Raw genomic sequence first — 67,796 nt, 5'->3', positions numbered from 1 at the left:
CGTTCTGATAATCTGCATGTATTCTGCATATTCATGACGGCAAACACGCTAAAGGGATTGCGCGTGCTATTTTGCTCAATTGAGAGACGCAATCCTCGGTGCACCCGGTTAGAAAACAGCTTTGCGTGTGCTATCAAGTTTGCACATGTTTTTATACATGCAACCTTTAGTAGATTGGGCACACATTGTTATCACCAGATCGTATTTCACTTTACTACAACAACAAACCGTCATGATGAGCAGAGCCAGGCCTGGAGTCAACGGGTCAGAGGTTTTCAGAGGACCATAGAGACAACATGGATGAGGAGAGGAGGAGGATAATAATACTCTGTGCTGCATTCTGAAAATGCAACCGGTGGGTGTTGATGGATGGAAGAGCACAGAGGTGGACCGTACACGGATCTGGTTGAAGTCTGATGTAATGTACATGGAATCATTTTGTAGTTAATTACTCTATTGTATCATAAATGTGCACATTTAGCCTTTAACCGGCAATCTGAATGATGTGCTTTCTGAAGAGTTTGAAGCTTCAAATGTAACCATTCACAGTGTGGTTCACTCAGGTAGAAAAAGCCTCTGAGCGTAACAATCTTGTCTCCTCCTCTGCCCAAAGCAGAATACATGAAAGTGTGTGTGATAGAAAAGAGTGATGAAAAGGCCAGAAGCACAGAAGAGGAGGTGAGAGGAGAGGGCTGAAGAGAGGCAGGCTGGTAATAAAAAACATTCAAGAGAGGTCAGGTTAGGTTTTTGGAAAGTGGCAAAGTGATGACAGATTGCTCTCAGGGTCCCAACAGGTGAGCACAGCATTGTGAGGAGCAGGAAAGAGGATGAGAGAGGGCGAGGAGGTGAGAGCAGGATGCTGTGTTTCACATTTAGACAGGATGACACAGGGCTGGAGGGGCGATAACAACTCTGCTCTCACGTTTTCGCACAGGATCAGACAAAACTGAAACACTTCACGCAACCCAGTAAGAGTAGAAATGTAACATGAAGTCTTTCCTCTGTGATTACTGTGTGCACATATCGATGTAACAATGACAACGCCAATGACAAAAAACCTGAAACCTCATTCAGCATTCTGAAAGACGTTTGTGTGTCCAAGGTTTTCCAAATGAGAATCAAACTAGCACAAAAGAGAACACAACAGAGGCAGGGCAGAGAAAAGGACTGAATGACAGAGGAAAGAAATGAGGGATACATAGGAGACACACAAAGAGAAAAGAATAAGAACAGGGTATGAGAAAGATAAGGAAACAGGACAGGTTTGTGTTTTCACGCTCTGATCTGAAGAAACAGAAGTAAAGGGAACAGGAGAGGACAAAAGAATAAAAAAGCATAGAGATTTATCTCTTTCGTAACAAAAGGACAAATGCTAGCTGACAGTTGTTGAGGAGATAAAAAACTGATAAATTATACCCGTTTGGCAGACAGAAAGGCAGGCAGTTATGAGATCAATTAGAAAAAGTAGTTGTATGGTGTGAAATTACAATCTTTGAAAAACAGTCTATACAAACTGGCCTAAGAGTTTATGGTGTATCTACAGATACATGGCTCATACGGAAACATGTAGACCAGCCAAACCCAAAGCCACAAGAGTTAGTACTGGTTTTGACTTGTAGAGGCTGTGCAGTCACAGGGATGTGTTTGACTGAATGGATCATACAAGTTGGTGTAATGTATGTACTTGTATTTGCACACTTGGGAGGAAAAACAGCAAAATAAAAAGCCTACACATTTTCATTTCTATGCATTTCTGATGAGACAGATTTTCTGTTTTGGAAACTTGCCAACGTAAAAGTATCAAGAAAGCAGGTTCTTACTTGGTCAGCCCAATAATTCAAATTTTCTACATTTCATACCTTCCTTTCAATTTCATCACCCTGTACGTGATGAAATTTGAGGTTTGGTTCCACAAAATGAAGGATATTTTGAGAGGGTGGGATGTGAACATCTGAGCGAACGCTGTGTTTTCATTTAGAAAATAACTACCAACGTAGTGGCAGCTGTATTTCCACACCAACACCAATATGTAAATTGAGTGACTGAATGTTACTAGAATTTCCACTCAAACCAAACTGACTAGTAACTGTTTTGAGTCACTTGGCCTTGTAGTACAATGTTGTCAAGGACCATTTTAACCATGGAATAAACGTAGGGTTGAAAGTAAAATACAGTAAAAAACGAAGATATTATATGACATGGGGATTCCAAATCTATAATAATCTATCTTGACTGAGGATCAACTTCATCAATCTGCTGTTTCTTTGGATCTCCAACATCTGTGTTCAGCTGAGACTGAGGAAGCAGCAGGGTAAGATTCACTCTTCCATTTATCTTCTTTTATATAGGTACACATTTGAATGTTAATTAATCATCAATTAATCAATCAGACTTTATTTATAAAATGCTTTTCATACAATGACATTGTAACACAAAGTGCTGTACAAGAAAAACAACTTAAAATAGAATAAATTAAGAAAAAGATCCCGACCCCAAACCCACCCCACAATCCTAAGGTTAACAACACAATATGCAAAAATAGTAATAAAAACAATAAAATAAATAAATAAAAAATCAAAATAATTGGCTGAACGAACTGAGGAAACGCTCTCATGTTATCTTAATGAGGAAACACTGGAGGTAAAATAAGATGTTAAAACTCAAAACAGGAAATTAAAATCACCAAAGTAAAATACATTTCTAAGATAATAAAAGACTAAAATATTAAACCATTAACCATTACCATTATTAAACCGTTAAGGGAGTCTGCATATGTAAACACATGTTTACACCCCTTAAATACCCCCAAATAAATTAAAAAGTGATTGCTGGAGGTTTTGGTTGTTTTCTTTCCTTGAAAAAGGGAAGCTGTGTGGTAGTGTCTAATTTTTGCATATGCACTGCAATGTAGTGCTCCTAGATATCTAAAGTTATATAAAACCATTCAAATGTTCTATGTTTCATCTTCATGAACGTCAAAAAGCAACGGGACACTTAATACCACTTGTTATGAGTGCAATTAAGAGGGGACGTTGTGTCTGCATGGAGCACTTCTCATATTAGAAAGAGAGCTTTATTATTTTCCTAATTGTCATAACATCAGATATGACTATTTTGTTCTTGTCGTTTCCTCCTTACTCTGAAGGTAGCAGCCATTTAGAGTCATGTCACTGAGTTCATAATGGTGTGAGGCTTATCATAGATGTTGGTTGAAAACACATTTGTCACACTTGATGTATCGTTGTTGATATGGGTAAAAGTGATGTTGGCAGTCTTCAAAACTTTGTTGATGGCTTTGTTTCACAAAAAGCTCCTCTTCAAAAAGTGCACGTATCTATAGTCCAGAGTTCAACTGTACTGCCTCTACAATTGAATTTGTTAGTTGATGTGAAAACACATTTATGTACTTAGACAACAAGCTGAAACCTGAAGCAGCCTGTTGGGAGCGAGAGAATAAAGAGAGGGGGCTGGTTTGTATTTACCCTGATCACTGGGCAGCTAATTCTTGTAACGTCATGCTTATGGAGGCTCAAACACTGTTTATGTTGTGTTGATATGGCTGATTATAAATTGATCATCTAGAAATACAATGCAAAGTTAAATCTGAAGAGAAATTGACCAATTTCCCAAGGGGAAGGGAAAAAAATGATGATGCATTTAGCTGCCATAAAATAAGCTATAGATTACATTATTAACTGAGTGAATTAAATGTTGAGCAATGCCCCTTACACACTCATCATTGAAGAAGCACTGAAATTGTTTAGTTCATTTATAAACTGTAATTTGAAACAAGGATAACAGCAGATGAAAATTATAGCAGCAGATACAACAGCTTCCCACCACGAGCATGACTTCAAAGCTGGCTCTGCTGTTGGTAAATCCTGTAGATGGTCAGGAGATGAGACACTGGATGTCCACAAGGAGGAAGAGGACGTTCTTGGGCCTCAGAAAGATGAAGGGAATCAGTGATCATAAGGGCATTCATGCTGCAGGATGACTGGTTCTGACATAAATTGAGGAAAGTGATTGTCTTTAATCACCCTAACAAATCCATCCTTTATTCTTTTCCACTTTTATTTCCTTTAACTTTTACCTCCCCACCTTCTGCTGTTTTTTCTCCTCCTACTTTTTTTCTCCTTCTTCTCCTACTTCATTTCCTTTCCTCTTACCCTGTACCTCTCCACACCTCTTCACAACTTGCTGTCTTCTCTTCTCTTCTCTTCTCTTCTCTTCTCTTCTCTTCTCTTCTCTTCTCTTCTCTTCTCTTCGAACATCTTCCTCTGTAAGAACTAGTACATTTGTCTTTATGTTTGTGTTTCTACATACATGTGTTTTGAGTATAGACATGGCTGGTGTGAGTCTGTGGTGGATGGTTTCTGTGTGATTGTCTTGGGATGGATATTTATTTTGTCTTCATGTGTTGTTGTGTGGATGTTACTCTATGTGTGTGTGATTGTGTTCGTCTCTATGTTGATAATGTTCTCTCTCTGTATGTTTGGATGTTGTCATTGTGTATTTATCTGTTTCAAGGGCGAACATGCCGCTCAAAACTTTTCCATGGGTAGAAATGTGATAGTCAAGTAAAATGATCAGATATTTGGCCAATCTGGGAATAAATTCCTAACGTATAAATGTCTTCACCAATGTATTCACAAAGGCGTCTCATAAAACATATAAAAAGATTTCAATTCAACGACCATATGAAAGTCTGTGACAGCTCATGGAAGTTTGGGTACCCATAACCCTATTGGTGAATGTCGCAATATTTCCTGACTATGATGCAAATTCATAAATAGTCTGCCAAATATGAACAAAAGTACAAACATATAAAACAGACAAATGCTGGGAAAGATAAATACGTTCTGCAGGCAGCCCAAACAAAAGCAAGGGTAAAAGAAAAAAAACAACAACATTGTGTTAAATGGGGGGGAGGGGGGAGAAGCTGCATTTTTGTTCATATCAGAAGTTTTGCAGGAGTGCCACTAAGTAAACTTGATGTATAAAAGGTGATTTTCAGAACTGAACATGATGGTCGCAGCTAGAATCCAACATCTCTGACTGTATTAATGAGATTTTTAGACCAGCAGCACCTTAAAACACAGAAGTCACAGATATTGATTCAACAGAATAAGGAAACAGACACAACACATGGACTTAAACTTGTTTTCATTAAAAGGAAACAACCTCTGTATAAAACCGCGTTTATCAAAATAACTCTTCATATGAACTTTAAATACTCTGCAACTGAAAAGAAAACAACAACAACAACATTGTGTTAAATGGGGGGAGGGGGGAGAAGCTGCATTTTTGTTCATATCAGAAGTTTTGCAGGAGTGCCACTAAGTAAACTTGAACATGATGGTCGCAGCTAGAATCCAACATCTCTGACTGTATAGTAAGAAAACCATACTTCTCCTGTAATGACACCCTGTTTGGCAGATCTAAGCTTAGAGTAGGTCAAGGTAACAGGACAGGGAGGATTTACAGCTTCTTTCACCCAGAATCTGACTCCAGGGAGCTGACGTTATCTCTAAAGTACATTTGATAAAATATTCAGGTTCCCTTTGTGCTTCCCCTAAAAACCTGGAACCTGTTGGGTGGCTGTGCAGCTTTTTGTGCACTTTTTATTCAGCGATTGTGTATTTTTGACTCTATGTGTTTGTATTTGCAGTGGTTTGCTGTTAATGTATTCCAAAAGGGTACACCACGAAACAAGATTACAGGGAGCTTGGTGTGTTGAGCCCAAACCCAGAGTTTTCAGTGACATGAAGCCAACCAGAGGTGGGTAGAGTAAACCGAAACAGTACTCAAGTAAAAGTACTGTTACTTTCTAATGATGTTACTCAAGTAGAAGTAAGAGTACTCATAGAAATAAGTACTTGAGTAAGAGTAAATAAGTACCTAAAAAAAAAACTACTCAAGTAGTGAGTAACTTGTGAGTAGTATAATATGTAAAATTGTATTGTATTGGAAATGCTAATAACAATGTGAAGTGCACACTGCCTTTAATAAAGTGACATAAATAGGAAAATGCCAAAATGAATGCTGTTAGGCATGGTTTACTTTGAAACATTAAAGAAAGAGGAGCTGCACTGTGCACAAACTAATGTACCCGCTTTCATTTTTTAAAACAAGCTAGAACTTCAAACTGTGTCTGAGATGTCATCATAACTCCAGAACATCAATACTCCAACATTACAATAAAACATATATCTATGCCTTCCAAACTTTCTTTTTTAACCTTTAACTTATTTTCAGTACATCTTACTAAAAACATAACTTGAAAGTACTAAAACAACTTGGAAGTGTTTAAAAAGGCCATGAACTCAGTCCTGAAGAGGTGACTGTTGAGCTTCAGAAGCAGCTGTTTTTATTAGCATGCTACCTTACTGCTCTTATAAGTTACTTTAGATTACTTTCCAACATTTCTAACATGCTTTTAAGATTTTATGTTAACCAGTATGATCCTAAGCTTACCTAACTGATTACTCACCATGACATGCTTTTAAGATTTAATATTAGCTAGTATGATCATTAGCTTACCTAACTATAACATGTTGTTAAGATTTAATATTAACTAGTATGATCATGAGCTTACCTAACTATAACATGTTTTTAAGATTTAATATTAACTAGTATGATCATTAGCTTACCTAACTATAACATGTTTTTAAGATTTAATATTAACTAGTATGATCCTTAGCTTACCTAACTGATTACTCACCATGACATACTTTTAAGATTTAATATTAACTAGTATGATCCTTAGCTTACCTAACTGATAACTCACTATAACAAGTTTTTAAGATTTAATATTAACCAGTATGATCCTTAGCTTACCTAACTGATAACTCACTATAACATGCTTTTAAGATTTAATATTAACCAGTATGATCCTTAGCTTACTTAACTGATAACTCACCATGACATGCTTTTTAAGATTTAATATTAACTAGTATGATCATTAGCTTACCTAACTATAACATGTTTTTAAGATTTAATATTAACTAGTATGATCCTAAGCTTACCTAACTGATTACCACCATGACATGTTTTTAAGATTTAATATTAACTAGTATGATCCTTAGCTTACCTAACTGATAACTCACCATGACATGCTTTTTAAGATTTAATATTAACCAGTATGATCCTTAGCTTACCTAACTGATTACTCACCAAAACATGCTTTTTAAGATTTAATTGTTCTATGTTGAAGCTCAAGATTTCCACCGTATAGATAAAGTAAGCAGTGCATAATGTGACTGTTTCTCCTCGTCATTTAGAAGTTATGAGAGAGTCTGGATGTTGGGTACAGGGTAAACATGTTCCTCCAAAGGGGACGCAGATATTACGCAGCCTCTCTCCCCAGCTGTAGATGGAGGCGGGGGCGGAGCTACTTCTCCGTTCATTCAGTGTTGAGGCTATTTATAGCTCTGGATCAGAAGGCGCTGCATGAGAGATCGGCTTAGTATTAAACAAAATAAAATGAAGAAAAAAAGGAACGGTAAAAGTAGCGACTGGACAGCCCAATGTAACGAAGTAAAAGTACATTTTTTTTAACACAAATGTACTTGAGTAGGAGTAAAAAGTACTCTGCAAAACAAATACTCTCAGAAGTACAATTTTTTGAAAAAACTACTCAAGTACATGTAACGGAGTAAATGTAACTCGTTACTACCCACCTCTGAAGCCAACTAACTTCTAACCAGGCTAAACCACCATTGTAACTCTAAACCCAGAATCGGATCGGGATTAGGTTATGTTCAGTATTACGGCTTAATATTGGATGTAAAGAGCTGTCATTTCATTATGTAATACCTGACCATGTCCCCAGCGGGTAATACAGATCATCAGCTGTTCTAGTATGATAATTGTTTTAGTCATGACAACAGGCTTTTGATAAGACAACAAGATCGTACAATGTGCACCCTTTATGCAACACATCACAGGAGCCAGTTTATGCATTTAGACCCCTTCAGTTTAATCTAATTCCCTCAGTCATGAATATAATACAGCCCCCTGCAGTTTCCTCAGTGAAAAGGAACTATTAGGTGCCTTGTCCACTGCAGCTGTTTTTTTGCACTGGGAGCGCGCACAACTTCAATTTCGGAGAGCTTTTCTCCCGTGTTTACTGTTGCTTGGTTACAAAATTATTTCCTCTGCACTTCCGCTTCCCTAAGTACAGACTGCTGGGTCTGTTTTAATTTTTTTTTGCATACTATCTTTCATACAATGGCATTTCATCAAGAAACTGTAAACACTATCGATCATGTCACAGCATAAGCATCGGCTCTAAACTTAGAAATTGTACCTTGAAAATGTGAGTGTTCCCATTGTTGGCATTGTTGTTTACAAAGCTGATTGCAGAAGTCCCGCCCCTTCTTGCTTCTGATTGGTCATGATCAAGAAGTGACATTGATGAGCACGGCTGTGTTCGAAAAGTTGAACTGCTTTCATATTTTTTTATATTTTATATTTCTGAATTTTGACTGTTTTTAATTTTTTTATCGTCCATTATTATCATTATTATTATTATTATTATTATTATTATTATTATTATTATTATTATTATTATTATTATTATTATTTGTAGTAGTAATGGTGCATTAGATCACATTGTTTTAGCTTGGTTTTCACAACTCAGGTCTGTTTAACACAACTGATTCACTGTAGTGAATTTGATAAGCCTATATATATTATTACAGAATAAATCAAATCAGTAAAGTCACTAGACTTCTAACCCAGTTTCTACCAATACTGATAAAATAATGCGTATCATGATATATGATCAGACTTGTACTGTGTGTAGTTGTAAGATAAAGAATAAGCAAGAGGCATTCAGCGCCTCACGTGATAAAATTAAGATATTAGTTTATGAAGTTATTTATTTATGTATGCAGGATTCTTACAGCAGCAGGTCCATTTTACCGCAATGACTTTCATACAATCAGCAACTTTCTCATTATGTCAGTCTGACTGAAGCAGACAGCCAGTGATAGTTCCTTTTTATATGAAAGATGTGTCAAATGACGCGCTAAACAGATCTTTTCATGTGAGCACACTCAGAGCCTGACGAAGCCTGAGTTAGAGAAAATCCCAAACCAGCTTTGTGATTCTTGATATCTCTACCTGGAGCTTTAGACTTTGTAGAGCCAGCTCACTCAAAGAAATCCTGCTTGAGCTCACTTCATGGTGTGGAAGTCAAAGTGTTTCTGTTTGTCTGAGTTTGATGATGTGAGTGTTTCTGTCTTTCGTGTGTTTGTGTGTGGATCATGTTGATATCTGTGTTCGTCAGTGTGTGTGCCAGAGGATGATGTGATTGTGTGTTCGTCTGAGTCTTGTTGATGTTTGTGTCTCTGTCTGTCTGTTGTTGTCATCTCTCTGTGTGAATATTGTGTTTATCTGTGGAAGTCATTGTTGTGAGGATGCTGTTATCATCACTGTTCATGAGTGTGTATCAGTGTGTGTGTGGAAATGTTGGGCGGTGTGTGTCTGTGTGTGAATGTTGCTGTTGTGGATTTGAGTGGATTTTGTCTTTGTTGTCTCTGTCACTGTCCTTTTTCCTCCATCTCTTCCTCCTCTTTCTCAACACTCAGCACTCTCACCATCCTTCATCCTCTGTCCTCCACCCATCCTCTCTTTCTCCTTCCCTCATCCACCTTTAAGTTCTGTACTCTCCTACTCTGTTGTTTTCCCTTCCTTATCTCCACTCCTCCTCTCTGTCCTTCATTGTCTCTCCCATACCTTTCCTCTTCTGTTCACCGATTCTATCCATCATATTCCTTCCTCATTCAACCCAACTTACTGTACACGTTCTGTCCTTCACATCACCATCCTTATCTCCTTGATTTCTTTCCTTTATCTCTAAACAATCATATCCTATCATCTACACCTCTCTTTCCTTTCACATTCATTATTAATCCTTCAATTCTGTCCTTTACGTCTCCAATCCTTCCATCTTTTTATGTGAATGTGTAGCCCTCCAATCCATCCTTACATACTAGCTTCACCTTCTCTCTTTATCCCTATGCCCTGCATGCTCACTCCACCTCCTTCTTAAGGTAACTTCATATCAACACTTCCTTCCTACAATTAACACCTTTCCCTCTTTATATTTCCTTCTTCCTCTCTGCCTCATCTTACTGCCCTTACTCTTCATCTTAATTCATCACAAACTAAAGTCTGTCCATCTTAAATTCCTCCTCATGCATGTTTCCTCCTTTTTTTAACTTCCTTCATACTTTTCCTCTCCAAACATATTTTTAATAGACTCTTTCTCAACTCTACCTTACTATCCATTATTCACTTCTTTTTTTACCTATCATTCATCTTTTTAATTTTCTCTGGTTTCCTCTATTCTTCATTTCTTCAGTCTTCATTTCCTTCCACCCATCATCCCTCTCTTTTTACCTTCCTCTCCCTCTCATATCATTCTGCTTATACCTTTTCTGCCCATTCCAGTCTTCATTGTCCGTCCTCCATCGTCCTCATATTCTGTTTACTTAATTTTCTTTTCATTATCCTCCCTTTACCGCTTCCACTTTTTATTTTATCTTCTCTTCCTTTACAGCTGCTCCAACTTCATCATCCTCATCACCAGTTCAACCCTATTTTATTTTTATATTTCCTCTTTTTTTGCCATTAAGATAGGAGTAAGGCTTCTCTCCATCATACGTCCTCCTTCAGTCTCTCCTGTCTGCCCCTCTTTTTGTTCATGTCATATACTCATCCCCAACTTCCTCCTACGGTTATCCTCCTAACTCTTTATAACTTACTCTTTCTCTTTCAATGCTCCATTCTTTATCATCCCACCGTCTCCTGTTGATTTCTCCATCTGTCCTTCAATACTTTCTCAAACTTATCCTCCCTCACTCTTTATCCTCATTCCTGTATTTCTTTACTTTCACTCTTTGCACTTGTCCACCATTCTTCATTGACGGTCTTCTTCAGCTTTATTTGTTACACCTCCACCTTTAATTCCAAAGTATGATGTCATCACACTTCCATTCCCCCTGTCTTTCATTATCTTTTTTATTTCTTCCACTTTGGGTCTATTTCTTATCTGCCCCTCTTCCTATCTTCTACCTTTATTCCTCCTGTTCACTGTCTCCAATCCTTCACATGTCTTCCTGTTTGATATTTAGATATTTGTTTTCTTTAGCTTCCATCCATCTGTTATCATCCTGTTTTCACTCCTTTCTCATTACACCCATCTCTTTTCACTTCATCTTTCTTTTCTTTTCCATCCCTGCATAGTGTTCTCCTCTTATCACCTATCCCTGCTCATATTGATCAAATTTATTTTCCCTCTTTCCCTCAGCATTCATCCAACTTCATTCATCTCCTTTTCAACATATTTCCTTCATAACCTCTCTCATACACTAGTTTAAAGTTTCCTTCCCTTGTCCCTTACATCTATTAATTTGACCCTCTCTTACATCCTTATATACTTCCTTCCATCCTTATCTCCTCCAAGCTTCTCCCCCTACTTGTCCTCCCTGTCTTAAAATGTTCCCTTATTTTGTCACTTTTCTTTTCTCTCCCCTTTCTTGACCTTCTGTCACTTTCTTTACTTTTTTTCTATTAAGTCCCTCTCTTCATTTAACTCTGTACTTTCATATTTCCTTCCTCTCCATCTACATCACCTGTCCTTAATCATTTACCCCTAACATTTATCTCTCCTCCTTCTGCATCTCTTAATTCTACCAAACCCTAATGTCTTGTCATTTTACTTCTGTCAGTCCTTTATGACAATCCCTCCATCTCTCAACAGTCCCTTATCTTACTGAGCATCTTTCCTCCTCTCTCTCTTCCTCCATCCTTTCTTCACTCTATCCATCTCTGTCCTCTGTGTCTACGGTCGATCTCCTGTCCTTCACATCACTGTTCTTAATCTGCTTCATTCATCTTTTTCCTTTCATCTTTGATCTGCTGTCTCCTCCCTTCATTCACTGTTATATCTTCCCCTTCTCTTTCTTATATTCTTTACTTCCTTTTAGTCTTTCTTCCTTTTGCATCTCCTTGTTTCCTTTTTTGCACCCTCTTTCATATCTCTCTTCCTCACCTTGATTATCTTCCCTCTCCACATCTTTTCTCTGCAATCCAACTATTTCTTCCTCTCTCCATCTTTCCCATCCTTCATCCTCATTCCTAAACTCCTCCACACTTTCCAGTTTCCTTCATCTCTCTGTTTAACTTCTTCATCTTTCCCCACAATCTGTCACTTCTTCATCACTTTTTGTTCTTCATTTCACCTTTAACTCCCAACTTCCCTCCATAACCTAATTTTCCTCCTCTTGGTCCATCTATCATTAGGAGGCAGGATCCTTCTTTTTGTTCTTGTCTCTACTCCTCTCCAACCTATCTCTCTTTTATCTCTCCTTTTCAAATCTACTCAACTTATCTTCCTCTCTTTTAGTGTCTCAGCCAGTGTTGGTCTTCCTTTCCTACTTTGTCCCTCCTCTCCCTTTTTTCTCTCCACCCATCCTGTAACCCTACAGATATTATCTGTTCTTTCTTAAAAGCTACTTCACCCTTTTTAGTACATTTCTCCTCCCCAGCCATCCTTTCATCTTCTTTTTCCTCTACACCTTTTTGTCTGTCTTGAAGAGGTAGGGGAGCCTTACACCTCTCCAATGTCATCTTACTCTCTTCTATCCTCCCTTCCTCTTTTTCATATTATAAAGTTTACATCTCCAGTCTTTTTCTCCGCCTCCCTTCATCCATCATCCCCAGCTCTAACTTTTTAATCCTCTTCTTTTATTTTGTTTTTGTCTTACACTTCCTCCTTTCATCTCTGGCTATCCAACACTTTTTATTTTTCTCCTGCACTCCTTCTTTAGTGATGCATTCACTTTTCCTTCCTTAATCCAACATCTTGTTTACTTCACCTTCCCCTTTAGGATTCCTTCGTTTATTTACCTTCTTCCTCTATCCCTCATCTCTCCACACTTTCTTAACATCTCCATTTTTATTTTGATTGAACTTTCTAACCTCATCTGTCTCTCTTCGTGGATCTAAGGCAGGGTTCTCTCTTTCTTTACCCTCCTTTATTTCCATCTGAACCCCTCCTCCCTTCCTCATATCATCCCTCTTCTTTGTCTCTGAAACTTCCTATTTCTCTTACCCTCCTTTCTTTCCTGTACCCATCCATCCTTTGTGTAGGGGACATGTGGAGCCTTCCCCCATCCATCTCTATTTTCTTTCTAATATACCTTTCCACTCTTTTTCTCCAACTATTTTCCTTTTCTCCAGCAGTCATCATCTCCATCCATCTTTCTTTGCCACTCTACCCTTTCCAACTTCATCTATCTACCTTTACCTCTCTGAAAGTCTATCCTTTCTCATGTTGCAGTTGTTCGTCTACTTTTCAATGTTTTCTTATATATATTTTCTCTTTGATTTGTTTGTTTTAATAAGATATGACATCTCATTTGCAGAAGTTTTTGACATGAGCTATGACATTTATTTTAAAACACTTAAATACATTTGTTTACATCTTCCTGCCCAGGGACCACAGATGAAAACTAGCTTATAGCTAACTCTGGCTTGACAGTTTTTGTTTTGCATGGCCCCTATCAAATAAACTAATAAATAAAATAATAAAATAAAAATGTGTATTTTGCACTAGCAGCTTTTTTTTCTTACTTTTAACAAATGATGGTGACCTTTTATTTGACCTTAAATGTCTTCAAATAAGAAGTTATATCTGTACTTGTCAAATTAATGTTTCTATTAATAGGCATAATCATTTATGTTTACTGGAAAGTATACCTTTTTTCAACTTGTTAAGATTTAAGTTTTTTTTTTTTATATTCCTATTTTCATTTTTCCTTTTTATATATTGAATCTTAATCTACTTCTTCTTACTACCTCACCTTCCACAACATCATCATCTATCTTTCATTCAACTTTTTTCTTCCACACCCTTTTTTCTTTGACCTTACTCCCCCTCTCATCCCTCTCCTTACTTTCCACCTTTGCTTACTGCTCTGTGCCACTTTCCTTTGTGGCATCCCAGGGGGGATAAATAAAGAATTTCTGATTCAAATTCTGATATGAAGCTAATCCAACCTTTGTTATTTATATACCCTCAGAAACTTTCCATCTCATATGTCTTAATTTCATCTATCGCACACCCCTATCCTCCATTTTCACCCTCTCATGTTCACCACTTACTCTTTTCTCCACTATAATGTCTTCACATCTCCACTTTGTCTCCTCTCTCTCATCTCCTTCCTTTTATCATCTTTCTGTACTCACATTTTCTCTGTACCTCTCTACACTCCCTCCTGAATCCAGCCTCTTTGTTCTCTCTTTTCTTCAGGTACTTTATCCTTTATCTTTGTGTTTCAGTGTTCAAATCTGTAAAACAGTACCTCAATCTCGTAATACTTTTACTCGTGAGATGTCTGGATTCCTTAACTTAGTTGGATAATTAGGCGTAGACTCTCCCACAATGCAATACTGCTGTGCTGTCCATGGTAAGATACTAAAGTAATGGAAGTGTGTTACACAGGTAAAAGTAGAGATATAAAGGAATGATCCTTTCTCCAAGTCAAGAAAGGAAAAACTCTTTCTCTGGCCACTGAAGATATATTTATTTCTTACTTTTCTGTGTTTTCATAACGTAAAGATTTGTAAAGCACTTTTAAGACAGGCCTCACAGTAACTGTGCCTGTAGTGATGGACGTGCTGGACGGACATCCAGTTCACTGCACTCTCAGCTGCACCATCATCATCTCTGAGGATTTTGTCACAATGGGAAAAAATGGAGGAGGATCCATCTGCAGAAAAATAAAGATTTTAATAATAAAAGAACAAAAGTTACAAACTAAAATGTGTAAGAAACTAAATTGAAAAGAAAACACTGGGATAAAGAAACACACGGTGAACACAATAAAGACAAACAATGATCTGACACAGGACAGGGGAAACAGAGAAACTTAATACACAGAGTAATTAGCACAGATGTGGAACACAGGACACAGGTGAAACTAATCAGAGTAATCAACAAGGAGGGAAACACACAAGGACAGGAAGTAAAACTAAACTGGAAACACAGGGATCAAGAACTACAAAATAAAACAGGAAACACAACAGACCGGACTATAACACAAGAAAATACACACAGGGAATACAACCCGAGACATGGCTCAATGTACACAAGGGGGACAAAGGATAACTTATAACACAGAATACATACAGGGAGGAGCCAAGGCATGGAACACAAGGACAATCTACAAAATGAAACAGGAGACAAAGACAGATAAAACACAAGAAAAAATCAAAAACTAAACAACATCAACTCAGAATAATATTTATTATTCTTTATTTATATAGTGCTTTCAATACAGGTAACAAAGTGCTTCACAGTTGACAATAAAAACAAGTAGACATGTAAGGCAGAATGAAGCAATAAAAAAACTTAAAAGCATAAAGACTTTCAAAATAGACCCAAAAACAAAGTTAAAATTAAATTGAATAACACACTGAAAGCTTTCCTGTAAAAACTTGATGAGTAATGAAATAAAACAAGGGACTGACTCTGTAAGTCTTATCTCCTCATGACAGATTTAGAGTGAATCAAACTTGTGAATGATCTACCATGCCCCAAAACTTGAATAAATGACAGTTCACAACAGCAAAGAAACAGCCAGTGTCAAATATGAAAGAATCCATGCCCTGGTGGCTGGTTGAGGCTTTGTCACTAACATGCACCATGATAAAAAAAAATTTAATCATCAGTGAAAATGAGATGTGTGGAGGCCATGAGGATTTGTACCAGTGGTGGAAATATTGCAGATAAGTGAGAAAGTTATCACTGCATCTCACCTGTTGCAGGAATGCATTGCTTGTTTTTTTGACAGATTAGACGCTCAGTGGGTGAAAAATATCATGGATTCTGAATATTTAACAGTCCACCACTGACATTCTCATCTCATTTCATGTCATCTTTGGGCGGCAGTAGCTCAGTCCATAGGGACTTGGCTTGGGAACCAAAGGGTCGCCAGTTTGAGTCCCAGCATGGACAGTTTGGCAAGTGGACTGCTGGCTGGAGATGTGCTGGTTCACTTGCCTGGGCAGGCAACTCGGCTGCCGAGGTGCCCTTGAGCAAGGCACCGAACCCCCAACTGCTCGGGGTGCGCTGGTTGACGGCAGTATCCTCACTCTGACATCCCTCTCTAAGCATGTTCACTGCATGTGTGTGCATTTGTCTGTATATATGTATGTGTAGCAAGCCCAAAAAAATAGCATGAGTGAAAAAATTGAATTTCCCCCTGGGGATTAATAAAGTACCTTTCTTTCTCTTTATTGAAAAGAAAACGTACGTCTGTCAGAGTTATTTTCTATCTCTGATGTGGTTTCAGCTCGCCATCATCTCATCTCCATCATGGAAAAGGGTGTTGAAGAACATTTATCCTCATCATTTACTTAATAAAACAAGCACTGGTTTACCGTCATGTTCCCTCTCCTCAGCCGTTCCATCAGGGATGCATTGGGGCAGCAACTTTTGTTTTGTTATCATTTACCTTTGTTCTCACCCTCCTCTCATCTATTTCATGTCAGCGCCTCTTCTTTCCAACATCCTTTCCGTACTACCAACATTTAACCTCTGCCTTTGAAGCTGCTCATCCCTTACCGTTACCACCTCCCTCTTTCCTTTTCTCTAATTTCAGTTTGTTCCTTCATCCTTTAACTCTACATCCTCCCTCATCTTTGTGTCATTCTATATATCTCAAAACATCATGTCTTCATTCTGTATTTTATCTCTTTTCTCATACTTTACCTCCTACAGTATACTTGTTATGTTAACCCACCTCTTTCTCATATTCATCTCTTCTGTATCCTTGAACCTTATATTTTTATTTATGTCCTATAATTTCTTCAGATGTCTTTCTCCACATCTCCACCTTTTCATTTCTTTATTTATAAGGAATGAAAACGGTGCCGAGAGCCAAGTGTATAAAAATAGTTGGACATGATGGATTGTTCACCTCCATCAACTTTATGTCTTTTCTTCATTTTACTTTTATCTCTTCAAACTTTCCCTTCATCTTCTTTCTAATCCTCGCCTTTTAAACTCTCTGAACCCTTTTCCTCCAACTGACTCTTAATCTCCATCCTCCAATCCACATGCTATTTCTCCACCTTCATCTTATTTCTTATCTACTTCCCCATCACCAACCATTCTCTACCTTTTCTTACACCTGCCTTACTTTACCTCTCAACATGTCTTCTCCCTCATGGTCATATTTCCTCATCTCCGTTATCTATTAGTCCATAATTTCTATTGTTCATTTTCCTTTCTTCATCTTCTCCTTTTCATTTCTGTCTGCTGTACTTCACTACTCTTTCTTTCTGTAAATCGTCCTTGACCTGCCTTTACATTTCACTCCTTCCTCACGTTCATTAACATATAAATTAATTCCCTTTATTTAACTTCTTACCTCTTCCTCCCTTCAGTTCTCTTCAGTTTTGCTTGCTTTCTTTCATTTATATCCCCATTTCTCCTCCATTTATTCCCTTCATCCTCTATTCAAGCAAAACAATGAGAAAATCTTGACTGACATGAGCACACATTCAAATCAAATGTTTACCCTTACCCTTACAAGACACAAATGAAAAAAGATTGACAGCAGGTGCTCATCTTATTTCTGCAATCTATTTCAGTAATAATCCCATCAATTCTGACTATGTGTTGGCTTGCTGCCAATCTGCATGCTAACTGGTTCGTTATGTATTCCACCACACAGTTTACAGAAGTTTCAACTTTCTCCACCAGGAATTTTATAAATGTATTTATTCGCTTATAATTGGAATTTTGACTTTTCGTCCCTGAGGAACTCTTGTTGTGTGCAGCTTGTCATATTACTGCAATGCTTGAATTTACAGAATTCTTCACACATTTTTTATGCTGCTTGCAATTCCTCAACAGCTGATTTAATTTTTTTGTATCCATTTGTTCGCATTCTTCGAGGTTAATGTTTGCCAATCTGTGGTGATCACTATGTTAAGCTGGTGTGGAATCTGAGTGTTGGGCGGTTCTCTTTCCCACACTGGCTCTCTCCTGCTCCGGCTGCTCCTGCACCTTCACAACTGTTCCCCATCATGCTCATCAAGACACTGCACTTAAGCTCTGTGGAGAGAGGAGTCGGGTGCAAGAGTATTCCCGCTTCTACCGTGGTACATTGGCTGGCTCTCCAGTAATTCTAAGTATTGCAAGTTTCTTGATATTTTGTGGAATTATCTTTCGACTAACTGCCACTGTCCTCCCTTTTCCTTCAGTTCCTCCTCTAGCCTCCTGCACCTCCACCCAATCTCCCCCACACTCCCCCTCCAGACATTCACCTGCCTTCACTCCTGCATCCAGTCCGTCCAGGATTTCGCAGGATTTTTTTGTGATTGTTGCGGCCCAAAAAGCCTGAATTTGTGACAGCTTTTTGAAAAAATTGCAGTGAAAGTTGCGATTATTTTTTTTTGCTTTTTTCCCCCAATAACATCTCAGGGGCAAGTAAATATGCTAAATTACAGTTGTTTTTAGAAAGCATTCTTGATGTGGCCACTGACTGTATTTTGATTCTCTTGATTCACAGAAAAATGCCATGAAAGGACTGTATTGCACATTTACGACGGTCCCTGAATGCACCTCGCAGCGACTGATGCACAGTCAGTTCACGGCACTCTGAAATTAATCTGCATCTTTGATGACAAGGAGTTGATCAAAACTTACTAAATGTGTCTGATGTTTCACCAAACTGGATTAAATCAAGCTGTAGACGCAGAGCTTTTTACGGTAACCACGGCAACAACGTCAAACATCAAATAGTAAACAGACGTCCCCCGGTTGTGTCTTTGTCACTAACGCACACCCGGGGTAAAAATCATCAATGAAGATGAGACAGATGCATGGAGGCGGGGAGAGCTGGTTCATAAAGCACACCTGCTGCAGGTAGGTGACCAAGCTAACACTGAGCCCCTCAATCTATAAATAATAACGTTGTCATGGTCACTTGTCCTGCCTGCTGTCCCCTCTTTTCACCCGTTCTCTGTGCGTGTTTTGTTGTTGAAAAGTGCCGATCAAGTGAAGACTTATGTTTATGTTCCAAGGAAGTCAAATTGATGACAAAACCGATGACGTGCAGGGGCTGAGATTGAGGTAATTGGTCAAATTTGCGGGAAAGTTGCGCTGATTGTAAAAAATTGCAAGGCCGCGAAAAAATCGCGCTGATTACTTGAATTTGCGTTGATAGTTGCGATCGCGAAATCGCAACTTCCTGGAGGGACTGCTGCATCTCTTGGATCTCACACTCACCTCGGATTCTGGATCAGTCATCCTCCACCTCACCTTTAAAAAATAAAATTACTTCCACTGCTTCCTCAGCCTCCGCTTGCTTTTGGGTCCTAGTTAACACCACTGGTTTAACAACCGTAACACAATCTTTAGTTTTAGCTCCACCTTATGTCCATTATTTTGAAACATTTGCCTTGGCAGCTAACATAATCATAAGAACTCAATCAGATCACGTTCCTAGATGGCACTCAAACATACAGTTTACATTGTTCCATCTCTTTTCCTTTGAGTCACTGACTGCTGAGTTCTTCCTCCTGGTGTGACGAAGGATGATGCTGAGGGTGGAGTCGAGGACCATAACAAGACCTCCACCAGTTTGCTTAATATGTTATAAAATATCGAAAATAGCAGTTAAACCCCTTTTACTTGCTTTCCTGCAGTTATGAGTTTTATTTTGTTAAACCTTTTTTGTTAGAAAATAAACAAAACTTTTAAACTTCAAATCTGCTCTCTTTGTGATGTTAATTTTTGGTCCATGAGATCATTGTACATAGTTATATAATGTGATATGGATGGATATCTGATATGTTATTAAAAACAGAAAGAAGCAAAGAAACCATTGGTGAAATTTGCACAAAGAGTGATGAAGATGGAAGGCTTTGTTTGAAGATGAAGTCTATACACGTTTAAATATATGATGATGATAATAAAGCAGTCTTATTTTCTATCTTCCAAAGGTTAATTGACTGACTCAGGTTGTGCAATGGTGTTTTTTTCTTTTGGCTGAGGTCTTGTTATTTTACTTTGTTATTTCTGTAAAGATCCAAGCCAGACCAGACCAAATGTTTTATGGAAGTTAAGTTTAGCTTTTTTATATCCACTGGACACAAACAGCAATACGGGTCACAATTATGCTTTACATATCAGCTCTCAGGCACTGTAATACAAGACATTCAATGCACTAAGCAGATCTTTAGTTGGAGAAAACATGTTTACTCTCTTTATATATGTATAAATATATACACATATATACAGAACACATCTTTATGTTGTCTCTTCTAACTTTCCTAATGTATAACTAAGAAGAAGGGTGGGAGTTGGGGCATGTCCATACTTTTTTGACTGTGGGGGCGCAAGTCGGTAAAAACATGAATTGATATAATTTCTTTACCATTTTTCATATCCAGTTCAACAAGTAACATCAGAGTAAAATGAATATGGTGTATTCATGTAACATTTTTTTTACTTTAAAAAATAACACAAAAGAGTGGAAACATGTCAGTCTTTAAGCTTAAATCTGTCGGGTTACAAAGATGTCCAAATTCAAAATTGTCGGTCCAAAATGTTTATTGGCAACGTGTCAGGAAAAACTGCCAACATGTTTTTTGGAATGTGAGACGGAGGCCTCCTGTAGTTTTGATGGGTTGAAAAGCTCTGCTACACCCCTGTTAGGTAAAATAGATGTGTGAAGTACATTTCAACATTTTGAAGTACCAACAAAAGAGGGATAGTTAAGTGCAAAGCAAACTACTAGCAGCCTTTTGAAACACTTTTAACCACTAGCTTCAATAGCTTAGAATTTAGCAGCTGAATAGTAAGTGTTATAAAAGCACCTGTCCGTTTCTTCAACCATTCAAAGAGCTTTTTAACTACTGCACCATTTAATCCAATCACAAACACATTCATACATCCACACTTGACAGAACCTGCCAAGCAAAGCCATCCACATCTACGCACAAAGAATCACATTTTACTTGAACAACCTCTCTTAGCTGCAGGTTCACTCAGTATCTCGTTTAAGGACGCTCTGGCATGGAAGAGTTAGAACTATGAACCATGGGTGTTTTACTGGTCTGACTGTGACACAGGCAGTCTGCTCCGCGAGATGCTGCAGGATTGGAGAGTGACTTAATCAGGGGTTGTGGGTAATTTATGAGGTCATGAAACACTGGCACTACAAGCTTATCGGCATGAGTACTTCTACTAATGATTTTTCTTGATCTTCTCCTTCTTTTAACGCTGTCAGCTGGCCAATTTATGATACAGTGTGATTGTACGTCTTATTTTACTTCCATTAAGTGATGTTTCTTCTCAGGAAAACATTATTTAATAAGGGAAGTCTGTCCTTTTGTTGACACTGCTCAGGAAATAAAAAGAACAGAATAAAAAATGGGTTGAAACAAAGGCAGCAGCCAGAAGAAGCTAAAAAAAAGAAAAGATAGAAAGATACAGAAGATACAGGCACAACAAGAACAGAGTGAAGAAGAAGAAGTGACAAGAGAAAAGTTGAGAACCGCCCGCTGTCTGTCTCAGTAGCAGCAGATGACAGGGGACGCAGTAAGACAGGTTCACAACACCTGTCAGGTGAACATCTGCTTCTTTTCACTGGGGAGGAGGTGAATCATACGGCCATCTTCCTCTCCGCCTAGCCTCCACTTGTCTTCTCTCGTCTCCCCCTGCTTCTCTAGCAGGTAATCCCCCTGTCCTCTTTTGTTTGCTCCCTTGTCTTCTTGTTTGTTGCCTCTCAGTTATTATCTCCTCATTCCTAAGTCACTGTAAGGTGTTGTTTCCTCACTAATCCACTGCCCTCCTTCCTCCACCTCTTCACATGGTGTTCATTTTGTTTTGTATTCTTTATCACAGAGGTTAGGAGATTGTGTGTGTGTGTGTGTGTGTGTGTGTGTGTGTGTGTGTGTGTGTGTGCGCGCATGCATGCGTGTGTGTGCGTGTATGTGTGTGACCTCTGTGATTAAAGACGGTGTCATTCTTGTCACAGTATGTCACCACAGCCTGCTGTCACCTGTCTGCCTCTAATTGATGTTGTCAGCGTGTGTGGGTGTGTGTGTGTGTGTGTGTGTTTGTGTTTGTGTTTGTGAGTGTGTTGTATATGTAAGAGGAGGAAAAGAGTGGCTTATTGCATCTTAGCAGTTGTGTGTTTGTCTATTTGTGCCATGAAGATGTGCTGTTCAGTTTGTGCAATGATCATGTGCAAGTTTGTCAAAGGGTTTGTGTGCATATGCGTGTGTGTGTGTGTATGAGAGATTGAGAGAGAGAGAGAGAGAGAGAGAGAGAGAGAGTGTGTGTCTGTGTGTGTGTGTGTGTGTGTGTGTGTGTGTGTGATAGAATAAGCAGAAGGGCTGTGGCAGTCTATTTCATGGCTGAATGTAATGTACTGATCTTAACGGTGCTACGCTTCAACAACAAGCTGAGCTAAAACAAAGACAGAAACTAAAATTTAGGACAAATACATGCTGTGCTAAAAGTCTGATGCTCCTTGAAGAACCCATCCAGTGAGGAAAATATATGCAAAATAGAAAGTTCCAGCAGAGAAAAGAAGGAAACTTTAAAAAGTGTCCATTGAGAAATAATTAATCATCATCTGATGGATGTTGGAAACTAACTCAAAGTGATGCAGCAGAAAAATAAATAAAAATGATGACAATGATCCGACATAATCAAAGACACGCACTCCAACCTTCAAACATGTGTCACATACTTCCTCTTCCTCTTCCTCCCATTCCCTCTGTTTTATTATTTTATCATCCCCAAGGCTGCATTTTTCATCAAAACCAAAACTATTCATTATTTTCCAGTGGTCCACGAGTCATGTGACTCTTTCATCTCTTTCATGTCTGTCAGAAGCTTCGTTAAGACGGAGCGTAATATTCTGGGTCTAAAAGCCCAAACAGAATAAAAACATATAAACACCTCAGTCAGAAATAAACAGGCATAAATTGAATTCAATTTACGTTGGTTTTAGGAGGATTGTGTAAACTTTCTCATAACTGTTCAAAATAAACCTTGTGGGGTTCCATTAGCATAGTGGTTTAAGCGTGCGCCCTATTTGCAGAGGCTGTAGTCCCTTTCACAGCAATTGCAGACTCCACTCCCAACCTAGACCCTTAGCTGCATGTCTTCCCCCACTCTGTACTCCCCACATTTCCTGTCTCTCTTCAGCTGTCCAATCAATAAAGGCAAAAAATGCCCCAAAATATATATAAAGAAAACCTCAAATGTATCCAATCCAATCCACTTTATTTATACTGCACATATGAAAAAAATATCAAGTTTAGCAAAGTGCTGCACATTGAGGTAAAATAAGTTAAAACACAGAGCATAAAACGCTGTCCAAAAATAAAATAGAATAAAATAAAAGAATCATAATAAAACACAAAACATTTTAAGAAAGAGTTTAAAAAGACACACAAAAATAAAATAAAATAAATACAAATGTAATATTAATAATAATAGTACTAATACATTTAATTTAAAGCCGCCTTTCAGAGCACTCAGGGTCATTGTACAGGGTAGAGTTTTAAAAAAGAACAATATAAAAATGAGTCTGATAAAATCAACAAGACATGATACAGTGTAAAAATAAGTAAAATGAACAGGATGAGTTACAGTGCAGTTAAAAGGTGTAATCAGAGTGAACATGCCAGTTTTAAAAGATGTGTTCTGAGACAGGATTTGAAAATGGAAAGAGAGACGATGTTATGGATGGATGCTTCTGATTGTCTTCTTGTTGGATTTTTTCTGTGCAAACCAACCTACATGTGATGACGTAGGGTTCTTCCCAACTTATAGAGGATGGCGGTGTCCAAGTCAAACTGGAAAACGGCAGAGAGTTTGCTTTCAGTGAAAACACCCTGTTTTCAGCAAAAATTTAAACTGTGCCTGACCAGAACCGCACAGCAGTATATATGCTCTTGAGGAGTGAAAAGATGCAAAAGAGGATGGAAGTTTGAACAATGTGTGAACACCGCGTATAAGGGATTTTAATGAGCAGGATTACTTGGATGGACTAGTCTGCATGAGCATCGTCACAGCAGCATCTAGAAAATAAGGAATGGTTGTTTAATTCTGACGTGTTTAAACTCGCTAATTTTGTTTTAAAAGCCTGGAAAAGAAGAAAAGATAGTCTCTTTAAGTAGAGTGGATTTTTATTTTTATTTTATTCTGTTATAAATTTTCTTACTCAGTTTCTTTACAATGAATGATCATGCTGTGCGCTTTGACCCTGGACTGTGTTGTTTCTTGTAAGCACAGGCAGGCTGGGCATATGATTATATGCATGACACAATGAAAACTTCAAACTTCTGCATATCTGCATCTGATTTGTTTTACATTTAGTTACCTAAAGCTCTCCCCTGTAACCGCTGCTGCCACTGCTTAGTAACCATAACCCCCTTTTTGATTATTCCTCTCTCCCTGTTTCACAATCTTTCATCATGTTCTTAATCGCAGGATTTTGAATTTAGATCTTTTTCATCTCAGAACATCTGTCGCTGAGGACGGAGCGCTGAATCCTCTGAAGACATAGCTCGTATCTGAGAGGCCAACGTAAGTCCATCCTGAGAAAACCTTTTCATCACTTCTTGTTACATGGTAGATGTGATTGTTAAGTTCTGTTTTTGTCTGTTTCATCATCTGATGCCTGTCATTAAAGCTCTTAACCATGTTTTAATGTATTCTCATTGCCTCTTGGCAGTAGCTCTGAAACTTCACTGCAGTCCTTTCTCTCTGGAGTTCTGTATCCGAGCTGCTGTGTCGACCGTCATTAACTCATCATTTTGATCACAGCTTCTTTATGCTTTTCATTTTTTACATGAACACTTCTGTAACAATCCTAATGTGTGTGTATGTGCATTATGTTCACACAGATTTACTGGACTTACATCACTTCTAAAGCATCTGTGTGTCATGGGTTATTTTTGTTTTGTATATTCTTTGTTATCCTGTCTTTGATTTAGGTTTTCACTTCATGGTTTTTGTTGTATGCAGTAATTTTTTGTTTCTCAGTTTAAGTTCATTAAATCCTTTTTATTCTGAATCTGCACCTGGGTCCTCCCCCTCCTTTCTTCACCCGTGACACTGTGTGAATTCTTCCCACTTTTGTGAAATACATCAACTTGTGATGCACCTGGACACATCATCAGTGATGTAACCTGGGATCATTGGGTGTTTCGGGTCTTTCAACAACCAGACACCCTCAACCAGGCGACCCAGCCGGGGTTGATCAAGCCCCGGCTTGTGTCCAGGTAGCTCTACCCCACCCACGGGTCTCCTCTCCTAATCCAGAGCCACCTTGAGGCAACTTCTGCTGCCTCTGTGGCCGACTTGATGGCCCTTCGCCTACTGCTCCCTGTGATGCCGAGCATATTGTAGGCCCTGCATAGGGACTGGCCCACAAACCCTCTGCATCCCACCTCAATGGGATCGCACCTTGCTCGCCACCCGTTGCTTCGGCATTGTTCCACCAGCTCGGTGTACTTTGCCCTCTTCCTCTCATTGGCCTCCTCAATGCGGTCCTCCCAGGGCACGGTGAGTTCCAAGAGGATGACCTGCTTGGAGGTTTCCGAGATCAGCACTATGTCCGGCCTTAGTGATGTTCTGGCTACAGTTTCTGGGAACTTCAATTGCTTCCCCAGGTCAACTTTCAACTCCCAATCCTGTGCCGTTGCGAGCAGGCCAGAGGAGGTGGTCCTGGCAGCTGATTTAGGCTTCTCCCCAGCTCTGACGAAAGAGATTGTTTTCTTCACTGGGCGGACCCAAAACTTGTTTTATTTCAAAATAAATATTATTTTCCATTTGATTGTCTGCACATTTACAGATAAACTTGGTACACACTTCATGCCACCTTGACAATTTTACAAAAAAACAACAACAAGCGAGCATGTCTCTATCCATATCAGTCCTTCCCTGAACTGTTGCAAACTTTAAAATCTCATGAGACCTAAATGTATTACTCAAAACACTTTTTTGGGGGGGGTATGAAAGGCCTTCCTCGAGGATTCAGTCTGCCGTTGCATTGCTTTCAGTCTTCAGGAAAGAGGACTTCCTTGCTGGTCAGTAATACTCGACTCACCTAAGCCTGATGTATCTGATAAAGACAGGTCCAGTAGCAGTCTAACTTGGTCAGACCACCTCTTAACCCAATCCCTGATTTTCTCTCTGCTGCTCATTTCCACTCATCCACTCCCTGCATGTCTGGCTTTACAGGTTTTCACATCAACTTGCTTTCATTAATTTTGATTGGCATGTTTGAAATAAAATACTATCTTAATTTGTATACCCTTGTGTGTCACATTTTTGTTTAGTCTCACAGCTGGGCTGTACCAGGGGAGGTAAAATCTGGTGGGTATTTTTCAAGCCTCCTTGCTATAATTGACGTGAACACTCGATTATCTTCAACAAGCACACTTGTGGATATTAAATTATTGCTCTCTTTTGGGATAAGAGGACTGATTGCCTCACTCCATGAGAGCTGCGTTTCTACTTTTTATAAAATACCCAGTCTTAGACCCTCATTAACATGGTGTCTCTGTGCCAAGTTGAACTACCTGCCTTCAGTCTTAAAATAACCCCATTAATTTTTTGAAGTGTCATTTCCTCTCTGAATGTCATTTTAGATTTCTGTAAGTGCTGCTAGATAAAGTGAGTTTAAAAGGCGTCTTTGGCATCGAGTCATTTACTGTTACTGAGGATGCAGGGTTTGTCAGAATGACACGGGGGCTGCATCTCAAAGCTCTCAACTTCAGTCTCCTCTCTCCTCCGCCGAACTGGAAGTAGTTACTAACCCGCCATATTAAGTGGCATACGAAAGCTCTTAACGCTACTCGGAGGACAGAGGAGAAAGAACGGAGGAAACACTAGAACAGAAATTGTTGAAGTCAGACACCGTCTTATCTTAACATTAACAGGGACCGAAGAAATAATAGCGGAGTTGATTAAGCTCCGCACCAAAAACGAGGATCTCTTCACGGGGAAGAGACACACTGCCAAGAAGGACTGGACGTGAGTTGTCAGTTTTGGTGTATCATGTTATCATGCTGACCAACAGAAACAACTGAGCACAATCATCCATGCACCGCAGATATTTATTACCTGGCTTTAATCTTCTGGTTGTGTAAGATGCTTGATTCTGATTGGTCAAAACCCCTTGACGATGGTGATTAACATTCACTAACACGAGCAACACCAGAGGTAAACTGATCACACGTCTTGTCAAATCAGTCTGTGGAAAAAGAGTTCTGGCACATTTAGCTTCTGCTTGTTGACACCACAGACTGTAAGGGGAGGTAAAACCGTTAGCATCATATTGGCAAACAATGTGGCTGAAACATTAGCTCTGGTTAGCATGCTAAATGAACAGGCTATGGATGTCTACATATTGGATCCTGTCCAGCAATATTTGCAATGGCAGCAGAGCAGGTGAGAGCCACCCTGTTGGGATTCTTTTTCCCATAGCAACCTGCTAACCATGCATTATCCCTTACATAGTTTTCTTGGTATGTTGTGTTACAGCTGTATGTTTGTTCGTTATTCCTCCCCTTGTAGCACCTTCTTCTCTGCAGGTGCCTCCTAATTGAAGCAATCAGGTTCATCTGGCGGTGGGTCCACAGCTGCTTAGGAAGAGAGAGGCGTATGAGTTGGGGACTGCTGCCTGTCTGCCTCTCCTTCGAGTGTACTTTTTTGTGTGCTTTATTATGTTAGAATTCAAGTGTTCTTCGTCATTTTATATTAAATCCCCTTTGTTATGTGTAAAAAGGTATTTACTGGTTATGTGGATTCATGTGTAGGATTTTTGTTAGCCCCACAGGGGCTTTGGGTTGGGTGTAACGTGGTATATTCCGGCCTTTTTAGTCAGAAATCCCTGTGACTGACATTAAACCCATATTTTTGGTGACAAAGGATGAAATAACCTGACCTAATATTTTTGCCCCACGGTGAAATTATCCGGCATCTTGGATCGGAGGGCCAAGTCTCCTTAACGAAAGTGTCCAAAAAATGGGACAATTTCAAAAGGAAATATAAGGTGAGAAAGTTCAATGTTTGTGCGTTCAGTATAGTTGTGCTGTCCCCACACGACAGTGGCTACTGTCAGTATATATGAGGGAGGCCATCCCTCGCCTGGAGGAGACCTAGGCCAGGGTGACGTCCTTCCAGTGACATCCTCAAGATGGACTCCACAAAGAAAGAAAGTGAGTTTGAATTCTGAAAAACAGCAAACGCGCAGCAGAAACAATACGTGGACATACCGTAACTGTGCACTCCCATCGCTCTCTCTCTCTCTCTCTCTCTCTCTCTCTCTCTTTTCTCCACGGCTTGCCAAGAAGCTCAATGGGGAGGCCCACCAAAGTGGGCAACGAGCACGGGCAGATGCTTATGTCCATCCTCACCGACTCGGAGGGTAAGGGGCTCTTGCCCATGGTGGCTGGCCAGATGCGGATGTACAGGAAGTCGAGAGTGGACGCTCCTTGCATGCTCTACGTCGACCGAGACTGCTGCGTCACCAATGGAATGTGCAAGGTAGGGGGCCAGCTGGTTCTCAGTGTGTCTTTGAGTAGCTGCTTCAGAGCTCAGCCCACAGACGGTCCCTGACAGCCGTCCTTTGTCTCTGTGTAGTGCCAGGACGTGTGGCACCTCATGCGACGCTTCGCAAGGTGTGTTGCCACTGACAGCCACCACCTGTCCGGGCTCTTCATGGCACGGCTGAGCTTTGCCATCTTTGAGTTGGACTGGACTGACGTGGACCACCTGCAGGAGGACGGAGGAGGGGAGGGACACACCTGTGAAGAACCCAGGAGCTGGCACGTCACTGCCGTCACCGCACCAGGGGAGCCGAGGAGACTGTGCGTCTCATCAAGGAGCTGCTGGACTCCTTCTGGGTCACATAGTCCGTTTTGCCAAGGCCCTGATGGAGCTGAGCCACAAGAGCTACGTGACGCAGTGGCAGGTGCTGGAGATGTCGGACAGAGACAAGGCGGCTATTTCCTTCCCACCTCGCCACCAGGACCACTTAGTGAAGGGTTGCTATAAGGCCAGTCCTTCCAAGCATGTCAATGTAACAGGCGTGGACAGCTTCAAAAGGTACACGTCACTGGTTTAGCGATAGCTGGGTTCTCTTCGCATTTCTTTGGCTCGTCACAAGAAACGCCAGCTTCATCCCTTTTCTCTCTCTCTCTTTCATCACACAGGTCCTTCCTCGGAAAGGGTGCTGGAGCAGCACAGTCTCCGAAGGCGAGCAGATTGTGGAGGCTGTCTTCTTGGAGCTGTGCCGCATCCATTACAAGGGACGCACAATCGCCGGGGTCCTGGTGAATCATGATTTAATAAACATCTTAAAATATCTCAAACCAAACACCTCGCATTTCATAGCATTATATCAAAAGTCACCCAGAGGAATCAGCCTTGTGGTGGTGACGATGAAGGGATGGCAGGGATCATGTGAGCCACAGGGAAAGAATAAGTAGATAAACAATTAAATATGTGGCGACAAAACGCAATACCTCGTCAGGTGTATAAAGAAACACAGATGAGCACTCAAAGAATTATCTTTGATGTAATATGCATGTGGTCCCACTTCATCAGTACACACACACTTACACACACGCCAAAAAGCCTCTGTAGAAGTCTCCAGGGTGGGGACACTGAGAGGCTAGTGGATAAGAGACACTGAGGGGCAGTGAGACTCCAAATGAACAGATAGTACCTCTCCTGGGACTCCTCCTCCTTCCTTCTATCCTTCCTTATCTCTTGTGTAAACACATTGTTGCTTTCAGCTATTTCCTCATCCTAACATGAATGAAAGTGGCTGGAGACTTAGAGGGATTATGCAACCATATGCCCTCATCTCACTGCAGCAGTTTAGACTGATTCTTTTGAAAGTGTAAAATATTGAATGGCTTAATTCGTTTTCATGTTACCTGAAAATTGCAGTTTTGTTTTTTTTGTGATACAATTTGCAGTCAGTAAACGCTGAAAACATGATTGACATCAGGCCTGCTGCTCTGAGATGAGTTAGCTCAGGAGTTGGGGCAGCTGAAATTCAGTCATTCCAGTTGCTCCTATACACAATAAGTAAGAATATCAAATAATGTTAATAGAAGAAAGTAATTAAGATATATAAATACAAATACAATAAAAAAATAAAAAATAAAAGTATGTACAGAAGACAGAATAAGCTACATAGAAAAAAAATGTTGAAGTCCCCGGAGATCAGGAAGAGGGCACTCTGGTGGTCTGTCTGGAGTCTGGTTATGGCAGGGTTGAGAAGGTTGGACGCCGTAGTCGGGTTGGCAGAGGGGTGAGAAGTTTTTGTGTGTGCAGTAGCTGCAGTCTGGCCTGGCGCTACTCAATTCTCTTTTTCCTCCTCTTCCTCTACTTCACATCCTCCTTATATAACTTCCCTCCTATACCATATAATAACAATAAACGCCACATGTTCACATACCTTCATTGAAAGTGGAACCTTTACATTTCCCAGCATTAAACACAGATCACACATTCAGTTTATTTTTGATTTGACAGATATTAATGCCCTTTGTTTCCCACTTGTGTTAGTTGACACTTTTTTAACCATGTGGCCCTGTCACAATAAGGCCCGCCTACATCATGTTAACTGAAGGGTCAAACTAAGACCTGAAAATACACATTAAATTATGTTTGTCTCTGGCTTTATCATGCTGGTGCTTATTTCTTGGAGAAGTTTGGTTTGATGCTGTGAAAAACAGAACCATGATTGACAGCTCAGTTGACAAATGAGCCTCCTGTGGCGCCGTCTGCACAAGAATAGCCAAGCAGAGGAGACATAAATAACACCAGTACAAGAGTTATTGAACTTTTCATGAGCGTCTGCCTCAAACTGTCACAATACTCTGTTCTGCTATACACTGTGATCTTGGCTGTTTTATGGGTAAGTGAAATGTGTGTTTTGGTTAGAACAAGTGGTAGGATGTCAAGAGACTGACTCCAAATGAGCAAGACTTCAGGGCCTGTTGGAGGGGGGGGGGGACTTTGACTTCACATCTGAACAACATATGGCGTTGTGTCATCCATTTTTGTACGTGTCATCAATGTAAAAGCATGTTTTCCTCATTACACAGTATCGAGCAGTAACAGTTTTCAAACTGTTCACGGTTGTTTTGATTGGGACTGAAGCCAACAGAGGGCGGCTTCTTTTCTTCTCTTTCTGTTTTTGTGTATCTGTGCTGTAGCACTCCCTGCTGCAGCAATCAAGCTAAGTTCATATAAATGATCATTAGCGATTCATCATGTAATAAATAAATGGTCTAAATGTTAATCCTACTATTTGCCTGAAAATCAGACATCAGTTGTCTTGGTTGGAACAAGCAAATAAACAGGTATTAACTTAAACGTTAAAAAATGGGTTGACAGTATTATAAAATAACTTCATATTAATACAGGTTTGTACGAAGTCAGAGCTTGGATTGGCTGTTTCTGATAAAAGGAAGAAACTACTGAGTAAAAATTTAAGAATCATATATTTATTCCATTCTTTTGTTTCTATTTTTTTATTTTTCTATTTTTTACCAAAGTTGGATTTTGCAGCAAAAATACAGATAAAGGATGCTTATTCTTAACCATAGACTGTATAAATAATGGACCTAGTATCCATGACATCACCCATCTGTTCCAGAGCACTGTTTTGAAGCCAATCAGTGGGAGCAGTGTTGGAAATGTTGAACTCAACCAAACTTAGTGTGAGGTAAAGAGGTGGGCTTTGAGCCTCCTAGCCAATAGCTACAATGTTCCCGCCTGTCAATCAAGTCAGCTGTGCCTCTCCTAATGGAAAACTCATAATCTAAATTTCCTCTGAACTGTCCCCTTAGAAAAAAATTCACCCCCTGCTGTGTGTGCTGATAGAGTAATTAGCTTCGTAGACCGAAACCGTTATTTGAATCAGGCTGTGAACATGCTTATTTCTGCTGTAAATATAGTCTTTTTTGAATTGGTGTGTATGTGGTTTCCAGTGTTTCTGCAGCCAGCCTCAACCGGACGCTCGATGGACTGCAGTTTATAACACTTCCACATTGGCTTCATATTTTGATACTGGAGGTTGCCGCTTGGTCTTAGCACAGATTCATTCAAAACAATATATTAATCAGATTTCCATTCGATCAAACACTTGAGTTATTTCTGAATTTTTGTATATAGTGAAATTATCTGACCTTTTATATAAATCTGATTTAGACAGCAGGTGACAGTTCCTTCTGTCAAATGACGTGCTAAATGCCCCCTTTGTGTGACAGGGCCTGAAGAAGAAGGTCTGAGTTAACAGAGAAAGTTCATAACCCGCTCTGTGACACCCGATATCTTTAAGTCCAGCAAGCTTACTGAGAGGAAGGCTGGGCTCAGAATAACCTAAAAACACCATAATCTCAGCAGAGCCTCAGGCTTAGGGAGTTCATATATCTGATATAAAGAGGGGTTGTAATGTAAAGCTTTGAAGGTCAATCATACATTTTTATTTGAATGCAAAAATCACAGGAGAGCAAATGTTTACATGATACACATTTTTTCAGAGCTGGATCAACAAAAACTCTCAGGAAAATTACTATGACGATAATAAATGGAAGATAAATTAATTAAAAGGGTAAAACATTTGGTTTTATACAAAGTGAAAATGATGTTCAGTTACTTTATTACCCAATTATCCATGGAGCCATCTCTCTGTCCCTGCTGCAGCGTTCATTTCTCTCCACTGGCTTTTATTTCTTTCCTGTGATGCATAAACAACGAGGCTTTGAGACCGTTATACAGTCGCCTTTGGTAAGGGGATTCATTTGATTGCATACATTTCCTTCTTCTTCTTCTATCCTTAATTGGATTTCTTCCTCTCATTTTAGATAGCGATGTGTTTGATCTAACCCTTCCCCTTCCTCCTCTTCTATTTCACCATCCGACTTTGAATCAGAGGAGCAGAGGAGGGGGGGAGTAATGGTTCAGGACAATGTTTGGTGTATAAAGGACAGTCTCTGGGGTGCTTCACTTTCAAAGGTGCACTTAAAAGAATCTGTTAATTAACTCACTAGTGCATTACAAGTTAAAATAGCAGAGCTCTCCAGGTATTTACAGCATATTAAAATGTAAACATAGCATGACATAAGATGCAGTTAGTATTTGATGTATTTTTAGACTGTATTAATGATTTCATTCAGATACTACTATGGCCTTGTTTTAGTATGATACATTTTTGTAGTTAAAATGAAACGTAATGATCTTGTGTTGTTTTCTTATTCATTTTCTTGCATTATAGTCTAGTCTTTTGTGATTGCTGTTTTATTTTGTAGTTTGTGATCCCTGTCTTTCCAGTTTAGTTTTACTTCCTGTTTTTGTGTGTTTCCCTCTTATTTGATTGCCCTGATTAGTTTCCCTGGGTGGCAGCACAGGGACTGGTGTCGGCCCGGGAGCTGGTAAAGGAACCAGCGTCAGCCTGGGAACCGAGCGGGGAGCCGGCACAGGGACTGGTGTCGGCCTGGGGGCCAGCTGCGCAAGGGCTGCTGCTCTAAGCCCAGGCACAGGAAGCACAGGGGCCTTGCTCTGGGCACAGGAACAGGAACAGGAACTGGCGTAGGCCTGGGAGCCGAGCGTTGAGCCAGGACAGGAGTCGCCGGCACCGGCTTTTGCCTGGGAGCTGGACATGGAGCCCAGACAGGGGTCGACGGGGCAGGGACAGGGGTCGACGGGACAGGAACCGGGGTCAGCCTGGGAGCTGAGTCAGGAGAAACCTCATGAGACCATTCACTGGTAGCACCCTTCTGCGAGAGCACAAGAACTTTAATTACAGTCTTTCAAGAGCTCGAAAAAGTGGAGGAAGACAGAAAATGTGCAGAAAAAATAAAGATTTAACCACAAATATGCAAAGGGAACTTAATAAAAATGTCCAATGTCCCCTTGGCTGGGGACTCGGTTAGCAATTTTTCCTGGCAACTGTGGTGGTCACAGGCGGATATGAGACTGGTCCCCAGCCAAGAGGACTCTTGGTGACCAGAAAAAAAATTAGGATTCCAAAGAAAAGTTCTGAAACTAACCAATCTTCTTAGATAAATACAAATTGTCTGCTGGGTCCATGATGGTCAGATCATTCTGTCACGTAAAGAGAAAATTAGCATGAAGAGGACCCAGAAATGCAGATTAAAAAAAAATAAGAGTTTAATAACAAAAGTTACTTCAGAACAAAAACACAGGAAACACAAAAGACAGGGGAAACAGAGGAACTAAATACACAGAGTAATTGGAACACAGCAAACAGGTGAAATGAATGCGGTTAATCAACGAGGAGGGAAACACAAGGGCAGAAAGTAACTAAACTGGAAACACAGGGGATTCAGAACTACAAAACAGACAACACAAGAAAAGACTAAGAAACACCAGAAAGTACAAAAAGAGATGGATCACTAAATGATACCGAATAAACACAGGAGATGTTTCAGGCATGAAACACGTGGAAAAAAACTGAACTAAACATCACCTCATGACAGCTCCTCGAACTTGTGGGTTATGGACCTTCACTCCTCTGTGTTGGGTACAGCCATAAATTCATCCACCAGGCAATCCCAAATGGCAGAGGCAGCATCTGGTACCTCTTACCACAGTTGAGACACTCAACAGAAGCTGTTGGCAATGCTCCTGTAGGAGTCAGCTGTGACCAGGTACCTGCAGTGTAGCAAAGGACACATCATTTAATTTCCCCCCTTTTTGATTGTCTACACCTGTGCCTTGTTCTCACCTGCGTTCTCACCTTACTCGTTACCCTGTGTGTGTCGTCTCCGTGTTTCCTACCATCTGTGTCACTTAATTGCTCAGTCTAACCTGAGTGTAATGTCTTACGGGAGTGTTACCATGTCTTCCTGTGCTCATGTGTTTCCGGTGGATTTGTTTTGTTTGAAAATTGGTCTCTGACTTTTGTCTGGAGTTTTTTATACTTAAAAGTTATACAGTTTGTTAAAATCACTGACACACAGCAGCTAATGGGCATAATGTATCCAAACTACATTTAAAAACACAACCATTGTTTTGTCATCCTCTTATGGACAACGTCAGAAAGCAGTAACTGAAGTTCCATAGAATGTACATTATGACAGTTTTATTGGCATCATCCTGACACCGGTTCTTTGTATTGTGGCGTGACACTCATTGAAGACATATAAACCATCCTGAGATCCTGGCACCGATCCAAGCATATGGGTCATCCAACTGAGCACTGGTCAGCCTCAGGTAGCACTGGAAACTGCCATCATCCAGACGCAGCTCCATGAGAAGGTGATGAAATTCTCAGAGCTGTCTGTGCCTCTGAAGTATGTTGTGGACCCAGACACGACAGCTATTAGACCCCTGATGTCACCTGTACTTCGATATCAAGTATAAAGCAGTGAACAAGGTGATATCATCCATTGTGCGTATGACGAAAAAGGCGGAATGAACAGGTGGTATTAATCAATTTTAAAGGGACAACCACTCCCACTCCTAATTTCGCTTCCTCGATTACAAAATGTCAGACTTGATATTTGTAATGAACCCAATGCAAATTTTTTGCTTCTGTTTGGTCTGTACGCACGATTAGTCTCAAAATGAGCATTCATAAAAAAATTAGGTAAACACACACTATAGTCCCTTTCCTGACACACACACACACACACACACACACACACACACACACACACACACACACATTTTAAGTATTTATTAATAACCACATAAATAGAAGTACAAATCAACTTTGTACAAAGGACATGAACAATATCAGTACAACTGGACAAAGGGAGACAGTCAGGTATAAAGCAACTCGCAAACATAATCATTACAGCACAGACAGGAAGCAGCGCCTCCTCCAGATGGAGCGGCTCCCGATTACAGCCGAGACCGAACAATACCGGGCCACCTGCTTAGCTCTCCTCTCAGAGAGGCTGGCCATCTAAAGGCCTCGGACCACCAGCCTGTGCACATAGCCCAGGCTACCAAATATAAACACGAGCAGTTTACACTGGTAGCAGAGCTGTGCGATAGTTCACCTCAACTGTTCATATTTTACTACTTTCATAAAAAAGGCCTCCTCTAAGTTGGAGTCAAATGTACAGCCTATCTCTAGCAAGAGCAGCTCCTTACAGCTCTCTCTGACCGCAACATCGGGTGTATTTGGCACATTGTCCAAGCTGTTCTCCACAGAATCACTGTGCACATGATTACATTAATGATGGCAGTTGTGATGGTTGTGTGTTCAGATGTTTAAAATGTTGCGCTCACGCTGTGACGTGCTGTCATGCCTCAGCAGCCATCACACCTGGGCTATTCAAACACAAACACACTGCAATAAACTTTGTTTCTGAGTGCTAACCTTTTTGACCGTTGGTAATAAATAATAAAATACATACATAATAAAACCCTTAATCCTGCTGGTGTTGATATGTTCTATAGCCAGAGGGTAAAACCAGGGGAACATGAGTGTGTGAGTGTGTGCATGTGCGAGCATTGCCATAACCCTGTCAGTTTAGACTCCAGAGCCTTGACACAATAATAAGCTCATCTTCTTCTCAGAGGCCCTCACTATTACTTTTTTTATTATCGTTATTATTCACTGGTCGAAATATGGAAATACAGCACGTACCTCAGAGGTAACAGGGGCTTGAAGGGAAGGGGGGTTAGGTAGAAGGCTCTTTGTATACACTGTGCTTTCATTAAAATGTTCAGTCAGTATTCTGTAGACAGACTGACTAACGAGGTAATGCACCCTGGTCCTCTTGTTGTGTTTTGCTTAGTTATTTAACATAAGGCCCATTGTGTCTATCAGTGATGTGAACAAATACTAACACTAACAAAAGGGGAAAAATGACTCTGCAATGCAAGTTCATTTTGTACTAGCCCCGGGCTGCACCTGATGAAGCATCATGTAACTTTCCTCTGGCAGTTATTTCTGTATTAGCGAACACAGTGATGGCAGTGTGATTGTTGATACTTTCAGCAACTTTGTCAGCTGTTATCTATTTTAATTCGCACCGATTGTAAAACTACTGATGTCTTATTACTGCATGATTATGCATTCATGCTTGTCTGCACACATGGCAACATTCCCCTGGTAAATGACTGTGTGTGCTCATGCTTCTCTGCCTCCATAAGTGTATTTTTGCACCAGCGTTTGTGAAAGAGTTTGACTCGCTATTAGACATGCAGTGAACTCACTTACAGTCTTCGCTTTAGTATGAAAAATGAATGCGGCTCTGACAAGGATATGCAGATGAGGATGGTTTTGCAGAAAATGTTCATGCTCATTTTGGGAGGAAGAAGAAGACACACTACATTTGCGTCAGTGCCTGAATATGTGTGTGGATCCACTTATGCAAGCTTGAGTGTGTGTGTGTGTGTGTGTATGTATGTGTGTGTGTGTGTGTGTGTGTGTGTGTTTGTTTCGATGTGCGTGTGTGTGTGTGTACACATAACAGTGTTTGTCAGCTACACGAATGACTACCCTATTAATTAGGAATGATCCGTTAACCAATGGAGACAGACAGGAGAAAAGTCAAAAGCCAAAAGTTCAAAAAGGTAATTCTTCAATTAAAATATTCATTAAGAGTAGCCTGTTTACTCACTCATCCTTGACAAATGACTTACTGCTTCTAGTTAGACTGCAGTTTGTGTGAAGAGACACACACACTCACACACACACACACACACACACACACACACACTGAGTCACCATGACTCAACACAAAGTCAAATATGCTTTTTGACAAAGCAATCTGTCAAAAACAAGATATGTGATTGAAATCAGCACTTCTTCAATGTGCATCTAAAGTGTGTGTGTCAGATTGTAAAGTGTCTTGAGACGGGTATATAAATGACTTCATATGGTTGCCACAGCTTCACATATCCTCTGTATTTTATGAGGTACTCTGTTACTGTCATTTGTTGGGGTGAAATCACTTTACTTGTGCTCCAGTGCTCTCCAAACCCAGGTAATGGCCTATCTGTATCTCTGTTTGCCTTTCACGAGTTGGAGTCCTTGGAAATGAGATTCCAGGGAGTCAAATGGCCGTGTGACAGAATGCTGACAATGCTCACTGGTGTTTAAATGCATATTTGATAACACTGAAACAACATTCTTCAACGTAAAAATGTGCCCTTGATGCATACGTATGCCAAAGGATATGTCTTATACAAAACCTATTTATCTTTTTCTCAAGGATGAAATTTACGAAGGGGAGAGAATAAAACAAAACAGATAGAAAGAGACCTTGGATGTATATTTGAAGTGTTTTTTTAACCTGAGGAAATGGTTTCTTTAGAGCATTCGTTTAAAGGAATAACCTTTCATTGTTACTTAAAGGTGCAGTGTGTAATTCAACAGAACTGACTCAATAGAAATGTGATATAATATTCAAAATTCTGTTTAAATAGTGTATTTCCACCTTGATATAAAAACAATTTTACTTTTGTTAACTTAGAATGAGCCTCTTATATCTACATAGGAGGGGGGTCTCCTTCCACATAGGCCGCCATCTTGCACCACCATGTTTCTGCCGAACTAGTAAAATAAGTTTCTTTTTTTTTTTTGTATTTAGTGAGTGGCCATGTGAAAAGCAACAATGATGGAGAAGAGTTTTGTTTTTGTTGTTGTTGTGTGCAAAATTATTTGTAATGATAGACATTTTTGATGGTAAAAACATGACAAATGGAGGATCATACGAATTATGCATCACAGGAGCAACTTGTCCTTTAAGGCCACCATCACTTCTTCTACAGAAGGGTTAGCAAGGGAGAGTTTCAATCAAGAATCTAACCGTTAGCGAATGGAGAGATGAACTGGCCAGGATAGCTTATCAACGGAACAAGTAATGACACTAAGGTATTCAGATCTACAGTGGGTACATTCTCCACACAATACCCCACAATAACAAAGAGAAAAATGTTTTGTAGATCTTTTTGCAAATTAATTAAAAATAAAACACTCAAATATTGCATGTGCAGAAGTATTCAGACCCTTTCCTTTGAAACTCAAATTTGAGCTCAGATGCATCCTTTTTCCTCTGACCATCCTTGAAATGTTTCTACAACTTGATTGGAGTCCACCTGTGGTAAATTCAATTGATTGGACATGATTTGGAAAGGCACACACCTGTCTATATAAGATCTCACAGTTGACAGTGCATGTCAGAGCAAAAACCAAGCACTGACGTCAAAGGAATTGTCTGTAGACCTCCAAGACAGGATTGTATCAAGGCACAGATCTAGGGAAAGCTACAGAAAAAATTCTGCTGCATTGAAGGTCCCAAAGATCACAGTGGTCTCCATCATGCATAATGAAAGAAGTTGAAATCACCAGGACTCTCCCTAGAGCGGGCCGCCTGGCCAAAATAAGCGATCGGGGGAGAAGGGTCTTGTTCAGGGAGGTGACCAAGAACCCAAAAGTCACTCTGACAGAGCTCCAGCGTTCCTCTGTGGAGATGGGAGAACCTTCCAGAAGGACAACCATCTCTGCAGCACTCCACAGTTCAGGCCTTTATGATAGACTGGCCAGACGGAAGCCACACCTCAGTACAAAGTACATGAAAGTTTGCCAACAGGCACATAAAGGACTCTCAGACCAAGAGAAACAACATTCTCTGGTCTGATGAAACCAAGATTGAACTCTTTGGCCGGAATGCCAAGCGTCACGTCTGGAGGAAACCAGGCACCGCTCATCATCTGGCCAATACTGTCCCTACAGTGAAGCATGGTGGTGGCCAGTATCATGCTGTAGGGATGTTTTTCAGTGGGAGGAACTGGGAGACTAGTCCGGATCAAGGGAAAGATGAACGCAGCAAAGTACAGAGAGATTCTTGACGAAAACCTGTTGCAGAGCGCTCTGGACCTAAAACTGCAGCAACAGTTCACCTTCCAACAGGACAACAATCCTCAGCACACAGCCAGGATGACAAAGGAGTGACTTCAGGACAAGTCTCTGAATGTCCTTGAGTGGTACAGCCAGGGCCCTGACTTGAACCTGATTGAACATCTCTGGAAAGACCTGAAAATAGCTGTGCACTGACACTCCCCATCCAACCTCATCAAGCTTGAGAGGATGTGCAAAGAAGAAGGGGAGAAACTCCCCAAATCCAGGTGTGCTAAGCTTGTAGCATCAAACCTGGGAAGACTGGAGGCTGTAATCACTGCCAAATGCACTTCAACAAAGTATTGAGTAAAGGGTCTGAATACTTACGCACATGCGATATTTGAGTGTTTTATTTTTAATTAATTTGCAAAAATTTCTACAAAACATTTTTCACTTTGTCACTATGGAGTATTGTGTGGAGAATGTTGAGGGAATAACATAATTTAATCAATTTTGGAATAAGGCTGTAACATAACAAAATGTAAAAAAAGTGAAGGGGTCTGAATACTTTCCGTACCCACTGTATATGGGGTTCCTATCTGGAAATTATTGGAGAAGACGACTGATAATATTTGATGTTCAATTAATCTATCCTGTATTTCTAATGAACGTCATGTATGATTATGAAAAGTAATATTGTGATATGAGATACTATACATGTTAACCTCTAAACATCACCTAGAGGAATAGGAATGCTTTTATCTTTTTCTGTTTATTTACACTCTTTGTTTATTTTCCTTGTGTTCTTATGTTTATCTTCCTTTTTGTTTTTACAGTTTATCATTATTATTATTATTATTATTATTTTTTGTTGGTTTTGTATAACTTATATATAACTTGTTAACTTGTAGTGAACAAAGAAATACTGAAAAAAAAAATGCAATACAAAGTTGAATGACCAAAAAACTCTATCTATCACTAAATATCCAAATTTCTAGTTACTGGGCTTTTAAAAAAGTTTCACAAAGGATTTATAATAAGTCACAGATGGATTGCTAGCTACAATGATCAATACATGGTTTATAGTGTTTATTTTGAAATGAAGTAAGAGTAAGCAGTTTGTTTTTTAAGGTATTCGTAGGATGGCGGGAGACAAACCACAGGAAGTTATACTGGTGATGGAATATGTGCAAATTCAATTTCAAGATCTTATGAGTACATTCCTGCTGGTATTGGCAACTATAAAGTAAGCCATCTGTTAGAAATGTATACTTGCATGTATAATTTATTTCCCATATGGTAAGCAGTGGCTCGGCATGGGGGAAAGTTTTGAGGAAGCAGAGTGTGACAAGACCTCTAATCTATGTGTCATTTTGGAGGTTTCACAGGAAAAGTATGTTGCTGCTTTAACAGGTGTTGGATCATTACCAGAACTTTTTCAGCTCCTGATTTACACAAAAAGGTTTCATACAGATACGTACAGAACTTGCACACTACATAATTAACAGCCACATCCAATGCCGACTCTCTCTCTCTCTCTCTCTCTCTCTCTCTCTCTCTCTCTCTCTCTCTCTCTCTCTCTCTCTCTCTCTCTCTCTCTCCATGAATGTATGCATTTCCTTACATTTATGCAACCCCCTGCCCAACACATAAGTGGAAGCCAATGCATTGGTTTTAATGGTATAGATTCAATTTATGGATGAAAGCAGCATTCAATCACTAACCCAGAAGTCAAAAGAGGTTTGAAGTTTGATTGACATACATAAAAGAATCAGCACTCCACATGTAGGCTTTCAAAACATGACTCATCAGCCTCACTATATACTTTTGATTTTTGTGTTCCCCTTTTGTTATGTCTGTCTTACTGTCTTCCTGTGTTGTTTTTATGCTTGATTGAACAAAAAATTTTCATGTGCTGAATAATTAAATTTGGTTTGGGATTTGGATAATCTTCCTCATTTAAAGTCTGGCTCCATTCTTTCTTCATCTCAGTTAGTGGCTCTTCTTTTGGAGTTGGCCTGCAGTCAGATGTAATTTAAGTGAAATTGGTAGTTTTTATTCACTCATTTGGATTTATTTATTTTGTAACCCTCAAAACTTAATTTCTCCTCCCTCCATAACTGAACTTACCAGTGTTGTCAACAGTGGTCTAAGGCTATCTCCTATAACTTTGTTTGAGTTGTGATGCTCTGACTTGATTGGCGTGAAGCCATAGGGCTGCAGAATCCCTGAGCTGTCTAGACATATAAGTTTGGTATTTGTATTTTCCCATTGTAGTTTCATGACAAATCTACCTATTACATTTAGAAGGGTGTTGTTTCATCATGCAAAATGAAAAATGGAGAAGATTGTTGCACAGAAGTATCACCTAAACTTGTTTATATATATAGATATAGATATATATATAGATATATATATATATCTATATAGATATAGATATATATATAGATATATATATATTAACCAGTCTGAAGAAGAGGAGAAGCCTGATTTCCCTTGGTCACTAATGGTAAGGGTTGTCTGCTTATGGACAAAGTAGTTTTCCCTTATTCATTGGAAAGAGATGCTTGTAATGCCTGTGTCTCTGGTTTAGTAAATTTTATTAAACAATGAGTGAGATGTTGAGCAGTTTGCACCCCTTGGTACAACCCGTTTTTTTGTCTTGCACTGTTGTTTTATGTAAACCCTTGTTGAATCTAAATGAGTGCATGATGTACAGATCATTGTGACTTTATTTACAGTTCATGATGAAGAGTAAGACGACCAAACTGTTCAGAAATACCTGTACAGCCTTGGATGGACTTCTCTTTGTTTGTAGGCTATGTGGTGTGAAAGCAAACAAATAATACGGGGGAATAAGAATGAGATGTAAAGCTGATTAGCAGATATGTAAAGTTTTAAAAGCTCAAGGAATTTTCAGAGTAAAGACTTTCACTTCTGTAGAACTGAGTTTGCAGAACTCATCCATCTTGGAAGTGGGACACACAAAAGGTAAATTTCCCATTAAAATATTAATTAAGTTTAACCCATCTACTCAGTCATCCATGACAAATTGCCTGGTTAGCGCTGGACTTATTTCAACTTGTTCTCCTGCAGTTTCCTGACTCATCAAATGGTACAATATGCAAAGCAGACAGAGATGAAGCCCTGCTCCTTCTCATTTGATTTTCTATCTGTGTCAAGATGAAAAGTGTTCATTGGTACATTTTTACCCTCAAGGAAAACACTTGTGTCTTCTTTTAATTATCGCTGTGCTTATATCTTTAAAAACAGATGGCAGCAGTGACTATTAATGATTGCAGGAAGTGCAACTTCATAGACCTGTTTTGTTCTTTCAAGCACCTGAAACGTTTCAGAAAACAATCTGCTTCTCTGGTTCTGAAATGTGTTTAACTCTTTGATGTCACAGATGTTTACGTAGAATTATCAGTAAATAAATGAAGCTTTACTTCACATTTGATTAGATGCATAGTTTGTAATGTTAGGGTCTGGGTCTTGGTTGTTTTTTTGCAGGTTGTCTAATTCTATTGTTTTCTAGATGTTATTTTTGCAACATCACTTTGCAGTTCAACCAACCTGAGTTTGCCACAATCTCCATCATTCTGCTATCAAACTTTGTTTTTCATCTTTGCTGCTGGGAGCTGTCATTTTATTTTAATGTTGAGCCAACTCATCAGCTGGGGCTGAACTCTCCTAAATCGTCATGATACTGTGAATGTTTCCCTCACTAACACCACCTGTGTCTAGACTTGATCTTGGTAAATCATACTATGTATCATGTATCGTAAATAGTGTTCTGGCCTAAGGAAGAAAAACAGGAGACAGGGTCATCGTCGGACAAGACTCATTAATGCAATGGGGAGAGATAAATGGTTCTGAAAGAAAGGTGTCAGAACACACAGTGTTTGTTGTGTATGAGGATGTTTTGGATGCTATTGTTTCAGAGTTCAATAATTTGAGAAATGTACCCCAAAAAGGACAAACTACGACATGCAGATACAAATGGTTGACTTGTGTTATATTGGCTACATGGGTTCTTTTATACAGTCAGACACACAAGTTGTTCCAAACATACACATTCATTTGCACTCCTAATTTCAGTACAAACAGACACAACCTATCCTTTGGGAAATAATTCCCCTGCAACACGTGAAGGCCCTGTCGCCTTTAAGTTTCAGTTTAGACCAAAGGCAATAAGGCCTTCGCTGTCAGAGCCCCCTGACTGTGGAACAGCCTGCCAGAGGAGATCAGACTTGCAGAATCAGTCCTTAGTTCTAAGAGAGTCTAATTTTTTATTACGGTGATACTCACTCTTTCCCATAATCCACAATTCAGGATCTCAAACGATAAAGTTTACCATGAACGAGAAGTTACAATACATGTTTTAACACCAGCAATAACACACATTCTCCTGGTCACGCAAACTCTACAAAGCTATCAATCTTACAGGGGTCAACATACATATAACAATATTACACACAGGGTTATAATGTTATAGCTGATCAGTGTAAAAAGAAAATGCATACAACGTTTGGATAAAACTGGAGGAAATCTACATGCTTAGATTATGAAATGATGGCTAACTAATTAAGCTAACATGTATGAGGGGAACTCTTAGCTTCTGCTCCAAAATGTCTGGACCACCTGCCACTCTTGCGGCATTGTAACACTACTGACTTCTGACCCAGCATTGCGGCAAAATGCCAGTGAGCTTCAAGGTTCCCTGCTTTTGATGGAAAACCCACTCACGTTGCTCTCAAAATACTAGCCCTCATTGACGAGGTGGCCGAGTGGTTAAGGCGATGGACTGCTAATCCATTGTGCTCTGCACGCGTGGGTTCGAATCCCATCCTCGTCGTTGTCACACATACTTTATGCTTGGCTGTCAACAACACAGCTTGTTGAGTGAGGCCGAGGCCTGCTTTGGGCATGATCTGGACCACCTGCCACTCTTGCGGCATTGTAACACTACTGTCTTCTGCCAAAGACCTGCAGCTTTGAGCCACATGTATGAGCCACAGGTGTTGGCTCACACACACTTAAGCAAGACGATCCCTGTTTCTGCCAGGCTAAAAAAAACCCTCGTGGACGAGTGTTGACGGAAAAGGAACAAGCGTAAGCATTCACTCAAATGCAAGGCTGCGTCGATGCTGCATTGGTTAAGCGAGTAACGTTGTTTCAGGGAACCCCATGACTTGGTCAGAACTCCTTCCTGACTTACATGATGGTATTTTCTTCTGTCCATAGTGTCAGCTCCCCCACACTACGTCCTCTCGACAGGGAGGTGAGCAAAGTAAAGTCTTGTGGAGAATGCGGGCATCGATCCCGCTACCTCTCGCATGCTAAGCGAGCGCTCTACCATTTGAGCTAATTCCCCCTGTGTGAGCTCTAACCCGGCATTGCGGCAAAACGCCAGTGAGCTTCAAGGTTCCCTGCTTTTGATGGAAAACCCACTCACGTTGCTCTCAAAATACCAGCCCTCATTGACGAGGTGGCCGAGTGGTTAAGGCGATGGACTGCTAATCCATTGTGCTCTGCACGCGTGGGTTCGAATCCCATCCTCGTCGTTGTCACACATACTTTATGCTTGGCTGTCAACAACACAGCTTGTTGAGTGAGGCCGACGCCTGCTTTGGGCATGATCTGGACCACCTGCCACTCTTGCGGCATTGTAACACTACTGTCTTCTGCCAAAGACCTGCAGCTTTGAGCCACATGTATGAGCCACAGGTGTTGGCTCACACACACTTAAGCAAGACGATCCCTGTTTCTGCCAGGCTAAAAAAAACCCTCGTGGACGAGTGTTGACGGAAAAGGAACAAGCGTAAGCATTCACTCAAATGCAAGGCTGCGTCGATGCTGCATTGGTTAAGCGAGTAACGTTGTTTCAGGGAACCCCATGACTTGGTCAGAACTCCTTCCTGACTTACATGATGGTATTTTCTTCTGTCCATAGTGTCAGCTCCCCCACACTACGTCCTCTCGACAGGGAGGTGAGCAAAGTAAAGTCTTGTGGAGAATGCGGGCATCGATCCCGCTACCTCTCGCATGCTAAGCGAGCGCTCTACCATTTGAGCTAATTCCCCCTGTGTGAGCTCTAACCCGGCATTGCGGCAAAACGCCAGTGAGCTTCAAGGTTCCCTGCTTTTGATGGAAAACCCATTCACGTTGCTCTCAAAATACCAGCCCTCATTGACGAGGTGGCCGAGTGGTTAAGGCGATGGACTGCTAATCCATTGTGCTCTGCACGCGTGGGTTCGAATCCCATCCTCGTCGTTGTCACACATACTTTATGCTTGGCTGTCAACAACACAGCTTGTTGAGTGAGGCCGACGCCTGCTTTGGGCATGATCTGGACCACCTGCCACTCTTGCGGCATTGTAACACTACTGTCTTCTGCCAAAGACCTGCAGCTTTGAGCCACATGTATGAGCCACAGGTGTTGGCTCACACACACTTAAGCAAGACGATCCCTGTTTCTGCCAGGCTAAAAAAAACCCTCGTGGACGAGTGTTGACGGAAAAGGAACAAGCGTAAGCATTCACTCAAATGCAAGTCTGCGTCGATGCTGCATTGGTTAAGCGAGTAACGTTGTTTCAGGGAACCCCATGACTTGGTCAGAACTCCTTCCTGACTTACATTGTGGTATTTTCTTCTGTCCATAGTGTCAGCTCCCCCACACTACGTCCTCTCGACAGGGAGGTGAGCAAAGTAAAGTCTTGTGGAGAATGCGGGCATCGATCCCGCTACCTCTCGCATGCTAAGGGAGCGCTCTACCATTTGAGCTAATTCCCCCTGTGTGAGCTCTAACCCGGCATTGCGGCAAAACGCCAGTGAGCTTCAAGGTTCCCTGCTTTTGATGGAAAAGCCACTCACGTTGCTCTCAAAATACCAGCCCTCATTGACGAGGTGGCCGAGTGGTTAAGGCGATGGACTGCTAATCCATTGTGCTCTGCACGCGTGGGTTCGAATCCCATCCTCGTCGTTGTCGCACATACTTTATGCTTGGCTGTCAACAACACAGCTTGTTGAGTGAGGCCGACGCCTGCTTTGGGCATGATCTGGACCACCTGCCACTCTTGCGGCATTGTAACACTACTGTCTTCTGCCAAAGACCTGCAACTTTGAGCCACATGTATGAGCCACAGGTGTTGGCTCACACACACTTAAGCAAGACGATCCCTGTTTCTGCCAGGCTAAAAAAAACCCTCGTGGACGAGTGTTGACGAAAAAGGAACAAGCGTAAGCATTCACTCAAATGCAAGGCTGCGTCGATGCTGCATTGGTTAAGCGAGTAACGTTGTTTCAGGGAACCCCATGACTTGGTCAGAACTCCTTCCTGACTTTCATGATGGTATTTTCTTCTGTCCATAGTGTCAGCTCCCCCACACTACGTCCTCTCGAAAGGGAGGTGAGGAAAGTAAAGTCTTGTGGAGAATGCGGGCATCGATCCCGCTACCTCTCGCATGCTAAGCGAGCGCTCTACCATTTGAGCTAATTCCCCCTGTGTGAGCTCTAACCCAGCATTGCGGCAAAACGCCAGTGAGCTTCAAGGTTCCCTGCTTTTGATGGAAAAGCCACTCACGTTGCTCTCAAAATACCAGCCCTCATTGACGAGGTGGCCGAGTGGTTAAGGCGATGGACTGCTAATCCATTGTGCTCTGCACGCGTGGGTTCGAATCCCATCCTCGTCGTTGTCGCACATACTTTATGCTTGGCTGTCAACAACACAGCTTGTTGAGTGAGGCCGACGCCTGCTTTGGGCATGATCTGGACCACCTGCCACTCTTGCGGCATTGTAACACTACTGTCTTCTGCCAAAGACCTGCAACTTTGAGCCACATGTATGAGCCACAGGTGTTGGCTCACACACACTTAAGCAAGACGATCCCTGTTTCTGCCAGGCTAAAAAAAACCCTCGTGGACGAGTGTTGACGAAAAAGGAACAAGCGTAAGCATTCACTCAAATGCAAGGCTGCGTCGATGCTGCATTGGTTAAGCGAGTAACGTTGTTTCAGGGAACCCCATGACTTGGTCAGAACTCCTTCCTGACTTTCATGATGGTATTTTCTTCTGTCCATAGTGTCAGCTCCCCCACACTACGTCCTCTCGAAAGGGAGGTGAGCAAAGTAAAGTCTTGTGGAGAATGCGGGCATCGATCCCGCTACCTCTCGCATGCTAAGCGAGCGCTCTACCATTTGAGCTAATTCCCCCTGTGTGAGCTCTAACCCAGCATTGCGGCAAAACGCCAGTGAGCTTCAAGGTTCCCTGCTTTTGATGGAAAACCCACTCACGTTGCTCTCAAAATACCAGCCCTCATTGACGAGGTGGCCGAGTGGTTAAGGCGATGGACTGCTAATCCATTGTGCTCTGCACGCGTGGGTTCGAATCCCATCCTCGTCGTTGTCACACATACTTTATGCTTGGCTGTCAACAACACAGCTTGTTGAGTGAGGCCGACGCCTGCTTTGGGCATGATCTGGACCACCTGCCACTCTTGTGGCATTGTAACACTACTGTCTTCTGCCAAAGACCTGCAGCTTTGAGCCACATGTATGAGCCACAGGTGTTGGCTCACACACACTTAAGCAAGACGATCCCTGTTTCTGCCAGGCTAAAAAAAACCCTCGTGGACGAGTGTTGACGGAAAAGGAACAAGCGTAAGCATTCACTCAAATGCAAGGCTGCGTCGATGCTGCATTGGTTAAGCGAGTAACGTTGTTTCAGGGAACCCCATGACTTGGTCAGAACTCCTTCCTGACTTTCATGATGGTATTTTCTTCTGTCCATAGTGTCAGCTCCCCCACACTACGTCCTCTCGACAGGGAGGTGAGCAAAGTAAAGTCTTGTGGAGAATGCGGGCATCGATCCCGCTACCTCTCGCATGCTAAGCGAGCGCTCTACCATTTGAGCTAATTCCCCCTGTGTGAGCTCTAACCCGGCATTGCGGCAAAACGCCAGTGAGCTTCAAGGTTCCCTGCTTTTGATGGAAAACCCACTCACGTTGCTCTCAAAATACCAGCCCTCATTGACGAGGTGGCCTACCCACAGCACAATAGTCCGTTTTCGCCGTCCAATTCTTGCCAATCAAATCATCCCCCCTCTCAGTTTCTCTTCATTTCTTTCCAGTCAAATCGAAGCTTCGGTCCCGGCTTCCATTTCTTACCAATCAGATTCCACCCCCTCTTCCATTTCTTACCAATGAAAAAATCTGTCCGCCTCAACACCCGCCTCCTGCCGCCTCGACCAATCAGAAGGCTGTTGCTATGCGAGTGCCGACAGAAACGAAAGTTGACTGAAAGTTCCGTCAAAGCTAACACACCGGCACCTTTCACGGTAAGTCATTCAAAGCTTTTTCATATTTGTAGTGATGTTTTAGTTTATTACTCAGACACGGTGAGTTTCCAGGTCGTTCATTTGTTCACGTTGTTTTCGTCTGGATCTCATGTCCGTATGACTTTAGCTAAGTTTAGCCGGTATAACAGTGTATGATGCTGATCGATGCTGACAGACACTATTTGTGATATCGGAGAATAAACTACAACCCGAACACTTTTACACTACGTATCTGTTTGGATCAACTTTAGGCATTAGTCACGGTTTATATATTTAACGTCGTATTTCTGACTTCTAGGCTGTGTGGGACGCTGAAAACTCCCGCAAATCTCCTTCATTATCCTTGTCAAGTCAGATAAAACATAATGAACAGATGTAAAGCTTAATCAATGATCGACCAGGGAGTATTCTGACGTTTTGACCAACTTACAGTCAATGACTCGACGTCATATTTCTGCTTTACTGTAATCAACCTCGTACAGTGTTGTCAGATCAGCTCTAATAAATACAGCAATGGACAAACTATTGCTGAGTAATCTATGATGTTGTGACTGGATCTCCACCTTGTATCTGTCACAGTCATTATAATATATCACCATGAATGCGACAGATAACAGCTGAAACTCCCCGTCTGTTATGGATGTGTATATGTATATATTTGCCCTCTATCTTATTGCCTTTATCATTATGTTTACACATAACATGAATGAAACAGCTGTTTATGTCATGTATACAGTAGTAACTAAGTACACTTAGTAGCTAGTTATTAAAACGTGGATTTATTAACATTATGTGATAATAGTAGTGTCTGATAGATGTTCAGTCAATTTATAATGTCATTCAAAAGCATTTGAACATTTATATAACACTGTGGAATTCTGTGAACAGTTATTATAAATGACAGACACCAAAGCTTCAAACTGCTTTTCACAAAAGAAGTGGCACAAACTCTATCACATGGTATTACTTACATCATAGGTCAATATCATGAAATCATTAAATCTACAGTATGTTTTCCATTAAATTGAAATGTGTTTAGTTACAGATTGAAAATTGTCCGCTCCAGAATCGGGTTCAGATGTCTTTGTTTGGTCTGCTTGTGTGTGTTTCACACTTAAAAGGTAAACTGCAATGGTATATTGACCTGATACAATTTAAAATAGCACATTTAGTAAAGGAGTAAAACATTTACAAATTGAAAAACCGACACACACAAACATCATGTATGTGACTTTTTTTCTTATTTTTATCAGACAACTCAGGAACAGACAACTTGATCTCCCTCTTCATCTGCAGGCTCTCCTGCAGTTTCTTCCAGTGTCGCTTTACCCTCTGAGGACGCTGCAAAGCGACCTAAACTGCCACGCAGCCTGCAGTCACCTCAGCCTATGCCGCCACGCAGCCTGCAGTCACCTTTGCCTCTGTCGCCACACGGCCTGCAGTCACCTCAGCATCTGCCCCCACTTCAGCCTATGCCGCCACGCAGCCTGCAGTCACCTCAGCCTATGCCGCCACGCAGCCTGCAGTCACCTCAGCCTCTGTCGCCACACAGCCTGCAGTCACCTCAGCATCTGCCCCCACTTCAGCCTATGCCGCCACGCAGCCTGCAGTCACCTCAGCCTCAGCCTCTGTCGCCACACAGCCTGCAGTCACCTCAGCCTCTGCTGCCACTTCAACCTATGCCGCCATGCAGCCTGCAGTCACCTCAGCCTCTGCCGCCACTTCAACCTAAGCCGCCATGCAGCCTGCAGTCACCTCAGCCTCTGCCGCCACTTCAACCTATGCCGCCACGCAGCCTGCAGTCACCTCAGCCTCAGCCTCTGTCGCCACACAGCCTGCAGTCACCTCAGCCTCTGCTGCCACTTCAACCTATGCCGCCATGCAGCCTGCAGTCACCTCAGCCTCTGCCGCCACTTCAACCTATGCCGTCATGCAGCCTGCAGTCACCTCAGCCTCTTCCGCCACTTCAACCTATGCCACCAAGCAGCCTGCAGTCACCTCAGCCTCTTCCGCCACTTCAACCTATGCCACCAAGCAGCCTGCAGTCACCTCAGCCTCTTCCGCCACGCAGCCTGCAGTAACCTCAGCCTCTTCCGCCACGCAGCCTGCAGTAACCTCAGCCTCTTCCGCCACGCAGCCTGCAGTAACCTCAGCCTCTTCCGCCACGCAGCCTGCAGTCACCTCAGCCTCTTCCGCCACGCAGCCTGCAGTAACCTCAGCCTCTGCCGGGACCTCAGCCTCTGCCACCACCCAGCCTGGTACTACTCCAGAGGAAGGACAGTTGGTAAGCGGGCTTTAACATTTAGCTGAAAATAAGACCCCACAAAGGCAATGATTCAAAAATAAATGTCTTAATAAAACAAGTGATTGACTGCTGTTGTCTTTTTTTAGGCTGTGGATGACCATGACATGCCAGGCGTGGATCGTTTGGACCTACTATCAGAGTTTGTGGTCAGCATGAGGAACTCTAGAGGTCAGCACAATCATAGGTCTCTGCCAGATCCTGCTGCCCTATGACCAACAACAGGTGACATGTGCTACCAGGCATCAGGACAGGCTACTCCTGGTGTGGAGAGTCTGAAGCCATGCGTCCTGGGATCTACTGCCTCCCCTGCACCATAAATAAGGTTTTACTTGAGAAGTGTAAATATCAAAACGTAAATATTTCTTGATGTTCAAAGTGTGTGATTACAGTTTATTAAACTTAAAGTGTAAGGAATTTATCAGCACTGAGACAACAGACTTTGTAGAAGTAGGATATTAATCCCAAGTATGTTTACATTAGTGTTTAATCTCCTTAATATAAAAATAATTTTGTTTTTGTGAAGTTATAGTGAGCCTTTTATATCTACAAAGGATTGGGTCCTCTTCCACAGAGGCCACCATATTTTTTACAGTAGCTCAGAACATAAAAACAAGTGTTTTTGTATTTTGTGAGTGGCCAAAAGAAGCCAAAAATGCACCGTTTGAAACAATGTTTTTTTATCTATTTATTTCTTAATAATATATTTTATTCAAAATTTTATTCAAAGTTTGTATTTTCTGTTATCTAAAGTTTTTCATTTTCTACAAAGTGTTAGCGTTTGTTGTTTTGTTTGTTGATTCTTGTTTTTACATTAAAGAATAAACAGTTATATACTGATTTAAATCCATAACTTGCAGTCGGTCAGTTCTTTGAGTTCTTTGAGCATGATCTGTGGTTATAATAATGAATTGATCGTAATAGGAAAAAATGTATAAGGCCATAAAATCCTCTACATATTGTGTCTGTATTTGACCCAGTATGGTCAGGCTTAGTGAATTGTTCAGAGAATAGTGAAATTATGAATTGAATCTTAAACTTCAGAGTAATTGCCACCTTGATATCTCATCTGAACCAAAAAAAATGCTATTTAAACCCTGACTTAGTCTTAATACATGAATGAATAAATACCAAAGTAACTTTTCATGTAAATTTGTATCAAAAGACAGTGCTTCTTTCTAAGGAGACACTGTGTTCTGAAGAGTTAATATTAAATGTATTTTTAACTTGTCAAACAAATACAACAGCATGGATACAATAAGTTAACAGAAGTGGACACAGTAGATTTTCATGGTGAAAAGACAACTCACTTCTTTAGAGTCTCTGGACTAAGTGGGAATCGAACCTACAACCTTTGGGTCCACATCAATCTTCCCTGATACTACAAAAAGTGTAAAATTTGGACAACAAGATGTATATTTCATTAAGAAGCAACTTTGTGACATTTCAAACAGCTTAAGTATTTGTGCCTTTCTCCCTTTTTCCTTCCTCTTTCTTTTTTCCTTCTTTTCTCCTCCTTTTTCCTCTTTCCTCTTCTTCCCCCCCTCTTCCCCTTTTTTCCTCTTCTTCCCCCCCCCTTGCAGTCTATTGTTCCCCAGCTTTGGCGCGAGTGGTTAAGGCGATGGACTGCTAATCCATTGTGCTCTGCACGCGTGGGTTCGAATCCCATCCTCGTCGTTGTCACACATACTTTATGCTTGGCTGTCAACAACACAGCTTGTTGAGTGAGGCCGACGCCTGCTTTGGGCATGATCTGGACCACCTGCCACTCTTGCGGCATTGTAACACTACTGTCTTCTGCCAAAGACCTGCAGCTTTGAGCCACATGTATGAGCCACAGGTGTTGGCTCACACACACTTAAGCAAGACGATCCCTGTTTCTGCCAGGCTAAAAAAAACCCTCGTGGACGAGTGTTGACGGAAAAGGAACAAGCGTAAGCATTCACTCAAATGCAAGGCTGCGTCGATGCTGCATTGGTTAAGCGAGTAACGTTGTTTCAGGGAACCCCATGACTTGGTCAGAACTCCTTCCTGACTTACATGATGGTATTTTCTTCTGTCCATAGTGTCAGCTCCCCCACACTACGTCCTCTCGACAGGGAGGTGAGCAACGTAAAGTCTTGTGGAGAATGCGGGCATCGATCCCGCTACCTCTCGCATGCTAAGCGAGCGCTCTACCATTTGAGCTAATTCCCCCTGTGTGAGCTCTAACCCGGCATTGCGGCAAAACGCCAGTGAGCTTCAAGGTTCCCTGCTTTTGATGGAAAACCCACTCACGTTGCTCTCAAAATACCAGCCCTCATTGACGAGGTGGCCGAGTGGTTAAGGCGATGGACTGCTAATCCATTGTGCTCTGCACGCGTGGGTTCGAATCCCATCCTCGTCGTTGTCACACATACTTTATGCTTGGCTGTCAACAACACAGCTTGTTGAGTGAGGCCGACGCCTGCTTTGGGCATGATCTGGACCACCTGCCACTCTTGCGGCATTGTAACACTACTGTCTTCTGCCAAAGACCTGCAGCTTTGAGCCACATGTATGAGCCACAGGTGTTGGCTCACACACACTTAAGCAAGACGATCCCTGTTTCTGCCAGGCTAAAAAAAACCCTCGTGGACGAGTGTTGACGGAAAAGGAACAAGCGTAAGCATTCACTCAAATGCAAGGCTGCGTCGATGCTGCATTGGTTAAGCGAGTAACGTTGTTTCAGGGAACCCCATGACTTGGTCAGAACTCCTTCCTGACTTACATGATGGTATTTTCTTCTGTCCATAGTGTCAGCTCCCCCACACTACGTCCTCTCGACAGGGAGGTGAGCAAAGTAAAGTCTTGTGGAGAATGCGGGCATCGATCCCGCTACCTCTCGCATGCTAAGCGAGCGCTGTACCATTTGAGCTAATTCCCCCTGTGTGAGCTCTAACCCGGCATTGCGGCAAAACGCCAGTGAGCTTCAAGGTTCCCTGCTTTTGATGGAAAACCCACTCACGTTGCTCTCAAAATACCAGCCCTCATTGACGAGGTGGCCGAGTGGTTAAGGCGATGGACTGCTAATCCATTGTGCTCTGCACGCGTGGGTTCGAATCCCATCCTCGTCGTTGTCACACATACTTTATGCTTGGCTGTCAACAACACAGCTTGTTGAGTGAGGCCGACGCCTGCTTTGGGCATGATCTGGACCACCTGCCACTCTTGCGGCATTGTAACACTACTGTCTTTTGCCAAAGACCTGCAGCTTTGAGCCACATGTATGAGCCACAGGTGTTGGCTCACACACACTTAAGCAAGACGATCCCTGTTTCTGCCAGGCTAAAAAAAACCCTCGTGGACGAGTGTTGACGGAAAAGGAACAAGCGTAAGCATTCACTCAAATGCAAGGCTGCGTCGATGCTGCATTGGTTAAGCGAGTAACGTTGTTTCAGGGAACCCCATGACTTGGTCAGAACTCCTTCCTGACTTACATGATGGTATTTTCTTCTGTCCATAGTGTCAGCTCCCCCACACTACGTCCTCTCGACAGGGAGGTGAGCAAAGTAAAGTCTTGTGGAGAATGCGGGCATCGATCCCGCTACCTCTCGCATGCTAAGCGAGCGCTCTACCATTTGAGCTAATTCCCCCTGTGTGAGCTCTAACCCGGCATTGCGGCAAAACGCCAGTGAGCTTCAAGGTTCCCTGCTTTTGATGGAAAACCCACTCACGTTGCTCTCAAAATACCAGCCCTCATTGACGAGGTGGCCGAGTGGTTAAGGCGATGGACTGCTAATCCATTGTGCTCTGCACGCGTGGGTTCGAATCCCATCCTCGTCGTTGTCACACATACTTTATGCTTGGCTGTCAACAACACAGCTTGTTGAGTGAGGCCGACGCCTGCTTTGGGCATGATCTGGACCACCTGCCACTCTTGCGGCATTGTAACACTACTGTCTTCTGCCAAAGACCTGCAGCTTTGAGCCACATGTATGAGCCACAGGTGTTGGCTCACACACACTTAAGCAAGACGATCCCTGTTTCTGCCAGGCTAAAAAAAACCCTCGTGGACGAGTGTTGACGGAAAAGGAACAAGCGTAAGCATTCACTCAAATGCAAGGCTGCGTCGATGCTGCATTGGTTAAGCGAGTAACGTTGTTTCAGGGAACCCCATGACTTGGTCAGAACTCCTTCCTGACTTACATGATGGTATTTTCTTCTGTCCATAGTGTCAGCTCCCCCACACTACGTCCTCTCGACAGGGAGGTGAGCAAAGTAAAGTCTTGTGGAGAATGCGGGCATCGATCCCGCTACCTCTCGCATGCTAAGCGAGCGCTCTACCATTTGAGCTAATTCCCCCTGTGTGAGCTCTAACCCGGCATTGCGGCAAAACGCCAGTGAGCTTCAAGGTTCCCTGCTTTTGATGGAAAACCCACTCACGTTGCTCTCAAAATACCAGCCCTCATTGACGAGGTGGCCGAGTGGTTAAGGCGATGGACTGCTAATCCATTGTGCTCTGCACGCGTGGGTTCGAATCCCATCCTCGTCGTTGTCACACATACTTTATGCTTGGCTGTCAACAACACAGCTTGTTGAGTGAGGCCGACGCCTGCTTTGGGCATGATCTGGACCACCTGCCACTCTTGCGGCATTGTAACACTACTGTCTTCTGCCAAAGACCTGCAGCTTTGAGCCACATGTATGAGCCACAGGTGTTGGCTCACACACACTTAAGCAAGACGATCCCTGTTTCTGCCAGGCTAAAAAAAACCCTTGTGGACGAGTGTTGACGGAAAAGGAACAAGCGTAAGCATTCACTCAAATGCAAGGCTGCGTCGATGCTGCATTGGTTAAGCGAGTAACGTTGTTTCAGGGAACCCCATGACTTGGTCAGAACTCCTTCCTGACTTACATGATGGTATTTTCTTCTGTCCATAGTGTCAGCTCCCCCACACTACGTCCTCTCGACAGGGAGGTGAGCAAAGTAAAGTCTTGTGGAGAATGCGGGCATCGATCCCGCTACCTCTCGCATGCTAAGCGAGCGCTCTACCATTTGAGCTAATTCCCCCTGTGTGAGCTCTAACCCGGCATTGCGGCAAAACGTCAGTGAGCTTCAAGGTTCCCTGCTTTTGATGGAAAACCCACTCACGTTGCTCTCAAAATACCAGCCCTCATTGACGAGGTGGCCGAGTGGTTAAGGCGATGGACTGCTAATCCGTTGTGCTCTGCACGCGTGGGTTCGAATCCCATCCTCGTCGTTGTCACACATACTTTATGCTTGGCTGTCAACAACACAGCTTGTTGAGTGAGGCCGACGCCTGCTTTGGGCATGATCTGGACCACCTGCCACTCTTGCGGCATTGTAACACTACTGTCTTCTGCCAAAGACCTGCAGCTTTGAGCCACATGTATGAGCCACAGGTGTTGGCTCACACACACTTAAGCAAGACGATCCCTGTTTCTGCCAGGCTAAAAAAAACCCTCGTGGACGAGTGTTGACGGAAAAGGAACAAGCGTAAGCATTCACTCAAATGCAAGGCTGCGTCGATGCTGCATTGGTTAAGCGAGTAACGTTGTTTCAGGGAACCCCATGACTTGGTCAGAACTCCTTCCTGACTTACATGATGGTATTTTCTTCTGTCCATAGTGTCAGCTTCCCCACACTACGTCCTCTCGACAGGGAGGTGAGCAAAGTAAAGTCTTGTGGAGAATGCGGGCATCGATCCCGCTACCTCTCGCATGCTAAGCGAGCGCTCTACCATTTGAGCTAATTCCCCCTGTGTGAGCTCTAACCCGGCATTGCGGCAAAACGCCAGTGAGCTTCAAGGTTCCCTGCTTTTGATGGAAAACCCACTCACGTTGCTCTCAAAATACCAGCCCTCATTGACGAGGTGGCCGAGTGGTTAAGGCGATGGACTGCTAATCCATTGTGCTCTGCACGCGTGGGTTGGAATCCCGTCGTTGTCACACATACTTTATGCTTGGCTGTCAACAACACAGCTTGTTGAGTGTGGCCGACGCCTGCTTTGGGCATGATCTGGACCACCTGCCACTCTTGCGGCATTGTAACACTACTGTCTTCTGCCAAAGACCTGCAGCTTTGAGCCACATGTATGAGCCACAGGTGTTGGCTCACACACACTTAAGCAAGACGATCCCTGTTTCTGCCAGGCTAAAAAAAACCCTCGTGGACGAGTGTTGACGGAAAAGGAACAAGCGTAAGCATTCACTCAAATGCAAGGCTGCGTCGATGCTGCATTGGTTAAGCGAGTAACGTTGTTTCAGGGAACCCCATGACTTGGTCAGAACTCCTTCCTGACTTACATGATGGTATTTTCTTCTGTCCATAGTGTCAGCTCCCCCACACTACGTCCTCTCGACAGGGAGGTGAGCAAAGTAAAGTCTTGTGGAGAATGCGGGCATCGATCCCGCTACCTCTCGCATGCTAAGCGAGCGCTCTACCATTTGAGCTAATTCCCCCTGTGTGAGCTCTAACCCGGCATTGCGGCAAAACGCCAGTGAGCTTCAAGGTTCCCTGCTTTTGATGGAAAACCCACTCACGTTGCTCTCAAAATACCAGCCCTCATTGACGAGGTGGCCGAGTGGTTAAGGCGATGGACTGCTAATCCATTGTGCTCTGCACGCGTGGGTTCGAATCCCATCCTCGTCGTTGTCACACATACTTTATGCTTGGCTGTCAACAACACAGCTTGTTGAGTGAGGCCGACGCCTGCTTTGGGCATGATCTGGACCACCTGCCACTCTTGCGGCATTGTAACACTACTGTCTTCTGCCAAAGACCTGCAGCTTTGAGCCACATGTATGAGCCACAGGTGTTGGCTCACACACACTTAAGCAAGACGATCCCTGTTTCTGCCAGGCTAAAAAAAAACCTCGTGGACGAGTGTTGACGGAAAAGGAACAAGCGTAAGCATTCACTCAAATGCAAGTCTGCGTCGATGCTGCATTGGTTAAGCGAGTATCGTTGTTTCAGGGAACCCCATGACTTGGTCAGAACTCCTTCCTGACTTACATGATGGTATTTTCTTCTGTCCATAGTGTCAGCTCCCCCACACTACGTCCTCTCGACAGGGAGGTGAGCAAAGTAAAGTCTTGTGGAGAATGCGGGCATCGATCCCGCTACCTCTCGCATGCTAAGCGAGCGCTCTACCATTTGAGCTAATTCCCCCTGTGTGAGCTCTAACCCGGCATTGCGGCAAAACGCCAGTGAGCTTCAAGGTTCCCTGCTTTTGATGGAAAACCCACTCACGTTGCTCTCAAAATACCAGCCCTCATTGACGAGGTGGCCGAGTGGTTAAGGCGATGGACTGCTAATCCATTGTGCTCTGCACGCGTGGGTTCGAATCCCATCCTCGTCGTTGTCACACATACTTTATGCTTGGCTGTCAACAACACAGCTTGTTGAGTGAGGCCGAAGCCTGCTTTGGGCATGATCTGGACCACCTGCCACTCTTGCGGCATTGTAACACTACTGTCTTCTGCCAAAGACCTGCAGCTTTGAGCCACATGTATGAGCCACAGGTGTTGGCTCACACACACTTAAGCAAGACGATCCCTGTTTCTGCCAGGCTAAAAAAAACCCTAGTGGACGAGTGTTGACGGAAAAGGAACAAGCGTAAGCATTCACTCAAATGCAAGTCTGCGTCGATGCTGCATTGGTTAAGCGAATAACGTTGTTTCAGGGAACCCCGTGACTTGGTCAGAACTCCTTCCTGACTTACATGATGGTATTTTCTTCTGTCCATAGTGTCAGCTCCCCCACACTACGTCCTCTCGACAGGGAGGTGAGCAAAGTAAAGTCTTGTGGAGAATGCGGGCATCGATCCCGCTACATCTCGCATGCTAAGCGAGCGCTGTACCATTTGAGCTAATTCCCCCTGTGTGAGCTCTAACCCGGCATTGCGGCAAAACGCCAGTGAGCTTCAAGGTTCCCTGCTTTTGATGGAAAACCCACTCACGTTGCTCTCAAAATACCAGCCCTCATTGACGAGGTGGCCGAGTGGTTAAGGCGATGGACTGCTAATCCATTGTGCTCTGCACGCGTGGGTTCGAATCCCATCCTCGTCGTTGTCACACATACTTTATGCTTGGCTGTCAACAACACAGCTTGTTGAGTGAGGCCGACGCCTGCTTTGGGCATGATCTGGACCACCTGCCACTCTTGCGGCATTGTAACACTACTGTCTTCTGCCAAAGACCTGCAGCTTTGAGCCACATGTATGAGCCACAGGTGTTGGCTCACACACACTTAAGCAAGACGATCCCTGTTTCTGCCAGGCTAAAAAAAACCCTCGTGGACGAGTGTTGACGGAAAAGGAACAAGCGTAAGCATTCACTCAAATGCAAGTCTGCGTCGATGCTGCATTGGTTAAGCGAGTAACGTTGTTTCAGGGAACCCCATGACTTGGTCAGAACTCCTTCCTGACTTACATGATGGTATTTTCTTCTGTCCATAGTGTCAGCTCCCCCACACTACGTCCTCTCGACAGGGAGGTGAGCAAAGTAAAGTCTTGTGGAGAATGCGGGCATCGATCCCGCTACCTCTCGCATGCTAAGCGAGCGCTCTACCATTTGAGCTAATTCCCCCTGTGTGAGCTCTAACCCGGCATTGCGGCAAAACGCCAGTGAGCTTCAAGGTTCCCTGCTTTTGATGGAAAACCCACTCACGTTGCTCTCAAAATACCAGCCCTCATTGACGAGGTGGCCGAGTGGTTAAGGCGATGGACTGCTAATCCATTGTGCTCTGCACGCGTGGGTTCGAATCCCATCCTCGTCGTTGTCACACATACTTTATGCTTGGCTGTCAACAACACAGCTTGTTGAGTGAGGCCGACGCCTGCTTTGGGCATGATCTGGACCACCTGCCACTCTTGCGGCATTGTAACACTACTGTCTTCTGCCAAAGACCTGCAGCTTTGAGCCACATGTATGAGCCACAGGTGTTGGCTCACACACACTTAAGCAAGACGATCCCTGTTTCTGCCAGGCTAAAAAAAACCCTCGTGGACGAGTGTTGACGGAAAAGGAACAAGCGTAAGCATTCACTCAAATGCAAGGCTGCGTCGATGCTGCATTGGTTAAGCGAGTAACGTTGTTTAAGGGAAACCCATGACTTGGTCAGAACTCCTTCCTGACTTACATGATGGTATTTTCTTCTGTCCATAGTGTCAGCTCCCCCACACTACGTCCTCTCGACAGGGAGGTGAGCAAAGTAAAGTCTTGTGGAGAATGCGGGCATCGATCCCGCTACCTCTCGCATGCTAAGCGAGCGCTCTACCATTTGAGCTAATTCCCCCTGTGTGAGCTCTAACCCGGCATTGCGGCAAAACGCCAGTGAGCTTCAAGGTTCCCTGCTTTTGATGGAAAACCCACTCACGTTGCTCTCAAAATACCAGCCCTCATTGACGAGGTGGCCGAGTGGTTAAGGCGATGGACTGCTAATCCATTGTGCTCTGCACGCGTGGGTTCGAATCCCATCCTCGTCGTTGTCACACATACTTTATGCTTGGCTGTCAACAACACAGCTTGTTGAGTGAGGCCGACGCCTGCTTTGGGCATAATCTGGACCACCTGCCACTCTTGCGGCATTGTAACACTACTGTCTTCTGCCAAAGACCTGCAGCTTTGAGCCACATGTATGAGCCACAGGTGTTGGCTCACACACACTTAAGCAATACGATCCCTGTTTCTGCCAGGCTAAAAAAAAACCTCGTGGACGAGTGTTGACGGAAAAGGAACAAGCGTAAGCATTCACTCAAATGCAAGGCTGCGTCGATGCTGCATTGGTTAAGCGAGTAACGTTGTTTCAGGGAACCCCATGACTTGGTCAGAACTCCTTCCTGACTTTCATGATGGTATTTTCTTCTGTCCATAGTGTCAGCTCCCCCACACTACGTCCTCTCGACAGGGAGGTGAGCAAAGTAAAGTCTTGTGGAGAATGCGGGCATCGATCCCGCTACCTCTCGCATGCTAAGCGAGCGCTGTACCATTTGAGCTAATTCCCCCTGTGTGAGCTCTAACCCGGCATTGCGGCAAAACGCCAGTGAGCTTCAAGGTTCCCTGCTTTTGATGGAAAACCCACTCACGTTGCTCTCAAAATACCAGCCCTCATTGACGAGGTGGCCTACCCACAGCACAATAGTCCGTTTTCGCCGTCCAATTCTTGCCAATCAAATCATCTCCCCTCTCAGTTTCTCTCCATTTCTTTCCAGTCAAATCGAAGCTTCGGTCCCGGCTTCCATTTCTTACCAATCAGATTCCACCCCCTCTTCCATTTCTTACCAATGAAAAAATCTGTCCGCCTCAACACCCGCCTCCTGCCGCCTCGACCAATCAGATGGCTGTTGCTACCCCAGTGTCGAGAAGAACGAAAAGTTCAGTCAAGGCTAATACACCGGCACCTTCACGGTAAGTAATTAAAAGCTTTTTCATATTCATTGTGATATATGTTTTAGTTTATTACTTGGACACGGTGAGTTTCCAGGTTTTTCATTTGTTTACATTGTTTTCGTCTAGATCTCATGTCCGTATGACTTTAGCTAGTGAAACACATAATGATAGTTTATCACTACGTGTTTTCCAATGGCCGGTATAACAGTCTATGATGCTGATCGATGTTGACAGACACTATTTGTGATATCGGAGAATAAACTTCAACCCGAACACTTTAACACAAGGTATCTGTTCGGATCAACTTTAGGCATTAGTCACGGTTTATATATTTAACGTCGTATTTCTGACTTCTCGTCTGCGTCGGTCGCTAAAAACTCCCGCAAATCTCCTTGATTATCCTTGTCAAGTCAAATAAAACATAATGAACAGATGTAAAGCTTAATCAACCATCGACAAGGTGGTAGTAATGTTAAATTAATGTTTTATTCAAGTGATTCATGAACGTGACTGGAAACACTGGCACATCGTATGTATTAACCATGGTATTAACCTGTAAAGTATGGTCGGTAACGATGTAATAAAGCAAAGCAACTGGACTGTTACAAAAAAACAATGTACAGTCTGACTTTTGACCAACTTAAGGTCAATGAGTCGACGTCGCATTTCTGCTATACTGTAGCATACTGTAATCAACCTCGTACAGTGTTGTCAGGTCAGCTCTAACAAATAAAGCAATGGACGAACTATTGCAGAGTAATCTATGATGTTGTGAATGGATCTCCACCTTCTATCTGTCACGGTCATTATAACATATCACCGCGAATGCGACAGATAACAGCTGAAACTCCCCGTCTGTTAAGTGTTGACCTGTATATGTATATATTTGCCCTCTATCTTATTGCCTTTATCATTATGTTTACACATAACATGAATGAAACAGCTGTTTATGTCATGTATACAGTAGTAACCAAGTACACTTAGTAGCTAGTTATTAAAAAGTGGATTTATGAACATTATGTGATAATAGTATTGTCTTACAGATTTTCAGTCAATTTATAATGTCATTCAAAAGCATTTGAACATTTATATAACACTGTGGAATTCTGTGAACAGTTATTATAAATGACAAACACCAAAGCTTCAAACTGCTTTTCAGAAAGTAAAAAGGTGCTTCTAAATAATCAAACTGCAGATTAGGTTTAGTAAATGGCGATTTGTTCATTCCATTATGTATAATTATTTTTTAAATCCTTTAATTTTATGTTTTGGATACAGCAAAAGGCAATATGAGGAAGCTGGTGTATTATCATAATTTTACTGTTCATTTAAATCACAGATGGCATCCAAAAAGCATCGTGCCATGGGTGACCATGAATGGATGTCCCGTCTGAGGAGGTTTGCCGCCACAGGGGTTTGGCCCACAGACGCTGGGAACAGACCTGCCCCTCGGCAAAAGAAGTGGCACGAACTCTATCAGATGGTATTACTTACATCATAAGTCAGTATCATGAAATCATTAAATCTACAGTATATATTCCAGTAAATTTAAATATGTTTTGTTACAGATTGAAAAGTGTCCGCTCCAAAATCGGGGTCAGAGGTCTTTGTTTGGTGCAGCACAGGTCTGCTTGTGTGGGTTTCACACCAAAAAGGTAAACTGCAATGGCATATTAAACTGATAAAATTTAAAATAGCACATTTAGTAAAGGAGTAACACATTTACAAATTGAAAAACCTACACACACAAACATTGTGTACGTGACTTTTTTTCTTATTTTTATCAGACACCTCAGGAACCGGCAACTAGATCTGCCTCTTCATCTGCCCCCCCTTCTTTGCCTGGACCAGCTCCTTCAACTTCAGCAGGCTCTCCAGCTTCTCCTGCAGTTTCTTCAAGAGATGTCGCTGTACCTTCTGAGGTTGCTGCAAAGCGACCTAAACTGACACTTCAAATGGTACTTAAGCAGCACTGCAAATCTAATCAGATTAAAAATAGGAAAGTGTGTGTACAGAATAATAAAGTCACCAAATATTAACACCTTTGATTTCTTTTTATGACATTTAATTCTCCCTCAGTTTGAAAAATCCCGGTTTGGTGGCTCACTGAGCTCAGCAGTCAAACCTAACCTAGGTCTTGCTAGGAAGTCTCCTCAGGTATGATAACACTTTTTGGTTGATACATGTGGTAGCTATTTTTATAGTTCTTTACAATCCTTAAAGACCAACTAAGATCTGTTATTGTTTGTTTTTATTTCTACGAATCTTGTGTTCTCAAGTTTTGTCTTACTTTATTTTATTATCCTTTGAAAGGAAACTTCAGCTTGTTAATTGTTAAAGTAGATGAAAGTTATACGATTTTTTATGTCTGACATCTGATTATTATTGTTTTAAAGCAGTGTTCATTTTGTATTGCACCTGACAAAAACAACAACAACATGATTTACTCCTAGATTCCATCAAGCACTGCCACATCATCTGAGAGTGTGACAATGGCCTCTCCAACAAGACTCCCTACACCTCCAACAACCTCTACCAGTCCCCGGGTCCCCCATTCATCTCCCAAAACCTTCATTCAGACCATCTCCCCATTCTCTCTCCCCCCTCCTTCTTCTTCTGCCTCAGTGAGGACCACCAAGCCCCCAGCTAATACCCTTCGACAATCAGCTGAGCCTGCAAGTGTTTTTACTTTACGTTTTATTTATTTGCTCACTGTCTAGTCTAATCAATTATTAGCAATTTGTCATAATACATTATTCACTGTGTTTCTCTGCCTTTTTTACTTTAAATCAGGATGGATCTACTTCAGTGGCCCCGGTTGTGTCTCTGCCTTTGGTTGCCCCTGGTTCCAGTCAAGTCTGGATGCCAGAAAAGATGAAGAAGACCCTTCCTGTACAAGATCAGAATTGGGTCTCATCAGCATTGTGGAGAAACCAGCGTCTTCGTGAGGACCTCAAACTGTGGTATGATCCCCCTACCCCATCTCTGATCTACCACCAGCTACCTACTCCAGAGCGCTTCTTCTGCCACCGTCTTCTGGTGTGGATGCCCTACCATCTGTGGAAGATCAGAGTGTTCTGCCCCAAATGTGGAGGACATCTCACAGGAGGAGGTGTTCACAAGAGGGCACGTCAGGTATTAGACATTGACAGGAACTACCTGATGATAACAGAGACCCTCAGATGCAGCAACACTGAATGTAAGGCAACCTACACATCATCAGGCAACGCAATATTGGACCAGCTGGACCTCCCTCATCGGTCAGAGTTCCGCATCATCCTGACACGCAAGTAAGCTGCTGTCCACACACATTTTATCTGATCATGAAATTATTTTACTAGACATGTAATTTTGTTGCATGATCATTGACAAGTAACTACTTGTGTGTTGCTATCATAAACATAATGCATATGTGTGGGTTTATTTTTAACTATTTTGTCACAGTCCCCTGATGTTTATTAGCGTGTGCTTTTTCTTTCTGTGCTTTTGTGTATTTTGTAGGTATGCATGTGACATACGTGTGATTCGGTTGATGAGGGAAAGAACATTGGGAAATAGCACCACCCGTCTCGCCAAGCAACTGAAGGAAAACCACAGCGAAGAGTGGCTGCAGCGCCTGGCAAGGTACTTTGGCGAGTGTGCAGACTTCATGGCTCGCCCAAGCCTCCTTCCTGTGGTCTGTCAGGAGCCACCAGAGCCTGTAGCTGTACCTACAAACAGGTGGCTCATGACAGTGTATGCTAAGGACATCATGAGCAGGATGGACCACATTAAAGCCAGAATCACCTCTGTCTTTGGAAATATTCTGAAGATGGACTCGACAAAGAAGGTTAATATTTTTAAATAACTTCTTTACACAATTCAAAATATAATAATCAGATACATAAGATTTAAGCTTTCAGTTAACCACTTTTTTTGTTTTTTTGTTTGTGTGATCACAGATCACCAGGAAGCTGTCAGGGGCAGCCAAGGGGACGGCACTCTGGGTGACTTCAGTCAGCAACGAAGTAGGTCAGGTCCTTATCAGTGTACTGACTGCACAGGAAGGACCTGGCCTTGATCTGATGGTTGCAGATCTCATTCAGAGATACAGCCAGGCATGCATGCCCCCCCCGACGGTCCTCTATGTGGACACTGGCTGCTGCATGGACGCAGGTGGGCAGACAAAACTCCAGCAAAGATTTGGTGGATGGCCAGACCTCAACATCCGTCTGGACATCTACCACTTCATGCGACGGCTAGCAGCTGGTTGTACCACAGACGCCCATCCACTCTACCCCATTTTTATGGCACGACTCTCTGTGTGCATTTTTGAATGGGATCCACAGGATGTCACCCTTCTGCGTCGGTCCAAGAGGCTGCACCTGCAGCAGGAGGGTGTGCCTGGCATTACCGATGCAATGGTAGACAAAAGCATCTCCAAGGAGGAGCTTGCTCTCCATTGCAGAAGGAGGACCAGGGGAGAGGAGACCACCATCAATCTCATCGATCACCTTCTACAAGAGCTGATGGGGGAAAAGGGAAAAGACCTGCTGGGTGTTCCACTCCTGGACAGGGTCAGAATGGAGCATATCTGGCATGTGCAAAAGAGACATGTGAAGTGCATCCAAGATGTCCCAGGTGTGGCTCTATACACTGAGACCGGCACTACCACCACCAAGGAGGGCCAAGTTTTAAAAAGGTACAGGTGTGCCAGAGGCTCAACATCCCTGGAATCCTTTCACCTGCACCTCAACAGGTTTATCCCAGGTACATTTATTGTTGTTTTCTTGTACTTTCTACCTTGTAAAGCACTTTGTCCAACACTGGTTGTTTTAAATGTGCTATATAAATAAAGCTGACTTGACTTGACATTTTGTAAAACAAATAGTGGATTATGATATAATCTAATGTTATTATACTGTTGAATATTTTTTATTGCAATTCCAAAGTGACTGCTCATGTTTTCATCTAACATAGTACAATTTTATTTGCAGGCACACAGGCCAACAGCCTGAATTTTCAGCTCTTCTTGCTGGAAGGACTGAACCGGTGGAACCAAGACAGGGCTGCACAGTCTCTTGCCATCAAGCCATCAGATCTTTTCAGCTACTCTGGAGACCTTGTCCAAAGTGTCAACATCAATAGCTTGAAGGTGCTTCATCGAAAGTATGTTCCATCTTTCCAACCCCCGCCCCAGTACACCGGTATGTGTTAAAAAAGAATAAAGTAAATTATTAGTCATAAACCCTGCTTTTAAATTGTATTCTTTGTTCATTAATTTATGCTCTAATTGGTTGTGGTATCTTTTTTCCCTCTCACATCCCAGGAGAGCTCATTGGTATTGACTACCTGTATAGGCAGACAGGTCAGCCCGTTCAGGACACCAACCCAGACTCTGAGGAGACAGATGAGCTGTTGGAGGACCTGAACATTGAGGAGGAGCTGGAAGATGAAGGCTTTTGTGGTGAGGATCTGGATCTTACAGTTGGAAGCCTTGTGACCTCGGAGTCATTCCCAGTCTTGCCTGCAGCTGCCACCTCCCAGCCTGCTGCCACTACTACCACTGCCTTCATCCAGTCTGTAGCAGTCACTGCCTCCGCCTATACCGCTCCTCTGCCTAGAGCCTCCCCTTCATCCACCCAGGCTGTGTCAAGTTTTATTACTGCCTCCTACCGTTCAGCAGCCGTCTCTGCAGCCACCTCAGCCTCTGCCGCCACAAAGCCTGCAGCCACCTCAGCCTCTGCCGCCACGAAGCCTGCAGCCGCCTCAGCCTCTGCCGCCACGGAGCCTGCAGCCACCTCAGCCTCTGCCGCTACGAAGCCTGCAGCCACCTCAGCCTCTTCCGCCATGAAGCCTGCAGCCACCTCAGCCTCTGCCGCCACGAAGCCTGCAGCCGC

At 42.3% G+C, this 67,796-nt stretch overlaps 4 protein-coding genes, 1 long non-coding RNA gene and 34 other non-coding genes across 39 annotated transcripts; 21 read left to right on the top strand and 18 right to left on the bottom strand.

Annotated features, from left to right (window-relative positions):
• The first annotated feature begins 28,211 nt into the window (after nt 1–28,211).
• On the top strand, nt 28,212–29,386 carry LOC117809150. The gene is made up of 4 exons (XM_034678842.1): nt 28,212–28,278; nt 28,414–28,606; nt 28,703–29,167; nt 29,275–29,386. The coding sequence occupies exons 2-3, from the start codon at nt 28,418–28,420 to the stop codon at nt 29,114–29,116; spliced, it is 603 nt and encodes a 200-aa protein (XP_034534733.1). The 5' UTR covers nt 28,212–28,278; nt 28,414–28,417; the 3' UTR covers nt 29,117–29,167; nt 29,275–29,386.
• A 2,942-nt stretch (nt 29,387–32,328) lies between these two features.
• On the bottom strand, nt 32,329–34,786 carry LOC117809149. The gene is made up of 3 exons (XR_004630443.1): nt 34,572–34,786; nt 34,132–34,186; nt 32,329–33,858 (listed from the first exon to the last, which is right to left on the bottom strand). It is a non-coding gene; the product is annotated as an uncharacterized LOC117809149 (long non-coding RNA).
• Nucleotides 34,787–44,681: 9,895 nt separating this feature from the next.
• Nucleotides 44,682–44,763, top strand: trnas-gcu. The gene has a single exon. It is a non-coding gene; the product is annotated as a tRNA-Ser (tRNA).
• Nucleotides 44,764–45,209: 446 nt separating this feature from the next.
• On the bottom strand, nt 45,210–45,282 carry trnaa-agc. The gene has a single exon. It is a non-coding gene; the product is annotated as a tRNA-Ala (tRNA).
• A 108-nt stretch (nt 45,283–45,390) lies between these two features.
• Nucleotides 45,391–45,472, top strand: trnas-gcu. The gene has a single exon. It is a non-coding gene; the product is annotated as a tRNA-Ser (tRNA).
• A 446-nt stretch (nt 45,473–45,918) lies between these two features.
• On the bottom strand, nt 45,919–45,991 carry trnaa-agc. The gene has a single exon. It is a non-coding gene; the product is annotated as a tRNA-Ala (tRNA).
• A 108-nt stretch (nt 45,992–46,099) lies between these two features.
• On the top strand, nt 46,100–46,181 carry trnas-gcu. The gene has a single exon. It is a non-coding gene; the product is annotated as a tRNA-Ser (tRNA).
• Nucleotides 46,182–46,627: 446 nt separating this feature from the next.
• Nucleotides 46,628–46,700, bottom strand: trnaa-agc. Its single transcript has one exon. It is a non-coding gene; the product is annotated as a tRNA-Ala (tRNA).
• A 108-nt stretch (nt 46,701–46,808) lies between these two features.
• trnas-gcu lies at nt 46,809–46,890 on the top strand. Its single transcript has one exon. It is a non-coding gene; the product is annotated as a tRNA-Ser (tRNA).
• A 446-nt stretch (nt 46,891–47,336) lies between these two features.
• On the bottom strand, nt 47,337–47,409 carry trnaa-agc. The gene has a single exon. It is a non-coding gene; the product is annotated as a tRNA-Ala (tRNA).
• A 108-nt stretch (nt 47,410–47,517) lies between these two features.
• Nucleotides 47,518–47,599, top strand: trnas-gcu. Its single transcript has one exon. It is a non-coding gene; the product is annotated as a tRNA-Ser (tRNA).
• Nucleotides 47,600–48,045: 446 nt separating this feature from the next.
• trnaa-agc lies at nt 48,046–48,118 on the bottom strand. The gene has a single exon. It is a non-coding gene; the product is annotated as a tRNA-Ala (tRNA).
• A 108-nt stretch (nt 48,119–48,226) lies between these two features.
• Nucleotides 48,227–48,308, top strand: trnas-gcu. Its single transcript has one exon. It is a non-coding gene; the product is annotated as a tRNA-Ser (tRNA).
• A 446-nt stretch (nt 48,309–48,754) lies between these two features.
• trnaa-agc lies at nt 48,755–48,827 on the bottom strand. Its single transcript has one exon. It is a non-coding gene; the product is annotated as a tRNA-Ala (tRNA).
• A 279-nt stretch (nt 48,828–49,106) lies between these two features.
• Nucleotides 49,107–52,267, top strand: LOC117809148 (probable GPI-anchored adhesin-like protein PGA18). The gene is made up of 3 exons (XM_034678841.1): nt 49,107–49,241; nt 51,277–51,525; nt 51,633–52,267. Exons 1-3 carry the CDS (start codon nt 49,107–49,109, stop codon nt 51,756–51,758), a joined length of 510 nt encoding a protein of 169 aa, XP_034534732.1. The 3' UTR covers nt 51,759–52,267.
• A 1,399-nt stretch (nt 52,268–53,666) lies between these two features.
• Nucleotides 53,667–53,739, bottom strand: trnaa-agc. Its single transcript has one exon. It is a non-coding gene; the product is annotated as a tRNA-Ala (tRNA).
• Nucleotides 53,740–53,847: 108 nt separating this feature from the next.
• On the top strand, nt 53,848–53,929 carry trnas-gcu. The gene has a single exon. It is a non-coding gene; the product is annotated as a tRNA-Ser (tRNA).
• A 446-nt stretch (nt 53,930–54,375) lies between these two features.
• Nucleotides 54,376–54,448, bottom strand: trnaa-agc. Its single transcript has one exon. It is a non-coding gene; the product is annotated as a tRNA-Ala (tRNA).
• Nucleotides 54,449–54,556: 108 nt separating this feature from the next.
• trnas-gcu lies at nt 54,557–54,638 on the top strand. Its single transcript has one exon. It is a non-coding gene; the product is annotated as a tRNA-Ser (tRNA).
• A 446-nt stretch (nt 54,639–55,084) lies between these two features.
• On the bottom strand, nt 55,085–55,157 carry trnaa-agc. Its single transcript has one exon. It is a non-coding gene; the product is annotated as a tRNA-Ala (tRNA).
• Nucleotides 55,158–55,265: 108 nt separating this feature from the next.
• trnas-gcu lies at nt 55,266–55,347 on the top strand. The gene has a single exon. It is a non-coding gene; the product is annotated as a tRNA-Ser (tRNA).
• Nucleotides 55,348–55,793: 446 nt separating this feature from the next.
• On the bottom strand, nt 55,794–55,866 carry trnaa-agc. Its single transcript has one exon. It is a non-coding gene; the product is annotated as a tRNA-Ala (tRNA).
• Nucleotides 55,867–55,974: 108 nt separating this feature from the next.
• On the top strand, nt 55,975–56,056 carry trnas-gcu. Its single transcript has one exon. It is a non-coding gene; the product is annotated as a tRNA-Ser (tRNA).
• Nucleotides 56,057–56,502: 446 nt separating this feature from the next.
• On the bottom strand, nt 56,503–56,575 carry trnaa-agc. Its single transcript has one exon. It is a non-coding gene; the product is annotated as a tRNA-Ala (tRNA).
• Nucleotides 56,576–56,683: 108 nt separating this feature from the next.
• trnas-gcu lies at nt 56,684–56,765 on the top strand. Its single transcript has one exon. It is a non-coding gene; the product is annotated as a tRNA-Ser (tRNA).
• Nucleotides 56,766–57,211: 446 nt separating this feature from the next.
• trnaa-agc lies at nt 57,212–57,284 on the bottom strand. The gene has a single exon. It is a non-coding gene; the product is annotated as a tRNA-Ala (tRNA).
• A 108-nt stretch (nt 57,285–57,392) lies between these two features.
• Nucleotides 57,393–57,474, top strand: trnas-gcu. Its single transcript has one exon. It is a non-coding gene; the product is annotated as a tRNA-Ser (tRNA).
• Nucleotides 57,475–57,914: 440 nt separating this feature from the next.
• Nucleotides 57,915–57,987, bottom strand: trnaa-agc. Its single transcript has one exon. It is a non-coding gene; the product is annotated as a tRNA-Ala (tRNA).
• A 108-nt stretch (nt 57,988–58,095) lies between these two features.
• trnas-gcu lies at nt 58,096–58,177 on the top strand. The gene has a single exon. It is a non-coding gene; the product is annotated as a tRNA-Ser (tRNA).
• A 446-nt stretch (nt 58,178–58,623) lies between these two features.
• trnaa-agc lies at nt 58,624–58,696 on the bottom strand. Its single transcript has one exon. It is a non-coding gene; the product is annotated as a tRNA-Ala (tRNA).
• A 108-nt stretch (nt 58,697–58,804) lies between these two features.
• On the top strand, nt 58,805–58,886 carry trnas-gcu. The gene has a single exon. It is a non-coding gene; the product is annotated as a tRNA-Ser (tRNA).
• A 627-nt stretch (nt 58,887–59,513) lies between these two features.
• Nucleotides 59,514–59,595, top strand: trnas-gcu. Its single transcript has one exon. It is a non-coding gene; the product is annotated as a tRNA-Ser (tRNA).
• A 446-nt stretch (nt 59,596–60,041) lies between these two features.
• On the bottom strand, nt 60,042–60,114 carry trnaa-agc. The gene has a single exon. It is a non-coding gene; the product is annotated as a tRNA-Ala (tRNA).
• A 108-nt stretch (nt 60,115–60,222) lies between these two features.
• Nucleotides 60,223–60,304, top strand: trnas-gcu. The gene has a single exon. It is a non-coding gene; the product is annotated as a tRNA-Ser (tRNA).
• Nucleotides 60,305–60,750: 446 nt separating this feature from the next.
• Nucleotides 60,751–60,823, bottom strand: trnaa-agc. The gene has a single exon. It is a non-coding gene; the product is annotated as a tRNA-Ala (tRNA).
• Nucleotides 60,824–60,931: 108 nt separating this feature from the next.
• trnas-gcu lies at nt 60,932–61,013 on the top strand. Its single transcript has one exon. It is a non-coding gene; the product is annotated as a tRNA-Ser (tRNA).
• Nucleotides 61,014–61,459: 446 nt separating this feature from the next.
• trnaa-agc lies at nt 61,460–61,532 on the bottom strand. The gene has a single exon. It is a non-coding gene; the product is annotated as a tRNA-Ala (tRNA).
• A 1,748-nt stretch (nt 61,533–63,280) lies between these two features.
• LOC117809147 (vegetative cell wall protein gp1-like) lies at nt 63,281–64,637 on the top strand. Its single transcript, XM_034678840.1, has 5 exons — nt 63,281–63,400; nt 63,486–63,572; nt 63,705–63,875; nt 63,997–64,074; nt 64,371–64,637. The coding sequence occupies exons 1-5, from the start codon at nt 63,281–63,283 to the stop codon at nt 64,635–64,637; spliced, it is 723 nt and encodes a 240-aa protein (XP_034534731.1).
• A 5-nt stretch (nt 64,638–64,642) lies between these two features.
• On the top strand, nt 64,643–67,784 carry LOC117809146 (the record flags this gene model as incomplete). Its single annotated transcript, XM_034678839.1, has 5 exons — nt 64,643–65,207; nt 65,419–65,746; nt 65,859–66,666; nt 66,894–67,103; nt 67,226–67,784. Coding segments are annotated over exons 1-5 (2,333 nt in total), but the record flags the coding sequence as incomplete, so codon positions are not given.
• Nucleotides 67,785–67,796: the final 12 nt, after the last annotated feature.

The sequence above is a fragment of the Notolabrus celidotus genome, unplaced genomic scaffold (assembly GCF_009762535.1).
Source record: "Notolabrus celidotus isolate fNotCel1 unplaced genomic scaffold, fNotCel1.pri scaffold_241_arrow_ctg1, whole genome shotgun sequence".
Lineage (NCBI taxonomy): Eukaryota > Metazoa > Chordata > Actinopteri > Labriformes > Labridae > Notolabrus > Notolabrus celidotus.
Note: the sequence above shows the minus strand (reverse complement) of the source record. Positions and strands in the feature narration are given on the sequence as shown.

Excerpts from the sequence above, each read along its gene's own strand:
- LOC117809150 (XM_034678842.1), top strand. The coding sequence starts at position 28,418 with ATGGGGAGGCCCACCAAAGTGGGCAACGAGCACGGGCAGATGCTTATG. Across the intron at positions 28,607-28,702 it reads TCACCAATGGAATGTGCAAG|TGCCAGGACGTGTGGCACCT; the intron begins GTAGGGGGCCAG and ends GTCTCTGTGTAG.
- LOC117809148 (XM_034678841.1), top strand. The coding sequence starts at position 49,107 with ATGAAAAAATCTGTCCGCCTCAACACCCGCCTCCTGCCGCCTCGACCA. Across the intron at positions 49,242-51,276 it reads ACACACCGGCACCTTTCACG|CAGCCTGCAGTCACCTCAGC; the intron begins GTAAGTCATTCA and ends TATGCCACCAAG. Across the intron at positions 51,526-51,632 it reads CTCCAGAGGAAGGACAGTTG|GCTGTGGATGACCATGACAT; the intron begins GTAAGCGGGCTT and ends GTCTTTTTTTAG.
- LOC117809147 (XM_034678840.1), top strand. The coding sequence starts at position 63,281 with ATGGGTGACCATGAATGGATGTCCCGTCTGAGGAGGTTTGCCGCCACA. Across the intron at positions 63,401-63,485 it reads GGCACGAACTCTATCAGATG|ATTGAAAAGTGTCCGCTCCA; the intron begins GTATTACTTACA and ends GTTTTGTTACAG. Across the intron at positions 63,573-63,704 it reads GTGGGTTTCACACCAAAAAG|ACACCTCAGGAACCGGCAAC; the intron begins GTAAACTGCAAT and ends TATTTTTATCAG.